This window comes from Gigantopelta aegis, chromosome 15 (assembly GCF_016097555.1).
Source record: "Gigantopelta aegis isolate Gae_Host chromosome 15, Gae_host_genome, whole genome shotgun sequence".
Lineage (NCBI taxonomy): Eukaryota > Metazoa > Mollusca > Gastropoda > Neomphalida > Peltospiridae > Gigantopelta > Gigantopelta aegis.
Genome location: NC_054713.1, coordinates 12971388 through 13036322, shown reverse-complemented (window position 1 = coordinate 13036322; position 64935 = coordinate 12971388). Strand labels below are relative to the sequence as shown.

The following is a 64935-nucleotide window of genomic DNA, read 5'->3' as shown; positions in this document are numbered from 1 at the left end:
TCGGGCCAACACAACATGTACGGGATACAATTATACACACTTTCTACAACACACACTGTATTGCGCACCTCTGGTGACAGCTCACGTGTCGCTCAGTGCTCGTCTGTTATCAATAGCACATCCGCAACACTCGGGCCAACACAACATGTACGGGATACAATTATACACACTTTCTACAAGACACACTGTATTGCGTACCTCTGGTGACAACTCACGTGTCGCTCAGTGCTCGTCTGTTATCAATAGCACATCAGCAACACTCGGGCCAACACAACATGCACGGGATACAATTATACACACTTTCGACAACACACACTATATTGCGTACATCTCGTGACAGCTCAGGTGTCGCTCAACACTCGGGCCAACACAACATGCTCGTCTGTCTACCACACTAGCACATCAGCAACGTGTCGCTCAGTGCTCGGCCCAACACAAAATGTACGGGATACAATTATACACACTTTCTACACACACATTGCGTACTGTATTGCGTACATCTGGTGACAGCTCACGTGTCGCTCAGTGCTCGTCTGTTATCAATAGCACATCAGCAACACTCGGGCCAACACAACATGTACGGGATACAATTATACACACGTTCTACAACACACACTGTATTGCGTACCTCTGGTGACAGCTCACGTGTCGCTCAGTGCTCGTCTGTTATCAATAGCACATCAGCAACACTCGGGCCAACACAACATGTATGGGATACAATTATACACACTTTCTACAACGCACACTGTATTGCATACCTGTGGTGACAGCTCACCTGTCGCTCAGTGCTCGTCTGTTATCAATAGCACATCAGCAACACACGGGCTAACACCCCACGTACGGGATACAATTTCTCTCCCCTAAAAAAATTGTTCCCTCCAGCTAAAATATCTATGACCCGCGCCCGATTCTGAATCTGTTGTGGTAATTTGTGGTGTCTTGTACTATAATTATTCTGGGGGGGGGGGGGGGGGGGGGGGGTTGTACCTTAAATGCAGCTACATGAGTCACTTGGTGAGTGATGACACCCCCACCTCGAGTGGATAATACAAAGCTCTCATTGAAAACGAGTTTTGGGGGACTGTTCACCTAAGGTACATCACAATAATAACAGACCCGTAAGAATCAGGGAAGATGGGTGGCGTCTGTCACCTTCAACCAGACGTCGATCCAGGAAGAGGATGCTGGAGGTGCGCACACCCTTCGAATTTACAAGTGGCCTTAATAAGTCGACCCCCACACGCACACACACCACCACCACCACCACCACGAAGGTGATGGGGTTTTAGGTTGTTTGCTTTTTTAAACATATTTTCCGAGGGAGTATAACAGGGAACGCCCAATAAACTTCACTAACCAGTCTAGACCCCACTATTCGCAGCATAATGTCCTTCTTGTAAAGAAATAATTTTGTGTTTCTCATAAGACTTGCGGGTTTATAACTGTTTTAGGCAGACTTGAAATTGCCGTAGGTGAAAATTATAGCTATTGATAAAACAAAACAATAATAACAATAATAAAACTTGGATAAGTAATACATTTTTAAATTCTGTCCTGCTCAATGAAGAACATCTAGTTTTCAATAGTTCCGGGGGCTCGTGTCCCCGAACCCCTGTACAAAATCGAAATCAGTGAGCCCCCTCCCGAAATGTTCACTTACTTTCGCCATGCCTGCATATCCCTGACCATGGCTATGCTTTAATTCAAAATACATACGTTTTGTCCCACATCTGAAAAAAAAAATCCCCCACCCGAGGATCATGGTGGGGGGGGGGGGGGGGGGGGACATAATAGTAGCCTAGATACGCCAAATACTCCAATGTGTTTTCTGACAACAGTAGTATTAGGGCCTGCCGGGCCTCATGACCTACTTTCCGTGACCTTGACCTTGATGACGTCACGTGACCTCGTCCTGCCGGGCGCCATGACCTACTTTCCGTGACCTTGACCTTGATGACGTCCTCGTCCTACTGGCCCTGACCTACTTAGACTGGCCTTGACCTTGATGACGTCACGGACTACTGTACCGTGTGCAACGTCCTACTGACCCGGCCCTGACCTACTTAGACCGGCCCCTGACCTACTTAGACTAGCACGAAAGAGTATAAAAAGGCTAGATACGGTTTCACTGTCATTCGCTCGCCGAAAACGACCAGATATACGTTCGTTTTACTAGAGAACAGACGTGTTTTATGATTCTGACATTCTTGTGGCTTGTTGCACTCTATCTGGAACGAAGAAGATGGCATCGGGATATTCGATCAGTCTTAGTAGCAACAGTAGCGACGAGGACGACGTCTTGGTCTGCAAATGTTCAGAAAGACATACAATCAAATGTGTGACTAGCAAACAAGATGAGAAGAAGAGTACTCATTGTGTGGATCAAGCGGATGCTACACGCAAAATTGGGGATAGAATTGAAGATGGCGAACTCGTGGATGAACCCACAGATCAGACGGATGCTGCCTGTGAAACAGATGCTGTCTGGGATGAGGAAGATTGCTATTCGAGACGTTACGTGTTCTGTCATCGTCCCGAAATGAGACATTTCTATGCCCGGATGCTGACGTATGCTCGGTGGCCCATACAATTACGTCAAAAACCAAAAGAACTTGCCAAGGCCGGTTTCTACTACACGGGAGACCACGATGCCATCACCTGTTACTGTTGCGGACTTCGCGTCTACCGATGGAAGAAAACAGACGACCCAGTGATGGAACATTACAGACTCTCTCCAAGATGTCCTTATGTGAACAACCTGTTCATACATTAAATGTTTTAGACACTTGTGTGCTATGTTTTCATGTTGTATGTTGTGAATAAAACCGTGAATAACAGGTTTTGCTTTCTTATTTATGTCCTGAGTCCATGAGTGTGTCTCTGGACGTGTTCCTATGGTAGTAACACTGGTAAAGGGTAATATTTTGGTAACGATTATTTTTGGGAGCTCGCACGATGAGATTTGTGCTTGGGAGGAGGGACACTGGTCATACGTATCACACACACATTCAAACATTCCTGTACCATATCTTTATGCGTCATAAGGTATATAAGTAAAATAGTTTTGGAAAACTCGTCATTTGAGGTAGAACTTTCAGAGGAGCAACATGTCAGACCAGTACAAGTTATATGTACCCGACGTGGATAAGTGGACCCGTTTCTATAAACTGCAGGCAGAAGGTAAACTTCAACCTCATTTTCCAGTGCAACGTGGTGGGAAAAGTCAGATCATCTACAGTGTTGATCGATGTCTAGAACTCTACGATCCCACGTGGAAAAAAGAAAAAGAGGAACAAAACAAGTCCCCGACACCCAAAGTCGTCATGGTCTCCCCAACACAACAAGTGGTAGAGCAAGCCAAAGCCGATCTGAAACGGAAACAACAACAACAACAACAAAGTGGTACGGGTTGGAAAGCCCCGAAACGGCAGAAGCATTTCTAAATAAGCTATAAAAGGAACTATGTGGGTCAGATATCGTCATTTCATTTAGAGTCGTCATGCAGAGCACATGTTCAGAATGTGGTTTCACATTCTCGAGGAGAGACGCCATGTTAAGACATTTTCAACAAAAACATGCTAAAGGTCTACCACCACCACCACCACCACCACCACAGCAGCAGCCACCACCACCACCACCACCACCACAGCAGCAGCAGCCACCACCACCACCACCACCACCACCACCACAGCAGCAGCCACCACCACCACCACCACCACCACCACCACCACCACCACCACCACCACCACCACCACCACCACAGCAGCCACCACCACCACCACCACCACCACAGCAGCAGCAGCATCCCCTAAGATTGCTACATCCCTTCACCATGATCGTGTCGGGACCCACGTCGTGTGGAAAGACATTTTTGGTATACAAATTGTTGAGAGATGGTAAAATCCAGCCGCCTCCCCAGCGCGTCATCTGGCTCTACAAACGATGGCAACCCCTCTATGATACGATCAAAATGGTTGCTCGAGTGAAATTTGTTCAAGGCATACCTGAGAATTTGGAAAAGGATCGTTATTTGGATCCCAGAGTCAGAAATCTCATCGTGTTGGACGACTTGATGTCTACAGCTGGAAAAGACCCTCGCATCACCGACCTGTTCACAGAAGGAAGTCACCACAGAAACCTCTCTGTGATTGCCATCAACCAGAACTTGTATCACAGCAAGGACCCGACACAGAGAAGAAACTGCCATTATCTAGCGCTGTTCAACAACCCCATCGACAAGCAGCAAGTTCTGACTTTGGCACGGCAGATGTATCCTGGAAATACTCGTCATTTCATGCATCAGTTTGAGGAAGCTACCCACAGGCCCTACGGACATCTCTTGGTGGACTTGAAACCGACCACGCCCGAACATTGGCGTCTTCGGCCTAATGGTTTAGAGACGGGGCCGTCCGAATGGTATAAAAGCACGAACGTAACGGCGAATGTCTCAGAAGAGTTGCAGCCACCGACGAAGAAAGAGCTCTACATGCAAATCATGCAAAGAAACGCATTCAAGAGAAAACTACCAGGCATACCCGCCTACGAAAGTGACGACGAAGAAGATGATGAGGTAGAACCCTATCTGAAAAAAGTCAAGAGAATGCAGTCTTGCGATACGTGTGGTCTGGTCTTTAAAGACGGAAGCGACTTGCAGCGACACGTGAAAACGTGCGAAGAGGGAAATGAAAAAGAAGAAGAGTCGTCGCCCGACCTGGAAAACGAAGGCATTCGTCTCATGGTGGAACGTGTATTCGACATCAATCTTGACTATCTCCAAAGCAAGAGGAAACGCTACGAAGAAAAAAACATGTCCCAAGATGCCATTGAAAGAAACATGAAGACATTGCAATGGAAGTTATTTAAAGACACGTACTCTCGCTTCCTGACCTATATGCATTACTTTGACAAAGGTCCCAACACCAGAAAAATTTTACAGTTTGTGAATCCAGACAAAGATGTGAGACCACAGATTCGTTCTAAATTAAATCAGTATCGTTCATGGATCGGCGAATATTTGGATGAACAAGACGACGACGATACCGACGATGAGGAGGACGACGATGATGAAGAGAAATGAACACTCATATTATTCACATGTCGCCCTTAAGGCCTCTCGATGTAACCCAGTGTGTGTCCATTTTATATATGTGTCAGTGATTTGTAATTTAGAAATAAATGAAAAACCAAACCATTGCGTTTGTTTTTTGTGTTTTTTACTCTATGACTAGATTTGTGATTGGATATTACTACCTCTACTTTATAGTAGCAAGAGCTGTGTGTACAAGACAGAACATACCACGATCTTTGATATACCAGACATAATACACTAGTTGGCTATAGCTTAATGGGCCACCGACGGGGATCGATCCTAGATCGACCACTGTATTTACCTATTTGGTAATTAAAAAAGCCCTGTAAAAAGGCTTGTACTCTAGGGAAAAACTTGTGTTTAAAATGTAGTTAAAAGATCATAGTTTAGGTCGGAGCGTTCAGTTGCAGTCACGCGTTCTTTCTTCAAAGCAATGGGCTGGGGATCTTTCACACACACACACACACACACACACACACACACACACACACACACACATTCCTTTCTTCCCTTAACAAACATTCCTTTCTTCTCCTTAACAAATATTCCTTTCTTCTCCTTAACACAGATGCCTTTCTTCTTAACAAACATTCCTTTCTTCGAGACAAATATGTCTTTCTTTTCCTATGGCTAAAACAAAATAAAATATTTGTGTTCAATTAATCTTTATTTTACGAGGAAGGAAATGTTTTATTTACTCAACATATTTTATTTATGGTTATACAAGAAAGAAAGAAATGTTTTATTTAACGACGCACTCAACACATTGTATTTACGGTTATACGGACATATGGTTAAGGACCACGCAGATTTTGAGAGAAAACCCGCTGTCGCCACTGCATGGGCTACTCTTTTTGAATAGCAGCAAGGGATCCTACACCATCCCACAGACAGGATAGTACATACCGTTGTCCAGTTGTGGAGCATTGGCTGGATATATACCAGACCGACCGCACATCAAGGGAACACTGAGCTACGTCCCGTCCCCACAGGGTTATTAGAGGCTGCTTGAAAAAAAAATCGTAACATAATAAATAAATAAACAAATAAATAAATAAGTAAAATAAAAACAAACTATAAATTATTATTTTGGTTTAAAAAATAATAGAAAAATATAATTTCCCCACATGAGATACGAACGACGTACCCTCAACGCTGGACGCGAAGTCGTTCGCACTTCACTACTAAAAGCATGTTAACAACATCTGTCATTTAAACCGTTATATGTGCGAGCGGCGAAGCGCGGAATGAAGTGACGAAATAGGTTAGTTCATAATAATCTTGTGAATGCGCTATCAGATAGGGTAGAGCGAGAATTCTATTTTACACCATTTAAATCATTTCTTATTTCACGTCTTTAAGAATGTAACTTCTAGTTCAGTATTGCCACCAACAATAAAATAGGATACCACCGCTTCCCGGATGTAAACAGTGATAACCATTCATCATTCAGTGCGCTAAAATTAAACACACTACCTGGCGTCGGGCCGAGTCCTTAGATGTGGTAGGTTAACGACACCACTAGAGCACCTCGATTTATGAATCATTGCCTATTGGATGTGAAACATACTTTTGGACAGTTTTAGAGAGGAAACCCGCTACAGTTTCCCATTAGTAGCAAGGGATCCCACAGACAGGATAGCACGGGCGTTGCTAAGTACGACGGGTCGGGGCCGGGCTAAGTAGGTCAGGGGCCGGTCTAAGTAGGTCATGGCGCCCGGCAGGACGAGGTCACGTGACGTCATCAAGGTCAAGGTCACGGAAAGTAGGTCATGAGGCCCGGCAGGCCCTAATACTACTGACAACCACAAACAATATGACGCATGGGGCGATTTAGTAAAACCGTTAAATTCAGGCACAAATCCGCTCCCCCACCGTCTCCACAGACCACAAACACACACACAGACCACACAGACAAACACACACACACACACCAGACTGATCACACAGACACACACACACACACACACACCAGACTGATCACACACACACACACACACACACACACACACACACACACACACACATATGGGAGCCCGTACGCCTATTATATAAGACCCTATCTATCCGGCAGCCAATGGACATTATTTATTATATATTAGAAAGGAAAAAAAAAGTCAAAACTTATTGTTTTAAAATGACTAATTATGTTATTAGGGTGCCAGGAAATCGCAATTCAGGCCATCTAAATTTCAAAATTGCCCGGGTTGGTATGCGTCAAGAAACCCCTTAATTGCTCGGGCGCAATGCACTTCATGCCTTGAAAGTTGTACCTATGTGTATTATGTCTTCTTTTTTTAAAATTCTGAATCAATAGGACAACAGGTGATGAATGGAGCACAATCATTTTAATGACCGAGTCGTTTACTTTCCGAACTCTCCTCCCTCTGTTTCTGTAAAACCATTGAACATAAGATATAAACTAGATAAAAGAATTTTATTTTTAAATAAATATAAAACATGAAATGTAGCCTTACAGAGAAAGAAACATTCGTTCTATCTTACAAATTCGGGTTTTCACCCACCGTAGCGAAATTACACATGCCTGCCACAAGTTTATGACATTAGGAAGGAAAACAAAATGTATCAACTATCCGAGTAACTATGTAAAGTAACACACACACACACACACACACACACACACACACACACACACACACACACACAAATCCCGACAAGTTCATATACCACTTCAGTTTACTTGATTGTGAGAAACATTTTTATTGGTCCGCTCTTGACAGCTACAGCCAATTCAATTCAATTGATCTCTTTGCCCATAAAATAAAGATAAGTTTAAATAATAATAATAATAATAATAATAATAATAATAATAATAATAATAATTTGACCGGTGAAACAATCTAAAATTAAACTGCTTTTAGGACGATCAAACACAATGCGACAGGGTTTTTTTGTTTTTGTTGTTCAGCTCTCTCTCTCTCTCTCTCTCTCTCTCTCTCTCTCTCTCTCTCTCTCTCTCTCTCTCTCTCTCTCTCTCTCTCTCTCTCTCTCTCTCTCTCCTTTTAGGTCGCACTACACAGATCACTTCCGGTTGAGAGTTCACTGATCACGGTTCACTATTGTTCCTAATTGTGACACATGTTATGGTTCACATATTCACTTCTAGGAAATTGTGAAGAATTAAAACAATATGTATGCTTAATGGTACTCCTTCTGGCTGTGTTTTGCCCATGGCATTTTGTGATATTGAGCATCGACCTTTTGGGACATGAGTGTATAGCGCAAGAGACAACCGGAGTGAATCGGTTAACGAAGCACGGGTACTACAGCCAGATGCGTCATATAGCAAACAACTGAGACAGAAATGTTCTCAATTTTGGAGTGAAAATATATGCTTGTATAATGTATGTTCGTAATGGTATATGTTGTTAGTGCCAACGAGAACCCGTTCTATTGGCAATGTTCGTTTGAAGTTGAGCAATTTAACATGGGTATGAATGGCAGATGACATCTGTGTAAGTGAGACCTAACGACCGAATCGACGTTTGCATAAATATGACGTCATGAACAATGACTACTGCTTCTGGATCGGAATTTCAAAATGTAGCGCTAAACTTGTATTGCATTTGTCAAACTGGGTAATAAGTTTTTTTCTTATCAAACTTGGCATCAGGTAGGATTTTGTTTTTAATTTTTGAATATATATATTCCGATCTTATTTACTTTTGGTGAATCGTCTAAATTTACTTTAAAAAATTATATTTTAAATGGAATTATAGTGCAAGACACGAGAAATTAGTAGTAGTCAAATTGTACACACTTTATAAAGCACGCACTGTATTACGTACCCGTAGTGTCAGCTCGAGTGGCCTCTAGCGCCGTTCAGTTATGGCTAGCGCTAGAGGACGCCCGACCGAACACCACGGATATGGGATACAGTTACATTTCGTACAACACACACTGTATTGCGTACCTCTGGTACGGGATACAATTTCTCTCCCCTACAAAATTTGTTCCCTCCAGCTAAAACATCTATGACCCGCGCCCGATTCTCAATCCGTTGTGGTAATTTGTGATGTCGTGTACTATAATTATTCTGGGGGGAGGGGGGGGGGGGTTGTACCTTAAATGCAGCTACATGAGTCACATGGTGAGTGATGACACCCCCACCTCGAGTGGATATTACAAAACTCTCCTTGAAAACGAGTTTTGGGGGACTGTTCACTCAAGGTACATCATAATAATAACAGACCCGTAAGAATCAGGGAAGATGGGTGGCGTCTGTCACCTTCAGCCAGACGTGTATTCAGGAAGAGGGTGCTGGAGGTGCGCACACCCTTCGGATTTTGAAGTGGCCTTAATAAATCTGTAGCTCCATCCAGTGACGTAGACAATACATCTAGTTATGTAATTTTTATATTATTTTTATTATTTACATTGTCTGTCCCTGTAATTATTATATTATTTTTATTATTTACATTTTGTGTCCCTGGTGTATTATCATGCACTGTAACGATGAGTGTGATACATTTGTGCTATTTGAATTAATTTTCATTATGCTTTATTTTAGACTCCATGAGGTATTATTATGTTGCCAATTTTGTCTGTGATGTTAATAAATTTGTGTGCAATTTTGAATATTAGTTTTTACTTATATTGGAATTAAGCGTGCATACACTTTTACGCAACTTAAAATGCCAGATAAATTCACAGAACAGTACAAATATGCACCATGCTTAAGTTTACGTACCCTTATCATGGCTATCTATTAACAGGATAGTCTGCTCGTACAAAGGGATGCACCAATCGGTTTCTCGTGCCTGAAAACCCTGAAAAAGAGGTACTACATATATAGGTTTATCGCTACCGTGATAACGACCTTGATTTCGCTGATGTCCTAAACCGGAAGTCAGTAATGGGCACTTCCGGTAGCTTCGAAATTATAATAAATAGACTCAGCATCAGCTAGAACCCCTAAAACGACCCTAAGATCACAAACATCGGTTCATTACTATTGGTGGAGATAGAAATTAAGTAAGTCGCTAGGGGGTCCCGGGATGAAAAGGGCCCACCAGAAGGGGATCGGGGGTCTGAAAATTTGAACCCCATCATTTTCCAATAATTTGACCCCAAATGAACGTAAAGAAGCAAAAAAAATATATTTCAGCAATAAAATCCTACGAGAACAGTATATGTGACATGCAATACCATACTATAATATATGACATTGATTATTTGTGCAAATACTTTTATCCACTGACAATAAATATATACACTTTTATTTGTTATACAGTTGTCATGCAGTATAAAGTAAAGTTTGTTTTTATTTAACGACGCCGCTAGAGCACATTGATTTTTTATCTTATCATCGGCTATTGGACGTCAAACATATGGTCATTCTGACACTGTTTTTAGAGGAAACCCGCTGTCGCCACATAGGCTACTCTTTTTACGACAGGCAGCAAGGGATCTTTTATTTGCGCTTCCCACAGGCAGGATAGCACAAACTATGGCCTTTGTTGAACCATTTATGGATCACTGGTCGGTGCAAGTGGTTTACACCTACCCATTGAGCCTTGCGGAGCACTCACTCAGGGTTTGGAGTCGGTATCTCGATTAAAAATCCCATGCCTCGACTGGGATCCGAACCCAGTACCTACCAGCCTGTAGACCGATGGCCTGCCACGACGCCACCGAGGCCGGTCATGCAGTATATACCAGAGGTTGAAACTAACGCGGGGTACCCCGCAAAACGGAACTGCAATTTTCAGCAAAAATGACGGTTGCTATTAAAAATATTCATTAAATCTCTTAAATGGTATGTGACCCCGCATTTTCTTGGAGATAGATTAGATGTGAGGTGCCACACTTTTAATTGCTGTACTTCCTGGGTGTGTTGATATGCTGCTTTAAGCCTGCTTATATCAGTTTTATTAGTAAACATTAACATTATCAGCAATAGGAATTGAATTTGGTCTATTAGAACCATCCGCGTAATGATGATGATGATGATAACTAGTTTAACGTTTAACGATAAGATCGGTGGCCGGACTCGGGATGTGTGTGCGTGTGTGTGTGTGGGGGGGGGGGGGGGGGGGGGGGGTAGTGTTGAAAATGGGCAGAATTTTGAAAATAGCAATTAGTAAAAAGTTAATAGAATAAAAAAAAAAAAAATTACTAGCCAAAAATAATAAGAATTGACTGCTCGGCCGAATATTTATATAATTTGGAGCATTTTAGAAGGACAGTCCAAAAATAAATAAGAGAAAGAAGAGAGGATCGGACTATTTAATAATATTTTTTTTAAAAAGAAGAAGTAATTTCGACATAGAATTTTGAACGAAGGTCTAAATGTTTAAATTCCGATATATATGTCCACGTGAGTGGCCTCGTAAAGGTCGTTGGGGGTTGGTCTACGGCGAACCGATGAGCGGAGAACCGGCAAAGGCGGGGATGAAGTGCTTCCATCTCTGGTCGGCGAGGATGGTTATTACACTCCGGTAGTCGTTGCCGAAAAGGGCCTTGACGATCCTGTGGATGGTGTAGCTATCCATCTCTCTAACCAGGACCGCTTGTCGGTAGACTCCTCGGCGCTGAGTTGGTACCAACCCCGTCTTGCCGGCTGTAGATTTGATGGTGTGTAGCTCGTAAGCGCTTCCATCAGCAAGTTGTTTCAGTTCTGGTTTCACTAGTCCGCCCATCAGTGATGCCGGATCCGAGGTGTTCCCCTGCACGAACTTCAGGAAGCCGGACCGGTGCTTGTGAAGGTGGAGGCCGGGCCTTGTCAGGTTGGTCGCTCGGCTGAGCGACGGCCTTCCTCTTTCCAACGGCGGCTGATCGGGCCGGTGGCTTGACGACTGGCAGTACCGGGGATACCGGCCAGTTCTGTCTGGGCAACGTAGTGGTCGACGATGGAGGGCCTTTGCGGGGCGTCTCACACACCGCGGTGTTGAATCTGTCCCTCTCGGTGGTCGACGGTTCCGGCGTAGCAGGTTTCCTCGACTCAGGTTGGGCTGGGGACGGCGTTGCGGAATGCGGTTGTGTTTAGCGAACGTCGAGGTTTCTCTCTCCCCCCCCCCCCCCCCCCCACACACACACCCCCTTGGGGCTGTGTTGCGCGAGCTTGGTCCTTTGGCCAAGTATCGTGTTGAAAACAATGGGAGTTCAGCTATTGTCACCTTGTATTACGGTGACAATAGACCGAAGCGCCCGAGCAGTAGGAGGTACAGGCGGCTCGGGGGGGGGGGGGGCCAAACTCGGCGGCTCAACCTCCAGGGGCGGTCCCTTCTGCTTCAAAGAAGAAGTCGAGACCGGCAGGGGCGGTTCAGGGGGGCCAAAACCGGCAGCTCAACTGCCGGCGGCGGTCCCTTCTGCTTCGCCGCTCCCCCCACTACTCAGAAGCAGCACGCCAGGTGCGGCAAAGGTGAGGCCTAAGCTGTCAACTCAACTGGCAGTGGCGGCCCCTCCCCCTGCAGCACCATCGCCGATGGAGACAGGACATGTTAAAGTGTCGTCAGCTCCAGCCAGCCCACCGGCATCTCCACGTATTGTTGCGATAGCTGGTACAGAGCGGGACGCCAAGAAGAGGAAAGTGTTGGTTCAGGACCCGTCTCACACCCAACCCACTACTTGGCAGATCGCCTGCGACAAGCTTCCTGGACGGTACCGCGAGTGTGTCAAGGGGAGTTCATTGCTACCTCCCAACTGTCAGGCCCCTTCATCCCCAAGAGTTGGAGACCAACACCATCTGATCAGGAGCGGTACCATGTTCCAGTACGTCCAGAAGAGTCGCACCTTCTACTTGACGTCTGAACGGAACGGGGTGTATCGGCAAGGACTTCTGAAATCAGACATGGATAATCCAATCGTCCATCGGATTATCAGCCTGATACTTCCAGAAGATTACCAAGCCTTACTTCGGGGATAGTGCTACATTGATCTGCCTCACTTCTTCCCGAGGTTCCGAACCGACCACCCCAACATCTCGCCATGAGTTCCGCCAAACCTCTCCTAGGGCAGGAACCTCCTTTTTAGGGCTTAGTTGGACTTTAAATCTTTTGGCCGTGGTTCAAAATGTTATGTTCATTTGTTTTTGTAAACAGTCCGACACACTTTACTTTGGCAGCCCGTCTAAATTGCTAAAATCACCCTAACAACTTTTTGGCCGAGCACTCTTAATATTATTTTTTGGATTTTAAATTTTATCCAGACATGAGTCGAATGTAGCAGCTCCTTTTGGCTTTAGGTCCCTTGACATAACTACTAAATTCGTATTCCAAATTACGCCCACCTTAAACTGTCTCTCCCCCCCCCCCCCCCCCCCCCCCCCCCCCGGCCCGGACCATATAGATCGGACTTTAAACTTCTAGACCTTCGTTCAAAATTTTATGTCGAAATTACTTCTTTTTTTTTTTAAATATTATCAAATAGTCCGACCCTCTCTTCTTTCTCTATTTAATTTGGACTGTCCTTCTAAAAAGCTCCAAATTATATAAATATTCGGCCGAGCAGTCAATTCTTTTTATTTTTGGCTTGTAACTTCTTCTTTTTTTCTTTTCTTTTTGAATTCTATTAACTTTTTTTTACTAATTTCTATTTTCAAAATTCTGCCCATTTTCAACTCTCAACTCTCTCCCCAGGTGGGGCGGGACGTAGCGCAGTGGTAAAGCGCCCGCTCGATGCACGGTCGGTCTGGGATCGATCATCGCCGGTGAGCCCATTGGGCTATTTCTCGTTCTAGCCAGTGCACCACGACTGGTATATCAATTGCTGTGGTATGTACTACCCTGTCTGTGGGATGGTCCATATAAAAGATCCCTTGCCTCTAATCGAAAAGAGTAGCCCATGAAGTGGCGACAGCGGGTTTTCTCGGTTAATATCTGTGTGGTCCTTAAACTTGGATTCTGCTGCATCACGAATGATCCAAACCTGCGCGACAGAATAGACGATGGTTGTTGTCTTCTATTTTAGGGCGACTAAATTTACATTGGATGCAGTACATATCAATTAAAATACACTGGTTTTTAATGAAAACATTTCCACTGAATGCACAGGACTCGAAATTAATTTCTAAGTGGAGACAGAATCAAGGACGGAATGGTAAAGCGCGCACCTAATGCGCAGTCAGTCTAAGATCGATTGCAGTCGGTAGGCCAATTGGGCTATTTCTTGTTCCAACCAATGCACCACATACAGACAGGATAGTACATACCACGGCCTTTGATATATTCCAGTCATGGTGTACTGGCTGGAACGAGAAATAACCCAAATGGGCCCACCGACTGGGATCGATCCCAGACCGACCGCTCATCACTAATTAGACATTAAATGCATGCTATTGTTTTATGCACGTTTTGCTTTGTTTCGTGTATCTCTAGTTTGATTCAAAATCCTGTTGTGTATAATTTTGTCTTTTACACAGTTTGATTGTTATTGAAATAAATTTGTATCTACATTCTGCATGTAAATATGCATGTATGCATACATTACTATTAAATAATAATTATGTATATATATATAGTGTGTGTGTGTGTGTGTGTGTGTGTGTGTGTGTGTGTGTGTGTGTATTATATGGTTGTGTATTTTTTTACTTTTTTTTTAATTATGATTATTATTTTATTTTATTTTATTTATTTTTATTTACTTTATTTTTTTATTTTATTATTATTTTTATTTTTTATTTTTTTTATTATTATTATTATTTGTTTTTAAGTCTAAATACTAGTAGCACAGTATAATTGCACGAACTCAAAATGTACCTATTATAAATAAGGCGTATCATAAAATTAATATTGTTTGTTTCCGGTTACTCGACCGACCCTAACTTGAACCTGTCGACCCAAACATGTTTTTGTAATATAACAACGATTTCCACGAAAACATTCCAAAACTATCACAAGCACTAATTTGGTGTCATTTAAGGGATAACCCTACTGTGTTTTCCGATTTGCGGACATATATCGGTGGTTTTACTGTCGCAAATTTAGCTTTATTGGCGATCCGTTAGCCACGAAATGTTTTCTTCTAACAATTGATAGATGGAGTTACTTCCTTTCAAATTGAAGTTCGGTAACTTTCGTGAGATATCGGGCGAAGAGTCGGAAAATTGTGTTCACGAATATATGCGATCTTTTCCGATTTACTCTACGTCTAGCGTAGCGAGGTGTTCCGATTAATAATAATAATAATAATAATAATAATAATAATAATAATAATAACTATATTTAATGATTTACTCCAGTGACAAACTGGCCTTGTAGAAATTTAGTGACCTTCTGATAAACTAGGGGAGGGAATGTTTACCGATACTGATGGAGTTTACTGCCAAACCAAATGATTAAATATGTCAGTAAGATCTCGATGCGTTTCGTTATTTTTTGTAAGTGGTCACTGGGAACTTCGCGGGTTTCCGCTAAAAACAGTGTCAGAATGACCATGTGTTTGACATCCAATAGCCGATGATATTAAAGATAAAAATCAATGTGCTCTAGTGGCGTCGTTAAAACAAACTTTACTTTTCAACATTCGTTTGAGTATCCTGAGCATTTGTACTGCATTTCTATTCATTGGACCAATTGATTGCTTCAATCCAAGTGTGTACTTTAATACTGGATGCAAACAGAATAAAACTAACATAGCAAATTATAAAATTTGTAAGTCTACCATTTCTTAGATACACTAGGAAAGATAATATTCATAACATTTTTTAAAATGTTATTGTTGGACAAATAAATATAGAACCCTTCTTTTCAGTTTTCATTAAAAGAAATTGTTATAACTTATTTACTGGTTTCTATCCAATTAAGGTTCAACCAAGTCTGTCCTGGACCAGTACAGAAGTTAAGTGTTAGTATGAGAGTAAACCTTCTGCCTATTATTAAACAGCAAGGGGTCTTTTGTATGTACTCTCCCACAGATAGGTTAGCACCATGTTGCCCTCAAAATCAAAATGTCTTCCCTTTTATACATTTATAAGTTGCCCATATAAAAAGAAGCCTTTAAACACACCTATGTGGATAGTACTACATATTTCCTTTTTTTTAATTAAGTTATGAAATAGATATGGCCATTTTATTTTCTATAAGGTTTTTGTCCTTTTGAAAATTGTATAATGGAAAAAAAAAGCCCTTATATTTAAAACTGCACATAAAATATGCCCCCAAAACGTCACTTTACCATGCCTTACTTCATTTCTAGGGAAAACACTGTGATGAATGGTATTGTTGGTTTGCATAATGCATTTCTATACATGCAGAGGTTATTTTGGATACCGGTAGTCAACACCTTTATTTAATATCCATAAATAAAATTAGTTTCCAAAATAAAATGTTTCTCCTACCTACCTACCTTATATTTTTCCAGCATGTAATAGGAAACAAGTAATTGTTTGTTTCGGCCTAATAAAATTTTATTGTGTTATTTATTGATTAGTTTTATTCGATCAAATTTCAAAGCTAAAGAAAACATTAATTGTTAATAATACATGAATTAGTCTACGAATTGGGACACAATAAATTATGCATGATGTTTTCCCCACAAGCTGAAACAAAACATTTTTTTGTGTTAATTATTCGTGATTTTGTCCTCCAGTTAGAAAACAAATTATTATTAATAATACATGATTTTCCTACGAGTTGAAGCCCATGATGTAGTTGGCAAACTGATGAACAAGTGGTCAGTTTCGTCGGTGCATGAATTTTGACAAGTGGTCGCCGCGTGTTATCCTGGACCATGTTGGTATCGTCGTTGTTGATGGTGATGCTAGTGTCGCATGGTAATGTATTAATACGGTTTGATTTTGCATAATCCCCACGTAGGCGTACGGGTTCCCATCTCTGTAGGGGAGGGGAGCGAAGGGGTGGGGGTGGGCTTGCATATTTTTGACTAAATTAAACGAAAATGCAGGAATCTGGATAACACCGTTTATTCATAGGCGAAGGGAGAAGGTGCGGAACGTAGGCCAGTGGTAAATCGTCCGCCTGGTGCGCGGTAGGTTTGGGATCGATCCCCGTCAGGTAAGCCCGTTGGACATTAGCCTGAGTACAATTATGTACTAAAAGCGTAACATAGCCATTGATAATGATCGCCTTCCTCACGAAATATACGAAAAAGTACACTTTTAGTTTTGGCAATTAAAAAAATAAAATCTATTTGACAATAAATCGAGGGCTGACGCACTTTTCAAAATAATTACTAAATGTTTGACATCCAATAATTGATGGTTAATAAATACATGTGCTCAAGTGGCGTCGTTAAAGAGACATTCCTGAGTTTGCTGCATTGTTTTCGACTAATAAATATTTCTGCGATTATACATTTTTCTGCATAAAATATCAGTGGCTGTATATGCAATGTGTTTCTGGTCATCTTAATATTTGTAAGAAGCCCAAACTGGATATTGTCTTCAAATAATTCCGTACGTACGAAAAAACATATATTTTAGGAAATAAAATTAAAATTAACCTAGTACAAATATTAGAACGATCAGAAACACGTTTAATATAGATTTATGCAGAAAAATATATTTGATATGTAATTACTATTGTTAAAAAGTTTCGGTTAGTCGATAACATCTTAAAAATTACAGCAAACTCAGGAATGTCCCTTTAAACAAAACAAACTTCAACATTCTTTTTTTTGTTCTTTTTTTCATTCTTTCTTCCTTTTTTCTCTCTCTCCCCCCCCCCCCCCCCCCCCCCCCCCCCCCCCCCCCCCCCCCCCCCCCCCCCCCCCCCCCCCCCCCCCCCCCCCCCCCACCCCCCCCGCCCCGCCCCCCCCCCCCCCCCCCCCCCCCCCCCCCCCATCGAGGAACCCCCCACCCCCCCACACCCCCCCCCCCCCCCCCCCCCCCCCCCCCCCCCCCCCCCCCCCCCCCCCCCCCCCCCCCCCCCCCCCCACCCCCCCCCCCCCCCCCACATAACCCCCGCCACCTTCCCCCCCCCCCCCCCCCCCCATTATTTGAAAACAAACGATAGCTTTTTCAAAACGATAGCTTTTTTCTGATTATTTCGAAATTTAACCGGCCTCGGTGGCATAGTGGTTAGGCCATCGGTCTACAGGCTGGTAGGTACTGGGTTCGGATCCCAGTCGAGGCATGGGATTTTTAATCCAGATACCGACTTCAAACCCTGAGTGAGTGTCCCGCAAGGCTCAATGGGTAGGTGTAAACCACTTGCACCGACCAGTGATCCATAACTGGTTCAACAAAGGCCATGGTTTGTGCTATCCTGCCTGTGGGAAGCGCAAATAAAAGATCCCTTGCTGCTAATCGGAAAGAGTAGCCCATGTAGTGGCGACAGCGGGTTTCCTCTCAAAATCTGTGTGGTCCTTAACCATATGTCTGACGCCATATAACCGTAAATAAAATGTGTTGAGTGCGTCGTTAAATAAAACATTTCTTTCTATTTCGAAATTTTGAATCTAAAAACCATGACAAGGGATATTTATAACCGGTCCTGTGGCTCGGGATCGAGCTGCTCGTATGGAAATGTATTTAATTTACAGCAAATAAATGAATCTTGGATCCTAGGATCGAACTTCCACACACAATTATTGTAACTCATCGTATGTGATATACTATCTCAAATTTACTCTTTACCATATGCAATATGTTGAGCTAACCATCCACACATTCATTAAGAGACTCAGTGGTCACAGACTTAACATTAAATATAACAAACAGGGGAAAGCTGCCCATGTGGCACCTCAGTTTAAAACTATAACGCCATGATTACAACTGTGTTCTATTACAGCAAGTTAATAGGGCCCGGTAACACGAAGCACTCGTAACACCTACGTCACACGAACACCATTATGATGTATGGGCCCGTGCTTATAAAACTTAAAGTCTAGACTTTAATCAAGTCCAGACTTTAACGTAATGCTATTTGAATGGCGTTGTCATGACGTTAAAGTCTGGACTTTATTAAAGTCTAGACTTTAAGTTTTATAAGCACGGGGCCTGGTGTACGTCTGACGTAAGTGTTACATGTCCTTTATGTTACCGGGCCGAGAGACCAAGCTAAGTTAGACCTTACAGAACCCATTAGAATACACAGACTGGTTTTAGGTCAGGTCAGGTCATAGGGTTTTACGTGCACATTCAGAACAAGCTGTTGTAGCGCACGCCTGTCGTGGGCATAACAGTCACTTTTATTATTACCGGATTGGTCAGTTCTTATTCTCTCCCAGTATTGTTTTTAACTTCCAAGTTATCTTTATTTTTCTATATTATGCCGTACTGGCTTATTTGTCAACCATTTTGATTTTGTTTACTTCTCCTGAAGATGTTTGGGTTTTTAAATGATGAAATGTCGATACTACTTTTAAAGGGACATTCCTGAGTTTGCTGCAATTTTTAAGATGTTATCGACTAACAGACTTTTTAACGATTGTAATTACATATCAAATATATTTTTCTGCATAACATATTAGTGGCTGTATATTGAACATGTTTCTGATCGTTCTAATATTTGTACTAGGTTAAATTTCATTTTACTTCCTAAAATATATTTTTTCGTACGTACGAAATTATTTGAAGACAAAATCCAGTTTGGGCTTTTTACAAATATTAAGACGACCAGAAACACATTAAATATACAGACACTGATATTATAAACAAGAAAATATATTTAATATGTAAGTTTAATCGTAGAAATATTTTATTAGTCAGAAACATCTTACAATGCAGCAAACTCAGGAATGTCCCTTTAACTTGGGTGGTTTCACTGGAAATAATTATATACATACTGTATATACGTACATACATACACACACACACACACACACACACACACACACACACACACACACATATATATATATATATATATATATATATATATATATATATATACATATTGATTGATTATTTGACTGATTGATTGATCGATATTATTTTTCAGTTGTAAGTGAACCCAATCTAGCCCTGTACAAGCCGGGTGCCCAGAGTTCTAGGTACACTGGGAACCTCACGGATATGGAGAAGGCACTTGACGGTCTGTACGGGAACAACTGGGACACGAACGACTGTATGTCAGCCGGTTACGCCGACACGAACTCCTGGGCTCAGGTCGACCTTGACCTCTTCTACTCCATACACACCGTCAAGATTCTAAACAGGGGCGACAGTAAGTCTTATAGTCTTAGAGAGGAAACCCGCTACATTACAGGGGCGACAGTACGTGTTATAGTCTTAGAGAGGAAACCCGCTACATTACAGGGGCAACAGTAAGTCTTATAGTCTTAGAGAGGAAACCCGCTACATTACAGGGGCGACAGTAAGTCTTATATCATAGGCAGGTTGAACATTAAAGTTTCTTTTGGTCAACGACACCACTCGTGAGCCGGGCGAGACGTAGCCCAGTGGTAAAGCGCTCGCTTGATGCGCGGTCAGTTTAGGATCGATCCACGTCAGTGGGCCCATTGGGCTATTTCTTGCTCCAGCCAGTGCACCACGACTGGTACATCAAAGGCCGTGGTATGTGCTATCCTGTCTATGGGATGATGCATATAAAAGATCCCTTGCTGCTAATCGAAAGAGAGTAGCCCATGAAGTGGCAACAGCGGGTTTCCTCTCTATATATATCCGTGTGGTCCTTAACCATATGTCTGACGTTATATATCCGTAAATAAAGTGTGTTGAGTGCGTCGTTAAATAAAACATTTCCTTTTGTTTAACGACACCACTCGGTAGAACATTGGTTTGTTAATGATCGGCTATTGAATGTCAACCATTTTGGTAATTTTTGACATACAGTCTTAAAGAGGTAGAGAGGAAACACGCTACAATGTTTCCATTAGTAGCAAGGTATCTTATATATGCACCATTCTACATACAGGATAACACATTCTACGGCCTTCCATATGCCAGTTGTGGTGCACTGGCTAGAACGAGAAATGGTCCATTGGGATACCGACGAGGATCGATCCTAGACCGACGTGCAACAGGCGAGCGCTTTACCACTGGGCTACATTCCAACCTCGTTTTATGTCAGAGGCAGATTGAAGCAGATTTGATTGGTTCTCGGATGTGGTCATACGGTTTAACGTCAAAGCGCAAAATTTAAAACCAGTTTAGCGACCCAAGCCCCCCCCCCCCCCACCCCCCACCCCCCCCCCCCCCCCACCCACCCCCATCTGTGTCTAGATTTAGGTCAGTCTAAATTCAGTTCTGAAAGGGACTGCCCTAAGTTTGCAGCCATTGTAAAACGTTTTCGACTAACAGAACCTTTTTGGTGACTATAATTACATATTCAAATTACGTATGTACTCTTATAACCATTTATGGCTTTTGTAGGTGTGTTCGTTATTTGTTTGTTTTTTGACACATTTCCATTATCAATTTGCGTAGGGTTTGGCGAGAGACTGGCAAACTTTACAGTCGACATTTTTGACGAAGACCCTAGTGAATTTCCTGCAACAAACAGAAAGTTGTGTGCTCATTATCCAGGAACTGTGGGTACTGGCCAATGGGTGGAGCTAACATGTGACAGTCACGTGGTTGGAAGATACGTCAGAGTTAGCAAAACACAGAGGTACGACAGTGATCTGCTTTGTCTCTGCGAGTTAGAGGTGTACGGCGACAGAGTCAAGGGAAGAGGTGAGAATTAGCTAGATGTGTACGGAGATAAGAGTTAAAGGAAGAGGTAATAATTAGCTAGAGGTGTATGGAGACAAGAGTCAAAGGAAGAGGTAACAATTAGCTAGAGGTGTATGGGGATAAGAGTCAAAGGAAGAGGTGAGAATTAGCTAGAGGTGTATGGAGATAAAAGTCAAAGAAAGGTAATAATTAGCTAGAGGTGTACGGAGATAAGAGTCAAAGGAAGAGGTGAGAATTAGCTAGAGGTGTACGGAGATAAGAGTCAAAGGAAGAGGTATGGATGAGCTAGATTTGTACGGAGATAAGAGTTAAAGGAAGAGGTAAGAAATAGCTAGAGGTGTACGGAGATAAGAGTCAAAGGAAGAGGTGAGAATTAGCTAGAGGTGTACGGAGATAAGAGTCAAAGGAAGAGGTAACAATTAGCTAGAGGTGTATGAAGATAAGAGTCAAAGGAAGAGGTAAGAATTAGCAAAGGTGTACGGAGATAAGAGTCAAAATAAGAGGTAAGAATTAACTAGAGGTGTACGGAGATTGTTAAAAGAAGAGGTAAGAATGAGCTAGAGGTGTATGGAGATAGAGTCAAAGGAAAAGGTACACATTAGCTAGAAGTGTACGGAGATAAGAGTAAAGGAAAGAAGTAAGAAATTGCTCTCTTTCTCTCTCTCTCTCTCTCTCTCTCTCTCTCTCTCTCTCTCTCTCTCTCTCTCTCTCTCTCTCTCTCTCTCTATCTCTCGATCTACGAAGAGAGATGTACGTAGATAGTCTAATACAGAGGTAAGAATAATTGAGACAGGGGTGGGAAAGGTACGAAAATACACATGGCTCCAAAGGAAAATTGTCATGTTGTCTTGGATTTGTATTTACATAGAGCATTCTAATGAAATAAACATTAGAATATTGTTTTCCTTTTTACTGTTGTTGTTACTATCGTCATTATTGCTGCTGTCGCTGCTATTATTCTTTGCTTTACTTATTTTGTTTTCTGGCGGAGCATAGTCCAGTGGCATTTAGCTGATGCGCACGTGGTCGGTCTAGGATCAATTCCAGTCGGTGGGCCTATTTCTCATACCAGCCAGTGCACCACGCCTGGTATATCAAAGGTCGTGGTATGTGCTATTCTGCCTGTGGGATAGTTCTTTTAAAAATATCCTTTGCTACTAATGGGAAAATATAGCGGGATTCCTCGTTAAGACAATAATATGTCAGAATTACCAAATGTTTGACTCCCAATGACTGATGATTAATAAATCAATGTGCTATAGTGTTGTCCTTAAAGAAAACTAATTTTCAACTTTCTTCTGTTTTTTAGGTATTCAATTCATGCGGTTACCCAGCTCTAGGCTATCAAATGCAATCTTATCAGAACAGCCAGCAGAAACGGTATTGAACTGTCTCACTCTGTGCTACGCTGAATCACTTTGCTATGGCGTCAACTTTAAACAGCCGACTGGTAACAGCACCTCCATTTGTCAACTGGTTTACAACAGTCTGACCAATCAGATTACACAAGAAGAAACGAGTTGGAACGCACATGTTGTCGATTCTGCAGGATCGCGAAATCTACCGACCTGTTAAAAGTAAAACAAATTTGGAAAATGATGTTGCTGCAGCTAATGATGATGATGGTGTTGATGATGACGATAACGATGATGGAAACTAAAGGGCGATATTAAATGATGATGAGTGCTGAAAATTAGTATTTGTAAGCTTCAAGTCAAGGACTGATTGATGGACTGTCATGATGATGATGATGATGATGATGATGATAATGACAATTACAGGATAAAAACAGAAACAATAGAATTATCTGATGATGATGGTGATGATGATGATGATGTTGATGATAATGATGATAGTGGTGGTGGTGGTGATGACGATACACAATATCAATAAAAACAATAATAGCATAGTCCTATGTCAAAGTTTAAAGTACAATATTTTCACATTTATTTGTAATATATAACTACAAATTAATCGATACCACGCATAATGTTTCCATAATTAACTCTAGAATAATCTTTTTAAAACGTCTTGCAGTGGACGACAAGCAGGGTTTCTTGAATAATATATGGCTAAATATACCCTGGCCAACATCTTTTTTCTTTTGTTAGCTGACCGCAAAGAATTCTGGGTTAACTTAGTAGGTTGAATGTATACGCATAAAAACGTAACTTCACTAGTTAATGTGCTTGATATACTCTCTAGATTTCCCCCTGAAATATTATTTTCTACAATTAAATTGAATTATTTGGTTGTAATGTTTTATTGGCATATAGCTGATGGTATAAACATATGTTTTAAAGCAAAAATTAATAAATATGTTTGGCGGGAACCGCCATTATTGCAACTTTGACATGACACCTTTAAATGATTTAAAATTACAGGACAGCAGGAAAAACAATAACAGCAGTAAAAGGATAATGATGGCGACTGATGATAAGAGCATAGTATTTGAATGTTGTCATGCATATTGAGCGAATCCCAAACAGCATTCCGAAAAGGCTATTCTACTACCGATCATCTATTTGATATTCACTATTTAATAAAACAAAATGAAAAAATAGAAAAAAGAAGCTATACTGTGCTTTTATCGATTTTGAAAAAGGCCTTTGATATGGTCCCCAAAACCTGCTTGTGGCACAAATTATTAGACAGTAATATAAATGGAATGTTTTTTCAAAATTACTCACCAAATGTATCAAGGTATTATATCTTGCATTTGGACTAACAATATATATTTATGTTTAACTTTTAATAAGCAAAACAAGTTCAACATAACAAGATTTTTTTTTATCCCAACAAGCTACAAAAGCAATGTATTTCGTTGTATCTAAATCTAAAGATAATAATCACCTGTTGTTTTATATGGATGTGAATTATAGGGTTATGAAAACATTGACATTATTGAAAACATACACATACATTTCCTGAGACGCATCCTTCCTGTTAAAAAGGTACACCGATATTTATGTTATACGGAGAACTAGGACGTAGACCGATTAAATTAATTATTTAACAAAGAATGATAAATTTCTGGGCACAATTGTATCACGAAAACAGACAAAACTATCCTTTCTATTGCATGCATTTATGTTACAGGACTCGTCCGTAAATGGACACAACTACACATTTTAACAACTGTTTAACGTGGATGTCTCAAAGATTTTCAACAAAATACCCAACGTCTTGAATATATCAAATTGAGACTGCATGTCCAGTACCTTCAAACGTGGAACAATAACACTGCATCATGGTCTGGAGGGGGAAATTATACATTTTTTTTTTTAAAATACCTCACCATAATGCTTGAAAAACTATGGATCACTATTCTTAAATTCAGAACATCAAATCATTAGCTCCCGACTGAAATAGGACGATGGAATAATACACCCGTAGAAAATAGGTTATGTACACTAACGGTTGTGATTCTAACGATATTGGTGATGAATATCATTATATCATTATATATTCACTTGTGCCTTCGTTACTAAGTCTCGAAAAGCACTCCTAAAACAATATTATTATGTGAACCCCAGTACCCTAAAATTTAAAGAATTAATGACTAGTAATAAAATAGGTGTCCTAAGAAAAGTCAACAGATTAATTAAAGAAATTAATGATAAATTAAAAAAAACCCATAGCTATTTGTATCAATATATACCACATCACTCGAGTTAAAGATGCTTCATTATTATTGCACATATGTCTCTATTTTAATAAATCGAAATATACTTGTACGTGTATAACTAATTATATAATACACTTCAATTATTCTACTATACCTAATATTATTGACTTATTGTATATATGTTCTGTCCATACATTGTATTTCTGTATACATGTATTTATATAATTTAATTGTCCATATACTATATTATTTACTATTTAATGTTATCCTGTAAACCCTGTCCTGTCTTGTCACATATTATATTATGTATTTGTTGATGTTTCCCCATATGAGTAGCCTCACGGCCTGGGTGTTATAAAGTTCTGTTCTGTTCTGTTCTGTTTTGTTCATACGGGTTTATAGTCCGTCAAATGTGTTTTATTTTCACCTGAGACATTAACTTTTTTTTGGATTATTATTTCACAATTTTATTAATTCACAGACCCCCCCCCCCCCCCCCCCCCCCCGTTCACAAGATCTCACACTCCCAGGGACGAGTGTTACAGGAGCGGATCCAAGATTTTTAAAAGGGTGGGGTTCCAAAATTATAAAAAGGGCAACTTTGAATTTGTCGAAGGCAAATAAATCGAGCTCCTGAAAGGAGCGAGATATCTAGCGGGGTCTGAGGGCTTGCCTCCTCCGGAATTTGTTTTAATATAGATGCCTAGAGACGCGTTTTCGAGGCAATATAGTGTTATTTTGCTACTGTTCTGTTTGGAACATTTTGTGTGATAATTTGTGAATTTTACCAATTGTATAATATGATTTAATGGGAAGTTGAACGCAATAAGTTAGAAAACTCACTTTAATTGGTTGTGACACCGCCGCTGGCGTAGCCATGATGGAGACTGGGGACGTTGTGGTCATATTTTCAGTTATAAACAAGAAGGAAACAAGTTTTGTAACCTAACCTTATAAAAAGGGATAAAATAAAAAAGTAAACAATTCCTGGCAAGGTGATTTTGGCCTTGTATTGGGTTTGAGGAAATGTTTGGGGGAACCAAGACAATTGGACAGCGCATCCAAAACCAATTTTTCTTTCAACTTTTCTACACGTTTATTATACGTGGTTAATGATCAAAATTAAAAACGAAAAACATTGTGGCATCTTAGAGATACTAACTTTTCACACACCGACATTCCTATTTCTAGCAGGCCATGTTTTATTTTTTAGCAAGACATATTTCTTTTGGCCTGCTATTTAAAAATGGGTCATATTTTACTTCCTCATTTCAAGTCCCGTCTTTGATTCGATATTAAACCTTTTCTTTTCAATGAAAAATTATAATGTTCTTTTAGTGTTACCATAATTAATAATATTGTAGTATTCAACTTGGGTGGTGTTTAAATTACAGATTATGGTCGAACGAAATTTGGACGTTTTCAGTCTAGAAAATTATTCTGCTTAGAGTATGAATTGTAACACAAAGAAACAGCTTTTAAAATAACAATCTGGCATTTTATTCATCAAATACGGTATTAGCTCAAAAACGATTTTTTAAAAAGAAGTTTTTATCTCCTACCTACAGTACCCTATTATTTTTTATTTTTTTATTTTATTTTTTATTTTTTATTTTTTATTTTTTTTTTTGGAGGGGGGGGGGGTGAGGCATGTAGCAGGAATCAAACGTTGTTTTTGTTTTGGTCTTTGTAGTATTATGACTGCTATGGTGACTGGATAAAGGCCGTAGTGTTTTCCTGTCTGTGGGAAAGTGCATAATTATAAAACAACCCTTACTGCATTAAAACATGTATCGGATTTCCTTTGGTGATTACGAGTTAGAATTACCAAATATTTCACATCTAATAGCCGATGATTAATTAATCAGTGTGCTCCAGTGGTGTCGTTAAACAAAACAAACACACTTTTTTTTTTTTATATCTCAGGCGCTTTGTTGTGCTTTCGCTACTCTTTGTGTGATGTGGGGATCTAATGATATAGTCGTGCTAAAACAAAAATCAAAAGGGCACATTGTCTGAAAGAGAGGCAGGGGGAGGGGTTGTTCAAAGGCTTGCCCCCCCCCCCCCCCCCCCCCCCCGCTTGTGTTAGGTGGTGTACAAAATAGAAAATCTGACAATTCGATGATAATATCGACATGTGCTAAAGTTTGATGAAAATAAAGAGCTTCAAAGGTAGACCGGAATACATTAACTTACTTGCTGAACACGTACGGAATAAAACAACCATTATTTCTCACAATATAACAAAGACGCACGGACCAGTATTAAATGGATGGCTAGTTGTTGTTTTTCTGGATTGATCTATGGATTGTATTCAAGCTTATCGAACGTTTTCAGGGACGGATTCTGCATTTTATAAAGGGATGATCATCAAAAAGGTTAAAAGGTGCAAGATTCAATTTGCCAAAGATAAATTATCTGAATTCCCTGAAAGCAGTGATATCTGTACTAGCGGGGGTGGGTGGTAGGGTGGGGAGTAGTTGTTCGAAGGCTTGTTCCTCCGGATAAATTGGTAATAAGGATCCTCATAGACGCGTTTTTGTCTGGTAATTTAGTGTTGGTTTTGTCACTATTCTGTTTGGAATCTCTTCTTACTATAGTTTATGGATGATGATGAATAAAAAAGCATCAACAAGAGCACATCAAACGGGCGAGGGGTGGGAGACACAGGGACCGTGTGACCGTCTCTGGATCCGCCATTGGTTTTTGGTAATCAAGAATATCGGTGAATATATCCATTAGTAAATTGAGAATACTCCCTCAAATGTAGTGGGTGAAAAGTTAACGTTTGTTTTGCATAACGACACCACTAGAGCACATTGATTTATAAATCATTGGCTATTGTCTTAGAGAGAAATCCCGTTACATTTTTACAGCGGTAGCAAGGGATCTATATATTTATATACACTATTCCACATGCAGGACAGCACATATCACGGCCTTTGATATTGAAGTCGTGTTGCACTAGCTAGAAAAGAGTAATAGCCCAATGGGCCTCCGACAGGGGATCGATCCCAGATCGGTCCCGCCCCATATAGTAGGTGAGGTTGATGATAAAAAAAAATTAGTTTCTTAATTACTATTTGGTTTGTTGTTGGGTGGGTGTTTTTTGTGTGTTTTTTCCAAGAGTCGCATTTTATTATGACATCAAATAAAGTGGTTTTATTTATTGTCTTTCTTTCTTCTTGTTTTCTGTTTGCGCATGGTCCTTTTGTGAGTGCTTATTTATTTTATTATTAATGCAATATTATTATTATTATTACTGTTGGGATTGCTGGTGTGTGTGTGTGTGTGTGTGTGTGTGTGTGTGTGTGTGTGTGTGTGTGTGTGTGTGTGTGTGTGTGTGTGTGTGTGTGTTTGTATTGTATTTGTGTTTATGCGTGCATTAACCTATGAGCATTGGGTGAGGGGTCTTGGTTTTTTTATGGGGGAAACCACGTCAAACAAATATAATTCTGTCTGTGAGATAGCAAATATCGATGATCACAATTTAAGAAATGTATTTCTAAAACGACACACAAAAACTTGGTTTGTTACCCTGAGTGGCCCATGACAACTGAATATGAGAACCGTTGTTAAACAAAATGCTTTTCTGAAACCCAGTGAAAAGTATGACTAAATTGCCGAAATTCATTGCAGAGGTACGAATTCCACAAATGGCAAAATCTTCTTCTGTTTACATTAGGGAATAGTGATCCCCTGAGTAATAGGTTGGATCGCCTTCGATTTATCCTGATCCAACCAGTATATATAGGTGACGGACGCTGCCAACGATTGTAGTGGCCAGATATATCATTCTGATACAGAAGTTATTCCATGAAGGTTATGATATCCACGGACTCCAGAGGGCATTCATTCATTCATTTCAACTTATTTTCGTGCTTATAATCCAATTAAAGTTCAAGCACGCTGTCCTGGGCACACACCTCAGCTATCTGGCATGTCTGTCCAGGAAAGTTGGTTAGTTGTTAGTTGGTTAGTTGTTAGTTGGTTAGTTGTTAGTTGGTTAGTGGTTAGTGAGAGATAAGAGGGTGTAGTGGCCTAACACCTACCCATTGAGCCCTTAACAACTCGCTCTGGGATGGAGCCGGTACCGGGCTGCGAATCCTGTACCTACCAGTCTGTAGTCCGACGGCTTAACCACTGCGCCACCGAGGTCGGTAGACATTTGGACGCTGTATCTACTAAATATGCCGCATCACTGACCAAAATGATGGCTGATGTTATTGCATATTTCGAATTTGTGCATACTTTTTCATATCTTTGGTGCAATTCGTGCTTATTTATTATTTTTGTTACTGACTTGACAGCTTTTGTGACAGTATTCATGACCGGTGCCACCAGATTTGCTCATCTTTCGGAACACCTGGGCCCGTGCTTATAAAAATGTTTAGAGGCCAGACTCAATGTTTAATGACGTCACACGCATACAATTTGGATGCTGTTGTCGTGGCATTACTGTCTCAGACTCTATTAGAAAGAAAGTTTGTTTTGTTTAACGACACCACTAGAGTACATTGATTTATTAATCATCGGCTATTGGGTGTCAAACATTTGGTAATTCTGACTCGTATAGTCATTAGAGGAAACCTGCTTCATTTTTCTAATGCACCAAGGGATCTTTTATATGTACCATCCCACAGACAGGATAGCACATATCACGGCCTTTGATATACCAGTCGTGGTGCACTGACTGAGACGAGAAATAGCCCGACAGGCCCACCGACGGGGATCGATCCCAAACCGACCGTGCAACAAGCGATCTCTTTACCACCGGTCTACGTCCCGCCCCATCAGACTCTATTAGAGTCTCGAGTCTGGACTCTAAAAAAAGTTTTATAAGCGTCAGGCCTGATGTCATCATTGTTATGACAGTGATTCATGAGGGAATGTCACAGCTGTACTTATTCCAGTGAGCTCTGTCCTGTGCTAGATTCGATTTAGTAAATTAGTCTGGAAGTGGCAGTCCTCTTCGTGGAGATACAAGACGGAAAATGCACTGGCAAGAGATTCATGGAATCAAGCACTATTTTGCTAAATACTCATTCGACTCTGTATTGTGCATAGATACAACTTTGATCATGCATTTCCTGTTTGGGATATCAGTATCTGTATAAACAAAGTGTTTATAATCCTTTCATTTGCGTGCTTATATCCAATTAAGGTTTAAGCACGCTGTCCTGGGCACACGTTTGAGCTATCTGAGCTGTCTGTCCAGCACAGTGGGTTAGTTGTTAGTGGTTAGTGAGAGAAAAGAGGGTGTAGTGGTCTTACATCTACCCACTGAGTCGTTAAACCTCGTTCTGGGTGGGAGCCAGTACCGGGATGCGAACCCAGTACCTACCAGCCTTATGTCCGATGGCTTAAGCACGACACCACCGAGACCGGTAATAATCCTAATATTTATAATAGACCAAACCAGATTTTACCTTCAAATAAAAATTCCGTACGCACGAAAATATATATTACTGCTACACACATTAGCACATGACCGCAAACATAGCAATGATTAAAAGAATAATTTTATTGCATAAACAAGAAAAGGATTGGGCACAAGTTTGTCAAGTTACTAGGCCTACTCCCCCCTCCCCCGAAAACACACACACACACACACACACTATATATATATATATATATATATATATATATAATGCATATGTACATGTAAACTTTAGATACACATTTATTTCAATAACAATCAACCTGGGTCAAAGAGGAAATTATACACAATAGGATTTTGAATGAAACGAGAGATACACGAAACAAAGCAAAACATACATGTGCAGTCAAACCATTAGAATATTTTTATTGGAAACAGGATAAGCAGGTACGGGTATTCTAAACAAGAACATGCACTTAATGTGTAATTAGTGATGCGCGGTCGGTCTGGGATCGATCCCAGTCGGTGGGCCCATTTGGGATACTTCTTGTTCCAGCACCACGGCTGGTATATCAAAGGCCGTGGTATGTACTATCCTGTCTGTATTTGGTGCATTGGCTGGAACAAGAAATAGCGCAATGGGCCCACCGACTGGGATCGACCCTAGACTGACCGCGCATTAGTTGAGCGCTTTACCATTCCGTCCTTGATTCTATCTCCACTTAGAAATTAATTTCGAGTCCTGCGCATTCAGTGTAAATGTCATTTAAAAACAGTGTATTTTAATTGGAATGTACCGCATCCAGTGTAAATTTAGTCGCCCTAAAATAGAAGACAACAACCATCGTCTATTCTGTTGGGCAGGTTTGGATCATTCGTGATGTAGCAGAATCCACCACAAATGCATCCCAGCCAGTGAAGTCTTGTTCAATCAGATTGGTCGCATCGTTATAAACCAGTTGACAGTTTGGGGTATTGTCACCAGTCGACGGTTTGAAATTGACGCCATAGCAGAGTGATTCAGCATAACACAGAGACAGACAGGTCAGTAAAGTTTCTGTTGTTTCTTCCATTAAGATTGGATTTGATATCCTGGCATTTTCCGTACGTCTCATTTGGATACCTGAGAAGAGGAAAGGAAAGGAAATATTTTATTTAACGACGCACTCAACACATTTTATTTACGTTTATAAGGCGTCAGATATAAGGTTAAGGACCACACAGATATTGAGAGAGGAATCCCGCTGTCGCCACTTCATGGGCTGCTCTTTTCGATTAGCAGCAAGGGATCTTTTATATGCACCATCCCACAGACAGGGTAGCACATACCACGGCCTTTGATCTACCAGTCGTGGTGCACTGGCTGGGACGAGAGAGAGAGAGAGAGAGAGAGAGAGAGAGAGAGAGAGAGAGAGAGAGAGAGAGAGAGAATGAACTATGCTACTAGAAAACTGTCATTTCAATAAGAAATTTAAAACACAATTGTCCTTAACCAATCTGATTAAAATAAAATCTTACTGACACTGACTATATATAATGCATATGTACATGTAAACTTTAGATACACATTTATTTCAATAACAATCAACCTGGGTAAAAGAGGAAATTATACACAATAGGATTTTGAATGAAACGAGAGATACACGAAACAAAGCAAAACATACATGTGCAGTCAAACCATTAGACTATTTTTAGTGAAAACAGGATAAGCAGATACGGGTATTCTAAACAAGATGTAATTAGTGATGAGCGGTCGGTCTACGATCGATCCCAGTCGGTGGGCCCATTTGGGCTACTTCTCGTTCCAGCACCACGACTGGTATATCAAAGGCCGTGGTATGTACTATCCTGTCTGTATTTGGCGCATTGGCTGGAATAAGAAATAGCCCAATGGGCCCACCGACTGGGATCGATCCTAGACTGACCGCGCATTGGTTGAGCGCTTTACCATTCCGTCCTTGATTTTATTTCCACTTAGAAGTTAATTTCGAGTCCTGCGCATTCAGTGTAAATGTCATTTAAAAACAGTGTGTTTTAATTGGAATGTATCGCATCCAGTGTAAATTTAGTCGCCCTAAAATAGATAAAAAACAACCATCGTCTATTCTGTTGGGCAGGTTTGGATCAAAGACACTCACTACCTACCCACCCTCAAAAAGCCACACCTGATAAAAAAAAAAAAAAAAATGTTTTCAGTTCAACAATGCCCTTTTTGCTCTGTCTAAACGGGATACCTCTTAAAACCGGAATTTTTACTTGGTCCCGTGGGTGTTCGGTTTTGAGGAGTTTCACTGTATAACTGTTCAATAATGCTTTCACTGTCCCTCCCTTGTCACTTCAGGCTAGATTCAACCCTAGTTACCCCACCTTAGTTTCCGTTAACCGATTGATGGTAAAGCACAAGTTCATTCAACAAACAACTTACTCTTAACTCTCCGTTCGTCGCTAAACACAACTCATTGTTATGTTTTAGTTTCCCTTATAGCTGTACTTCTGTATTTCATTTTACCTCTCTGTTTGTCTCTATATCCATACACCTGTATTTCAGTTTACCCATCTATCTCCGTGCACCCATCTAGATAATTCCTTTGTCTCCTCCCTCCCTCCCTCCCCCCTCCCCCCCCCCTCCCCCTCTCTCTCTCTCTCTCTCTCTCTCTCTCTCTCTCTCTCTCTCTCTCTCTCTCTCTCTCTCTCTCTCTCTAATTCTCTCTCGTACACTCTAACTCATTCTATCTCCGTACACCTCTAACTCAATCTTACCTCTCTTTAGCTCTATTTCCGTACACCTCTAACTCAATCTTACCTCTCTTTAGCTCTATTTCGTACACCTCAATCTTACCTCTTACCTCTCTTTGGATCTACTTACCTTGGCGGTACTTACTTTTATTTGACACCCAATAGCTGATGTATATATATGTGATATGGTGCCGATAACCATTCATTCATTCGTTCGTTCGTTCGTTCATTCGTCCGTCCGTCCGTCCGTCCGTCCGTTCGTTCGTTCGTTCATTCATTCTCTTTGACTCTGTTTCCGGACATCTCTAACTATAGTACTCACCGATCCCTCTGGCTATAGATCTCCGTACACCTTTAACTCAATCTTACCTCTCTATTTGGTACTATCTCCGGACACCTCTAACTCAATCTTACCTCTCTATTTGGCTCTCTCCGTTCACCTCTAACTCAATCTTATTTCTGTCTTTGGCTCTATATCCTACACCTCTAACTCAATCATACCTCTCTCTTTGGCTCTATTTCTGTACACCTCCTCTAATTCTTTCTTACCTAACTCTTTGCGTCTATCTCCGTACACCTCTAACTCAATCTTACATCTCTCTTTGGCTCTATCCTCGTACATCTCTAACTCAATCTTACCTCTCTCTTTGGCTCTATCTCCATTCACCTCTAACTCAATCTTACCTCTCTATTTGGTACTATCTCCGGACACCTCTAATTCAATCTTACCTCTCTCTTTGGCTCTATCTCCATTCACCTCTAACTCAATCTTACCTCTCTCTCTTTGGCTCTATCTCCATTCACCTCTAACTCAATCTTACTACTCTCTTTGGCTCTATCTCCATTCACCTCTAACTCAATCTTACTTCTCTCTTTGGCTCTATCTCTGTACGCCTCTAACTCAATCTTACTTCTCTCTTTGGCTCTATCTCTATACACCTCTAACTGAATCTTACTTCTCTCTTTGGCTCTATCTCTATACACGTCTAACTCAATCTTACTTCTCTGTTTGGCTCTACCTATATACATCTCTAACTCAATCTTACCTCTCTCTTTGGCTCTATCTCCATTCACCTCTAACTCAATCTTACCTCTCTCTTTGGCTCTATTTCTGTACACTTCTAACTATAGTACTCACCGCTTCCTCTGGCTATAGACATATATCGCCGTACACCTCTAACGCAATCTTTCATCTCTGTTTGGCTCTATCTCCGTACACCTCTAACGCAAGCTTACCGCTATCTCTGACTATATCTCCATATACCTCTAACTTAATCTAACCGCTTTTGGCTCTATCTTCGTACACCTCTAACGCAATGTTACCTCTGTCTTTAGCTAGATTTCCGTACACCTCTAAGTAGTACTCACCGCTTCCTCTGGCTCTCTCTCCGTACACCTCCATCTCGCAGATATGAAGTGCAAGCTCTGGGTTTGGGTTGAATTTGCTGACTCTGACGTATCTTCCGGTCACGTGACTTTCACATGACAGCTCCGCCCACTCAGCAGCGCCGACAGTTCCTGGATAATGTGCACAAAGTTTCTTGTTTGCCATAGGAAATTCGATCGGGTCTTCCTCATAAACGTATACGCTAAAGTTGGCTAAGGTCTGGTAGGAGCCTGTCAAAAATGGAATTAAAAATATACAAAAAGTTTAACAGCAGAGAGAGAGAGAGAGAGAGAGAGAGAGAGAGAGAGAGAGAGAGAGAGAGAGAGAGAGAGAGAGAGAGAGAGAGAACATACAGAGAAACACAGAGAGAGAGAGAGAGACACACACACACACACAGACAGAGAGAGAGAGAGAGACAGACAGACAGAGACACAGAGACAGACAGACAGATATACAGACAGAGAGAGAGAGAGAGAGAGAGAGATAGAGACAGAGACAGAGACAGAGAGAGAGAGAGAGAGAGAGAGAGAGAGAGAGAGAGAGAGAGAGAGACAGAGACAGAGACAGAGAGAGAGAGAGAGACAGACAGACATGCAGACATACAGACAGACAGACAGAGAAATAGAGATAGACATACATACAGAGAGAGAGAGAGAGAGAGAGAGAGAGAGAGAGAGAGAGAGACAGATAGATAGACAGATAAATAGAGATAGACATACAGAGAGAGAGATAGAGAGAGAGAGAGAGAGAGACAGAGAGAGAGAGAGAGAGAGAGAGAGAGAGAGAGAGAGAGAGAGGGGCAGCATGAGAGAGAGAGAGACAGACAGACAGAAACACAGAGAGAGACAGAGACAGACAGACAGAGACAGAGAGAGAGAGAGAGAGAGAGAGAGAGAGAGAGAGACAGAGAGAGAGACAGAGACAGAGAGAGAGAGAGAGACAGAGACAGAGAGAGACAGAGAGAGACAGAGACATGCACGACACCCCGTACACGCGCCTGTTGTTATTAACACTGCCTAAACTGTCAACAGCTGTCTTTAATTGAGTTTGTCTTTTTATCTTTGACACCCGGTAGCCGATGTGTTTTTCGTGCTGGAATGTAGCTAAACATTCATTCATTATCATTCATTCAGTTATTCATTCCGTAGAACAAAAATCGTACATCAGTTCTTGTGTGTTTGAACACTAAATGTTTTTTCTAAACTCATTCATACCTCTCAATAACAATTTCTTAAATCGGACTATATCAGTAGGTTAATTAAATAGAACACACGTCAACCTACAAAAACTTGTAATCATCAACAAAAAAAAACTTTTTTTAATTATTATTAGGAACTGTTTCAGAAAGCGGACTATACCAATTGGTTATGTAAATACTATTGAGTTCAACCTACTTGTAATCATCAAAGAAACATTTTAAAAGACATATTATATTTTTTTTAATAAGGAACTATTTCTTAAACCGATCTATATTACGGAAGAAAATGTTTTATTTAATGACGCACTCAGTACATTTTATTTACGGTTATATGGCGCCGGACATATGGTTATTGAGGGAGGAAACCCCCTGTCGCCACTTCATGGGCTACTCTTTTCGATTAGCAGTAAGGGATCTTTTATATGCACTATCCCATAGACAGAATAGCATATACCATGGCCTTTGATATACCAAGCGAGAAATAACCCAATGGGCCCACTGACGGGGATCGATCCCAAACCTACCGCGCATCAAGCGAGCGCTTTACGACTGGGCTATGTCTCGCACACATGACTATATTAAGAAGTAACGACACCCTAAATGGTGGCGCGGCGCCTAAAACAAACCATCGCCTCTGTTTAGGATCCTGACGGTGTGTATAGAGTAGGACATCTCAAGGTCAACCTGAGCCCATTTGGTCGTATTTATTTCGTTGGTCATCATACAGTTCCCTGCGCCGAAAGAAGTTCCGTGACGTCCATCGAGTGCCAAGCTCATGTCCAATATCGGAATCCACAGTGAATTTTGCTTTCCAGTTTTGTGTAGAGCCAGATTTGGTGTACAAGCAACTAAAAAGAAAAAAGAAAGGGAAAAAGTAGTCAGGTGCCTTTGCAGATGGGGATTGGGGTTGGGATTGGGATTGGGGTTGGGATTGGGATTGGGATTGGGTTTGGAAGTTGACGCAACACTGCTCCAAGCGAATTTTCTATTTTTAAAAATGCATTTTCTCTCACCACGATCTAGACCCCCCCCCCCCCCCCCCCCCCCCCCACACACCACACACACTACACAATGCGTCTAATATTTATTTTACAAAAACATAGTTAAAAGAACATTCCTGAGTTTGCAGCAATTTTAAGATGTTATCGACTAAAAGAGACTTTTTAACGATTATAATTACATGTCAAATATGTTTTTCTGCATAAAATATTAGTGGCTGTATATTAAACGTGCTTCTGATCGTTCTAATATTTGTACTAGGTTAAATTTCATTTTATTTCCTAAAATATTTTGGGCTTCTTACAAATATTAAGACGACCAGAAACACATTGAATATACAGACACTGATATTCTAAAGAAGAAAACATATTTAATATGTAAGTTTAATCGTAGAAATATTTTATTAGTCGGAAACATCTTACAATGCAGCAAACTCATGAATGTCCCTTTAAAGTTTGTTTTGTTTAACGACACCACTAGATCACATTGATTTATTAACCACTGGCTATGTCAAACATTTGGTAATTCTGACTCGAAGTCATGAGAGGAAACCCGCTATATTTTTCTTAATGCAGTAAGAGATCATTTATATTCACTTAATATCCCACAAACAGGAAAGCACATAACACGACCTTTGTCCAGTTTGTGTGGCACTGATTGGATCCACCGAGGTGGTTCGATCCTGCGACTCAAGCACCTCAAGCGAGCACTCAACCGACTGAGCTAAATCCCGCCCCTTACAAAAACACATTTTAAACTAAAGCTATTTTGGTTTCTAAGATAGTTTTAGGGACGGGACGTAGCCTAGTGGTAAAGCGCTCGCCTGATGCGCAGTCGGTGTAGGATCGATCCTCGTCGGTGGGTCCTAGCAACGAAGACTCTGGTAATAGGAAACGAATGAATGAAGGAAATGATTTATTTAACGACGCATTCAACACATTTTATTTACGGTTATATGGCGTCGGACATATGGTTAAGGACCATATAGATATTGAGGGAGGAAACCCGCTGTCGCCATTACATAGCACGGCCTTTATTACACCAGTTGTGGAGCACTGGCTGGAACGAGAAATAGCCCAATGGGTCCACCGACTGGGATCGATCCTAGGCCGACCGCGCATCAAGCGAACGCTTTACCACTGGGCTACGTCCCGCCACACACAATGTAGGCTACTCCCTACAGTTCTCACAACTTTCTATAAAAAAAACCATTACATGTGTACACATTTGACAAATGGTACTTGAGTTAAAGCCGCACACCCTAGTTCCAGCCAGCGAAAATAAATTATAATTTGGTTAATCTACAAAACTGTAACACACTTAGATCACGTTTTTATCAAATGGAGTGAAAAAGCAGGTTTTATAGCGATAAATACCATTGGAATCCCCATGTCCCAATTGCTTGAAATAATTTTGAAAGTTAGTATTCTGATGTCACCGGTAGATGTCGCTCGAAGCATAACAATGCCTACGTCACTAGAAATTTCACAGACTTGGGGTGCGTTCCTTTCACCTCTCCTGGACATGTTCCAACTGTTCTGTCCTGGTTGTATCCCCTCTCCAGATATCGTAAGACTTAGCAAAATTGTTGGTTTTAAGGGTTTGTAACGTTTTTTATTGAGACACTTACTTGTCTGAACTTTATTGTTACTGAAAATTTTCACGAACTGTGAAGAAATATCTCACAAATGAACAGCAAGCAAACGACAACAAATCGGATGTTGATTGCGCTAACCGTGCACGAGAAAACAAACCGAACCAAAATGATAACGGTCACGTGGTATACCAACGTCTGTGACGTTTACACAGGAAGATTCCCTCTAAAAATAGATTGGACCTCGCTTGCTTAACGGTTTTTTCTCGAGTGCGCGCGGCATTTTAAGAAATACAAAAAATGCATTTCGTGGTTTTACAAACATCAGGATTACCAGGATTACCAAAAAGCACTTCAGGTGAATGGAAATGTGTATTCAAAATAATAAAATGTAAGTACAGTGCAATTTTATTTGTGAAAAACATGGGTTTAATAGCGAAAAACAACGCCGTAATGGTTACCAACTAGCCGTAACTAGGGCGTGTCCCTTTAATAATAAAGTTTTGATTTTTAAGACTTTTTAAGTTCAGGGTCAGCAAACAAGCATATTAAGTACCATGCCTTGGACGACGGACAATCAACAAAAGTAAACAGACCAAATCTGAATTTAAGCCGAAATAATTAAAACGGTGAATGAAAAAGAAGAAATAGGGCCTAATAAATAAATAAATAGTTTTAAAACTTCGTGAATACCAGATATTTCATACGAAGTTGTCGTATAGGACTAATATAATGAAGTGAAAATAAAGAAAGAATCAAACAAACAAAGAAAATAAATTGAATAATAAATAAATAAATAAATAAATAAATAAATACATGTAAATAATAATAATAATAATAAAAATAATAACCTTCGTAAATACCAGATATTTCAAATGAAGTTGTATGTGACTGATATAAGTGATAGTGAAAAGTAAATAAAAGAAAGAAAGAAAGAAAGAAATATAATAAAATAAATAAATAAAATAAGATAAATAAAATAATAAATAAGGTCACGGCGCTACACACACACACGCATACGCACACGCACACATACAACACACACACACACACACACACACACACACACACACACACACACACACACACACACACACCACTAGAACACATTGATTTATTAATTATCGGCTATTGGATGTGAAACATTTGGTAATTTGACATATAATCTTAGGAAACCCGCTACATTTTTTCATTAATAGAAAAGGATCTTTTATATGCACCATCCCACAGACAGGACATACCACATACCACGGCCTTTGATATACCAGTCGTGGAAAGAGAATTAGCCCAATGGGTCCACTGACGGGGGTTGATCTTAGACCTACCGCATATCAGGCGAGCGCTTTATCACTGGGCTATGTACCGCGCAGATAGATGGATGGATGGATGGAAGGATGGATGGATGGATGGATGGATGGATGAATGGATGGATGGATGGATACTTCTGGATACCGTTACTTCTCAGAGGTACGTGCGTTTTTTGAAAATATGAGAAGTGCTTTGCATTAGAAACACCAGGGTGACCAGAAACACTCTGGATGTAAAGAAATGGATAATCTGAAAAAAATGTCTAATGTCTAATGGGGAAAAACTGGGTTCTGTCATCCTAAAACCTTACCATCGGTATATTTTAAGCAATGAGTATTTACACCAAAATCATCTGATTTTATTTTCTTCCGTTTCCGTTGTACGTTATGTATGATGTTATAGGATAGGAATAGGTTAGAAACAGTCCGAAATTGACCGCGAACGCTTGCAGTCATGAACTGACCGCGGATCCCGGGGTTTGTCTTATTTGCGAGTCACAATTTCATTTAAAGGTTTTTGTTTTTTGTTGTTTAACAACACCACTAGAATACTATTAGAGGTAAAACATTTGGTAATTCTAGATCTGACATAGTCTCAGAGAGAAACCCGCTACATTTTTCCATTAGTAGCAAGGTATCTTTTATATTTACCCCTCTACAGACATGACAGCACATGCCACGGTATTTGATATACCAGACGTGGTGCATTGACTGGAAAGAGAAATAGTCCAATGGTCCCACCGACTGGGATCGATCGTAGACCGACCGCGTATCAAGCGAACGCTTTACCACTTGACTACGTTCCGTCAATTTGCATTTAAAGATATTCGTGAAAAATTAACCAACTGGATGATGCATTGACGGGTTTACTTCTAAGATGCCGAACTTTCACTTGGAGTCTGGACCCTCGGACAAATTGTTCGACCATCCGCCCGCATAACACTACTGCATAATATTGCTTGTATGTTACATTAGTGAAATATTTAAAGATACTGATTTCCTTTCATAGTAACTAACTGTATCATATACAAATACTAGTAATATAAAAAAAAAAACCACAGAGTATATATACAGACACAGATATTTAATGCCATTTTAATAGTTACAAAGGCTCTGTTAGTCGCGAAACCTTAACAACGACAACAAACTAAAAAAAAAAGGCGACATTGCGTCTTTTAATACGTTTGTGCAGTCTTTAAAGGGACATTCCTGGGTTTGCTACAGTGTTTAAGGTGTTATCGACTAACAGAGACTTTTTAACTATTGTAATTACATATCAAATATATTTTTCTGCATAAAATATTAGTGTCTGTATGTTAAACGTGTTTCTGATCGTTCTAATATTTGTACTAGGTTAAATTTCATTTTATTTCCTAAAATATATTTATTTGTACGTATGAAATTAATTGAAGACAAAATCCAATTTGAGCTTCTTACAAATATTAAGACGACCAGAAACACATTGAATATACAGACACTGATATTCTAAACAAGAAAATATATTTAATATGTAAGTTTAATTGTAGAAATATTTTATTAGTCGGAAACATCTTACAATGCAGAAAACTCAGGAATGTCCCTTTAAGTTTAATGATTGAATTTGTATTGTGCGCCCGAGGACAAAAGCGTGTTGTTTTCGACACGGGTTTTTTCTTTATCGATCTTTTAGTGGGAGAAAAAAAAAGAGTTCTGAATATTAACTGCCGTATTCTCAGACAATAATTTTAATATATATGTGTATAAGAGACTGTGTTACTTTTATTTTAGGCGTTTAATTAATATTCATTTAGCTTTGTGATAGAGCGCTCACGTCAAGGTGTGATTGGTCGTCAAATCGATGACTTCGGTTCCCTTTTCCATCCCAAACAGTGCTCCGCGACTGGTACATTAAAACCGTGGTATGTACTGTTCCGTCTATAAGAAAGTGCATACAAAAGATACTTTGTTGCTTTTTCAGTGTAAGTAGAGTTTCGTTCTCAAATGTTAAAATAACCACCTATTTTACGTTAAATAAATAAATATAGACGGTGTTTGAAAGGTGCTGAGGTGTCAAATACATATTCCTTTCCTCTTCCTCCTTTCTTTCTTTCTTTCTCGTTCTTTATTTTACCATCTCTTTTTCTATTTTGCTCCATGTCTCTCTTGTTCTCTGTCTGTATATTTGTCTGTCAGTGTGTCTCTGTCTCAGTCTGTTTGTCTGTCGTTCTCTGTGTGTGTATGTGTGTGTGTCTGTCTAAGTGTATCTCTCTCTCTCTCTCTCTCTCTCTCTCTCTCTCTCTCTCTCTCTCTCTCTCTCTCTCTCTCTCTCTCTCTCTCTCTCTCAGTCTCTCTCTCTCTCTTTCTCTCTCTCTCTCTGTCACAGTGTAAGAGTGTGTGTCGGTGTGTTTGTGTGTGTGCGTCAGTGTGTCTGTGTGTGTGTATATATGTGTGAGTATATGTGTGAGTGTGTGTCTGTATGTGTGTGTCTGTCTGTTTGTGTGTGTCTCTCTCTCTCTCTCTCTCTCTCTGCGTGTGTGTGTATGTGTGTGTGTGTGTATGCATGTGTGTGTATGTCTGTGTGTATGTGAATGCGTCTCTTTGTAGTTGTGTGCGTGTGTGTGTGTGTGTGTATGTGTGAATGTGTGTACGTGTGTACATGTGAATGTATCTGTGTGTGTGTGTGTATGTGTCTGTATGTGTGTGTCAGTGTGTGTATATGTGAATGTGTATATGTGAATGTGCGTGCGTATGTATGTATGTGTGTGTGTCTGTGTATGTGCGTGCGTGTGTGCGTGGATGTTTGCGTGTGTCTGTGTGTGTGTGTTTCTCTCTGTGTGCGTGTGTGTGTGTGTGTGTGTGTCTGTGAATGTGTATGTGTGTGCGCGCGCTTTAAACAATCCCGGTTATGTCTTACATGCGTGTACCTAAATACTAAATTTTGCAATGCTTAAATGCAGTGACGTACGGTCAGATTTACGGCTGGCACACGTAAACTTTACAGCCGTTCCACAAAGCAATCTTAAAATCTTCTTTGCGAAGAAGTGCCAATTAGTTAAATAATAAATTAGTTACCGATTTTTCGGAACATCTTGGAATAATTCTTAATAAAACAATAGTATTGGTAGTAAATCTTAAGGCACAGATGAATTTTGGTTGGACATCTATTTTTCAAACTTGTACGGGAGAACCCCTTAGAAACTTTGCTTTGCGGTCTCGATCTCAGTCAGCCTCCCTCCCCCTCCCCATTTGTCTGCTTGCTCCCCCCCCCCCCCCCCCCCCCAACCGTGCCTGAGGCCGACTGCCTTATTTGTACTAACACGATGTCGCATTAATTTCGCAAGGATCTTTTTGCGCTCAAACTCAGTGGACCACCGTACACAAATCATGCTAAATATTGTGCACAGCGATGCATTTCATTAATTCAACCGTAATCGAAGGTGCCATATTTGTTACTTATCATAGAAGTGGCTACGTATACAGCGGACGTATAGGTAGCACTAAACCAAATATCTTCCGGCTGGGTCAAAGTCCGAGGTGCACCGGATTGGTCCTAATATTGATGACAAATGTGAGTGTGTTGGTTGTAACAAAAAAGAATTTCATCTTGGCAAAACAAATCCATTCAATTTTATTTCAGTTAGTAGTACCACTGTGTCCAATAGTTTTGTGCTTTAAACATGTATGGGGTACCTGTAAAAAAAAGTACTCAAATTTGGTGAGGAACTAGGGTAGACATAGACGCTACCCGTTATTTCTGAAATGAGTATCTTCACCCCTAATTTTTTCTGATTCACTCTAAGGGTGATGGGTGGTAGTATTTATATCAGTGGTGTATATGCCAATTGATACGCTGCAGGTATGAATTTTAGCCACATATGTTACTATTATCGTCTATGAGATGTGATTTAGTGGTATATATCGTCTGTCTGGCACGGATTACATCTAGTCTCTCTATGTATATAAACATCAACTGTTTATATAGCGACCACTTTAAATATATAGTGTATATAGTGTATGCACAGGATGGCTGTATATAATCTCGTTTTAAAAACTATCGTGGAAATATATATAGTTACAAATTCCTTCATGGTTTTTCAACAATATTTATTTCCACATTCAAATACAGATGTTTGGTATTGGTAACAACAACAATAATAACATTTAATCTTTCTATTAAATGAAGTTATCAAAGTAACAACATATAATTATTTGCCAATTAAACTGTTTTAATGACTCTTAGTTATTGTAATAAATGCATATTCAAAGGCTTAAAATAACAAATTATTAAGGTTTGTGTGCTGTCAATTGTGACGTTACATCACACTTTTATAAGTGACGTCATATTGAGGTATGACGTAGGTTAGTTGTTTAAAGTTTTAAATGTAAAACATTTCAAGTGTTGGCCGAGTATTTACAAACAAATGAAAGGATTGTATTTTTCAAACAACGGTGTTGAAGAAAGTTTTTGTTATGTGTTAAAAGTTGAACACAACATCATTGTTGGAGAAGTGTTTCAGTTTTAAAAGGGAATAGTCTTTTGAAATAAGGGAATTCCAAACGAGTGCCGAAGTCATGTTTATTTTCTCAGTAGAGCCATTGAAATCTGGCCAGCCTCCCCGAGTGAACGGACATAGGAGTAGCTGCAAAGTTGTCGCGTTTAATGTCAAGTGTGGAATCCTTATCACTGAGTCTAACTCCTGCAACAGGTATATGTCTCTTTGGTCCTATCTTAATTTACAAATAATGATATTAGACTGAAAATAAAAGAAAACATAATTGTGTAAGTCCTGACAAACAGCACCAAAATACATAAAATTAGTAAATTAGTTTATTTTGGGAATGTATCCTCAAGCTTTTCTATTGGTCAAATACTGGGGCAACCCTCTCTATCATATGTCATTATTTGTTCACGTGGTCAAGTGATTGGGAATTATAATGACTGAGGTCACATTGCATTGCCATTTGATTATAAATAAAAACAATAAACACATTTTCAAAGATTTCAAATGGATTAAAAGTATTGCAAATGTTCACGGGATGTTGGATGGTGTAATAGTATGCTATAAAAATGGCCGACGTTCATATTATCACTATAGTCGATGAATATATACTTACGTTCATTCACATGGTTATCGTCTATTGCGTTTCCGGAAGAATGTTCACTCTGTTTGGTATTGGTAACAACAACAATAACAACAACAACCACAACCACAACAACAACAAAACTCAGTATCTTCAACCGAGTGAACGCCCAATCTAATTAAAATTAGCTCCACTATTCAGGGGCGTAGCGTGACCTGGTCATGGGGGGGTTCGGATATGAACCAAGTGGACCCTTGTTCACACACACACACACATACACACACACACACACACACACACACACACACACACACACATACACACACACAACGTATACATATATATATATATTACAATTATATATTTTAAAAAACCCAAAGAAACAATACAAACGAACAACAAACCACAGAAATTCCACTTACTAGATCGTAACTGGTTTATGGTTTAATTATCGATGAGAGTTCAAGACGCCTTGGATGACATTGTACAAACACGTTCACGACACGGTCAAGATCAATCTCCTTATCGTAATGAATGTGCAAGAGTGCCAATGCAGACAGGCGTTCTTGCCCCATCGTTGCCCTCGCATATGAATGTAAACGCCTTAATGAACTTGCACTTCGTTCGCACTCACAGGAGGTTGCTGGAATAGTACATGCGATCCTGAGAAGAGTTTTTATGTTAGGAAAATGGGTTCCATCACAATCCTTCAACGCAGCAGCTGGAGTAGAAGGTCTCCTCTCAGGTGACACATTTTCATATCGCATTTTCCAACGTTTCAATTCTAGGTCGGTCACCTCGGGTGATGGGAGATCCTCGTTGTACATACGTAGGATTTCGTCAATCGACATGTTGTTTTCACAAAGTATAGATGGTACTAGTCCTAGCAGTGAAATTGCAGTTTTAGCCAGTCCAGAAAACTTAGAGTTTAAATTTTCACACACATGATCCAAGAAAGGAATTGCCAAGTTCAGTTTGTAGTGTTCCAGTACAGTACTACTTGCAGCATTATTGGCACGGTATATCTGTCTCCCACTGACCCTTGGCTTATTGGGCTCAACACCCACTTTTGCTGCCATTCTCTCTGCCTGTTTGAAAATTACAGATTCGAAATTACTGTCAACGTCATGGCGCTCTTTCTTGTAGATATCTTTAATATCGTTCACGGCATTATATGCATGAATAATATCCAGAGAGGAGCTTTGGAGCTGAACAGTAAGTCCAGAAAGATGTGAGAGATATTGGTAGACTGTGAGGAAAACTATAATAAAGCCAAAACTTGTTATACCAGTGAGCAACTGCTGCGCATCACTGCGGGTCTGTGTTTTCCAATCCCAATACAATTCTGCAAAACCTTCATGTAGACCATTGTATTCTTCAAGATGCATCTTGTAGCCGATCACCTGTAGGGCATCAACAATAAAGAAATAGCACTGGTAAAAGTGTTGGTAGGCATTTTGGCGCTCCGCCCATCGGGTCCGACAGAGATCAATTAAAGTTTTTCTCCTTGTTTGGTTCTCGACTTTAATCGCTGTAATCAACTCAAGAAGTTCATTCTCTTTGGGCTATTTCGGAAAAAAAGGGCAACAGTTCTTAAGTTTGTCGATCATGTTACGCACTTCTGGTATGTTACAGGCGTGACTTATAACCAGATTTAAGCAATGGCCACTACAGTGCACATATGTTGCTAATGGAGCATGCTCTCGGATTTTAGCCTGGACGCCAACTCGACCAGATGACATGTTACTCGCCCCATCATATCCTTGACCACGCATATCTTTCAATGGTATACCAAGGTTTTCCAGTATGTGAATGATCTCATTGGCCAGATATTCACCCGTGGTGCGAATCACTTTTGAAAATTGTATGAACTCCTCCCTAATATTTTCATCTGAATCCACGAAGCGGACGCACAGAGCCAGCTGTTCAGTGTTATGAGATGTCACCTCATCCGCCATGATACTATAGAACTGTGCTGTCTTTATCTCTTGGACAAGGTCACCGAGAATTATGTGATTGCCTATAACATCGAGTAACTCATTTTGTGTTTGTGGTGACAAGTAAGTGACACATTTCATTTGTGGCTCCATTAAATGTTCATGTAAGGTTGAGCAATACCTAGCCAGTACCTTGATCAAGGAGAGAAAATTTCCCGGGTTTGTTTTCTCATCCTCCAAGTGTTCGTTCTTCCCACGTAATGCTATACCTTGCTTGCCACAATACACAATTGCTTCTGCAATGCATCGAAGTATTTCTCGGTTTTTGTCAATGTTCTTTGACCTATTGTTTTCCATCAAAATTGGAATAGTGGCATTAGGATTTTCAATACTTTTGATGAACGTGTCTGCAATTTGCATTGCCTCTTGGTGGTACTCGTTGCTTTCGTGGCTTTTGCACTTTTCGGACTTCTTTTGCCAATTTATAAATGGCCGATTGACAAATTGCCCTTTCCCTTCTCGATTCATACAGAAAAGTGAACACATGATGCAAAAGGCACCATCGAGTTTTTGGCTATAAACTAACCATTGATATTCCTTCAACCAGCTGAGTTTAAAACTGCGGTTTACAGCCACCAACATATATTATAGGAAATGTATATGTTTCGGACGGCTGGCTATGGTGTTTGATTAGTGTATATTTTTCTCCATCAGAGAGTCCTTCAATTGCTTTTTTAATATCTAGTACTGACATTGTTGCAGTATGATATGTCCAATATCGTTAATTGTTGCAGTAGGTGTCTTGGTTTGGGATTCTTCTTTGTATCCTTCGCTAGCAGACCCTGATGGCGATTCTGATGGATTACTTTTTTCGTCAGGAGTCGGGCGTTCTTCTCGTGGTGCCTGTTGGGTTTGCCCTTCTCTTGGTCGTGGTCGTTTATTGTTAAAGAATTTATCCAGGGATTGACATCTCTTGGATGCAATTTTCAGTTCCTGTTTTCTTTTCTCTGGCCTGCCCATCTCGAATGTTTGCTGCAAACAATTTAAAACCACACTAAGTTATACTTTCATTTATTCCATTGTATTGGATTGGAATAGAAAGTTGCATACGTAATTCAAAACGGAGTACAACGATCAAAGGTTCGAGTTGAACTACAGTATATATTATCAATAATGCGAGGCCTAACTAGGCAACAACACTAGCTCTACTGTTTTATTTAAAGTTACATTGTTAGCATGTTTCCTACAGTAAAATATGTTCGCTAATAAAACCTATCGTGTAGGCCTACTCTAAAATGACAGTCGCCATGAGTACTGGACATTTTAAGCTTAAGGTAAGTTGTCAATGTCAAGTGTGTATGTGTGTGTGTGTGTGTGTGGACACGTATGCATGAGATAGAGGGAGATGGGGGAAAAGAGAGTGAGCAAGAGAGTACTAAACAGGTTTTCCCTAGATATCATTTTTACGAAACGAATGAAGTTCCCAAAGGTATCTAACCGAACGAAAGTGAGGTCAGATACTTTGGGAAGTTCATGAGTTTTCTAAAATTAATGATATCTAGTGAAACGAGTGCGGTATTTTATTTATTACCAACATGTTTATGAAGTAAAATGCACTGTGCTATCAGAGAAGCTGGCGTCGCTTACTAAAATTACATCAAATTATCGATACGAACCAATGAAAAAAAAAGCGTATATCCGGTACGACACTGCCGATGTTTTATTTAATGACACACTAAACGCATTTTATTTACGGTTATATGGCGTCGGACATATGGTCAAGGACCATAATTATGTTTACACATAGGCTACTCTTTCCGATTAGCAGCAAGGGCTCTTTTGTATGCACATCCCACAGACAGGATAACACATACCATGACCTTCGTTAACTAGTTGTGGAGCACTGTCTTTGGATAACATGGTTAGGCGATATGCGACTTTAATTTTGGCTTGCGTGTCACATATTCAAAATAGAGTGCTACATGTATGTTCCTTATCCTTTGAACAAAACAATTTATTAGGCCGGAAAAAACAACTGAAATAAGTATACTATATCTACTAGTCTAAGTGCATATTGATAGTTGGGGGAATATCTGTTGCAAGTAGGCCTACTTACGTTTGGAAATCACCTTCCTACACCACTGAGCAGATAAGATGTCTTTGGATAGTATGGTTGGGCGATAATGCGGCTTTAATTTTTGGCTTGCGCATCAAATATTGAAAACGAGTGTGTATGTTCCTTATCCTTTGAACAAAACAAAATTAGGCTGGAAAACAACTGAAATAAGTATACTGCCGCTACTAGTGCATATAGGTACATGTAGTTGGGCTGTGTCATTTGCAAGTACTTACGTTTGGAATTCGAAATCACCAGGCTTCTATGTCTTTGGATCATATTTTCGTCAACGTCTGACGTCATATCCTTGTTGATGACCATACATTTCGAAAGCTTAACATGAGCTCGGTGTACTACATTATTTTATAACAAAATAAAACTATGTAATAACAAGCGACGGGCACGCATGGACGCCTATATGAATATAGAGCCATATACAGCACTGTGTTAAACAAAATTTAATAATAATTAAAAAAAAAAAAAAAAAAAAAATAGTAATATTTTACTTCTGAAAGCGGACCATTTGCTTCAGCGGGGGGGTTCGTCCGAACCCCCCGAACCCCCCCAGCCTACGCCCATGCTATTACATGTGGATCTAACACCAGCCAGTTGGAGCTCATGTCCACCAATCAAAACCTTACTTGCAGAATCCTGCCAGTGATTTAAAAATAATTTGAAAACATTCCGAATTGTCCTGAAGGTATACGACGTTTCGTGTGAATTACGAATGCCGTAAAACATGTTTTATTTTATAAAATAAATAATTTGTAATGTAAAACTGAAGACTGATTTAGTTGGGGTTTTTTTTATAAATAAATAAATAATTTTTAATGTAAAATTGAAGACTGATAACCCACCCCGTACGTATTGGTATGGTTCGCTGTACTGCGGCCACTAAAATAGACTCGCCCGATATTTTTAGAATTTGTATGCTCCCAAATAACGTTATAAAAGGCGAAGTGTGATTGGTCAATATTTAAATTATTATTTACAGACGAAATATTACCTGGACATTGGGGACTACGCAGTGTTGTTAGTTTTAAATCACTGGCAGGATTCTGCAAGTAAGGTTTTGATTGGTGGACATGAGCTCCAACTGGCTGGTGTTTGATCCACATGTAATAGTGGAGCTAATTTTAATTAGATTGAGTGAACGCCAATACAAGAATGGCTGTCAGTTACGTCACGTTTTTATTTAAAAAAAAATTAAATAAAGTTTATTAACCCCAGAAAACATTTGGTAGTGTCAGGGTTGGGGCCCTGATATCACTACCTTACAATAAGGAAGGAAGGAAGGAAGGAAGGAATGAAGGAAGGAAGAAAGAAAGGAAATGTTTTATTTAACGACGCACTCAACACATTTACGGATATATGATGTGTCTTTAGTAGCAAGCGATTTTTGTATGCACCACCCCTGCCCGTGCTGTAACCTCACCGTGGTGCAGGGGTGTAACATTATCTTTGAGAATGGCCAATACAGCACAAATCCCCTTGTTTTCTTCGGGATACAATTAAAATTTTGAGTAAAAGTCAGTATCTATCTGTGATATTTGTAGTTTTGCACAGTTCTTTACACGGTGTTTTTCTTTAAATCTTGTATTTTTATATTGATGTTGATCATCACCTTATTTGTTTGCATTACCATAGTTTGACACCCAATAGCCGATGTATTTTTCGTGCTGGGGTGTCGTTAAACATTAATTCATTCATTCATTCATTCATGCAATTTATATGCACCATCAAACAGACAGGGTAGCATATATAACGACCTTTCATTTACCAGTCGTGGTGCACTGACTAGACAGAAAATTTGCAAAATGAGCCTACCGACGGGGATCGACCCGAGTCTCCATTCTTTAAGTCTATTTCATCAGGTGCCGATCTAAGATTTTGTAATAAAGGGTGCCCATTAAAGTAACGTAACAAGGCCGTCAGTAGTGGCAAAACTACCGTTTCTAGCGCATTTTCGCCCATTGGATTAAGAAAGGCAAAATGAATGGCGCCAAAAATAGACTGGGTTTCCCCAAGCTAAAAATAAAACCTCCCTTCTGTTGTCTTTGTCTTGAATAGAAAGAAAGAAAGAAGTGTTTCATTATTTAACGACGCACTCAACACATTTTATTTACGGTTATATGGCGTCAGACATATGGCAAAGGACCACACAGATTTTGAGAGGAAACCCGCTGTCGCCACTACATGGGCTACTCTTCCGATTAGCAGCAAGGGATCTTTTATTTGCGCTTCCCACAGGCAGGATAGCACAAACCATGGCCTTTGTTGAACCATTTATGGATCACTGATCGGTGCAAGTGGTTTACACCTACCCATTGAGTCTTGCGGAGCACTCACTCAGGGTTTGGAGTCGGTATCTGAATTAAAAATCCCATGCTTCGACAGGGATCCGAACCCAGTACCTACCAGCCTGTAGACCGATGGCCTGCCACGACGCCACCGAGGCCGGTCGTCTTGAATAGAGTATATAGTGTCTAGCATAGTAAGACAATATATTGATACCCAAACACATCGTGATTTATTATATAACGCAATATGTGCAAACACTAGATTAGGACTTGTCTTGCGAATGCGGTCCAGCCAACACAGTATCAACCTATAAAAACGCTTCTATGTTGTGGCGTCACCGTTTATTGATAAATAAATGGTCTGCGGCTTCGTATATGTCTTAACAAGTCTGGACATGTTTCAACGTGTGTGATTTCAACCGTCGATAGGTATATAAAGGTGGGTTTCCCCATATCAGTCATTCGATCGTCAACCGTCCATGGGCCCATTGGGCGATTTCTCGTTCCAGCCAGTGGACCACGACTGTTATATCAAAGGCTGTGGTATGTGCTATCCTGTCTGTGGGATGATGCATATAAAAGATCCCTTGCTGCTAATCGAAAAGAGTAGCCCATGAAGTGGCGACAGCGAGTTTCCTCTCTCAATATTTGTGTGGTCCTTAACCATATGTTCGACGCCATATAACCGTAAATAAAATGTGTTGAGTGTGTTGTTAAATAAAAAAAATTCCTTCCTTCTTTCCTTCGATTGTCGAACGTACTAGTAGCAAGTAGTATCGAATTTCAATTATAAAAATGGCTCTTATATTGAACCCTAGAGTCTGACAACAGTTTATATCCCACTACACAGAAGCCAACTGCCACTGAAATCGATGTTAAATTTCCCAACTACAAATGAAGATTGCTAATAGAACGGGTTCTCGTTGGCACTAACAACATATGCCACTGAGAACATATATTATAAGTATTTATATTCAGTAATCGGCTGACCATGCGTAAGTCTACCCCAAACATTTTGGGCCGTTTCGCGATCCTGCCGAATCGACCACATACGCGTCCCAACCAGTTCCGTCTTCTTCAATCGGATTGGTCAGATCGTTAGAAACCAGTTGACAATTGGAGCTACCAGTGGACTGTTTGAAGTTGGCGCCATAGCAGAGTGATTCAGCGTAACATAAGCGCAGACATCTCATCGATGTGGCTACCGAGTGTTCTGATAACACTGGGTTCGATATCCTCGAGTTGGGTGAACGTCTGAATTGAACAGCTATAAATAGAAGAGCACAGTGGAATATTACTACTGAGTGTTCTGATAACACTGGGTTCGATATCCTCGAGTTGGGTGAACGTCTGAATTGAACAGCTGTAAATAGAAGAGAACAGTGGAATATTACTACTGAGTGTTCTGATAACACTGGGTTCGATATCCTCGAGTTGGGTGAACGTCTGAATTGAACACCTGTAAATAGAAGAGAACAGTGGAATATTACTACTGAATGTTCTGATAACACTGGGTTCGATATCCTCGAGTTGGGTGAACGTATGAATTGAACAGCTGTAAATAGAAGAGCACAGAGGAATATTACTACTGAGTGTTCTGATAACACTGGGTTCGATATCCTCGAGTTGGGTTGTGAACGTCTGAATTGAACAGCTGTAAATAGAAGAGAACAGTGGAATATTACTACTGAGTGTTCTGATAACACTGGGTTCGATATCCTCGAGTTGGGTGAACGTCTGAATTGAACAGCTGTAAATAGAAGAGAACAGTGGAATATTACTACTGAATGTTCTCATAAAACTGGGTTCAATATCCTCGATTTGGGTGAACGTCTGAATTGAACAGCTCAAAACAAAAAAACAACTGTGGAATATTACTACTAAGTACTGCTTCTACTACTACTACTACTTCTACTACTACTACTACTACTACTACTACTACTACTACTACTACTACTACTACTACTACTGCTGTTGTTGCTACTACTACTACTACTACTGCTGCCGCTGCTGCTGCTACTACTACTACTACGTCTACTACTACTACTACTACTTCTACTACTGCTACTAATACTACTTCTACTAGTAATACTACTACCACTACTTCTACAGCTTCTACTACTACTACTACTACTGCTACTACTACTACTTCTCTTCTACCACTACTACTACTACTTCTACTACCACTACCATTAGTACTACTACTACTACTACTTCTATATTATTACTATTACTGCCACTGGATTTGATTGGATAACATATTAGCATGCCTATATCCAAATAAGGTTCAAGCACGTCTCTAACAGAATTGGTGGGGAGGGCGAGTAGCAATTGTAAATGAACATAATTTTGGAATAGCATCTAGTGTAATATATATACTACTCAAAAGAATTTAAGGGTCAGACGATATTTTCGACATTATTTTCTGAATGTCAATTATATTAGCTAGACCATAATGTCACGCATGGTATTGTTCCATTTTGACGAAAGTGGGTCTAAGCAACCCATAAATGAATTAAAATCCACTGTCAATGACACTGTCGACTAGTTCTAATGGCGAAAACATGCTTACATTTGCACGTAAATTAGGGCGAAAGCGAAAGGTTTGCTAAGTGCCCATAACTTGCTTTTTCACAAAGCGCTTCATTTTCACGCTTTGCATGTGCATTCCATGTTCCCAATGCTGAATTTCCGTATAATTGGAGCTTGCGTTCGTGTACGGTGCACACTCCAAATTCGACAATGGTACGACGTCAACTGACTATCGAAGATCGAGGAAGGGCTATTGCTTGGCTTCAGGATGGCAATACGCAAAGAAATGTTGCTCTGAGACTTGGTGTCAGTCAGAGTGTCGTTGGCCGACTGTGGCAACGGTACCAAGCAACGAATTCTGTTCGAAATCGTCCACGTTCGGGAAGACCCCGAAGCACTACAAATAGAGAGGACCGCTACATCACCAATATGGCTCTACGTCAACGCACAACCACTGCACGCCGATTACGTGACAATCTGCGGACTGCGACTGGAACTCGAGCGTCTGATCAAACCATACGCAATCGTCTGAGAGCCAATAATCTACGCTGCCGTCGCCAGGCTGTTCGACCACCACTCCTACCACGTCACAGAACGGCCAGACGTCACTGGTGCACACTTCATCTGCCGTGGCAACGTGTTCAGTGGGGTCGAGTGATGTTCACTGATGAGTCCAGGTTTAGTCTCCGGTTCAACGTTGGTCGGGTTCGTGTCTACAGACGTCCTGGGGAGCGCTTCGCTGACGTTAACGTTAGACAACGTCACCGGTTCGGTGGTGGCAGCGTCATGGTGTGGGGCGGCATCTCTATCCACCACAGGACCCCCCTCTATGTGGTGGATGGCAATCTGAATGGAATCCGCTATCTGAATGAGATTATCCGGCCGTTGGTTCTCCCAGGCCTTCAGCAGATTGGCGGCGGGGCAGTTCTGCAGGATGACAATGCCAGACCCCACCGCGCCAGGGTGGTAACGGACTTTCTCAGACAACAAGGTATCGCCAGGATGGATTGGCCAGCATATTCGCCTGACTTGGCCCCAATAGAGCACGCCTGGGACGAATTAGGCAGGAGAGTTCGGGATAACCATGCCCCTCTGGCCAACCTTCATGATCTGGGTCAACTTCTTATGGCAGAGTGGTAGGCCATTCCCCAAGAGTTCTTCAGACGTGTGATCAACAGCATGAGGCAACGATGTGTCGAGTGTATTCGCGCCAGGGGTGGATTCACACACTATTAAACGAATGTTCTAATGTGTAAAATCCATGTTTGACAACCTTCAACTTTGACAGCATGTCATGTGACTTTCTTGTATACAGTGACGTTTATTTGTGTTTTTTTTGTAAATATGGAACAATAAATTAAATTTTTGGTGTAGTTTACATCATCAATCTAATACACTCTGAAACTTATTTGGTTATAAATGTTTGACCCTTAAATTCTTTTGAGTAGTATATATATATATATATATTTCACTATTAATTAATTAAAAAGTAATTGACTGCTCGGCTGAATATTTATATAATTTGGAGCATTTAAGAAGAACAGTCCAAAAATAAAATTATTTAATAATATAAAACAAATTGAAATAAAATTTTGAACGAAGGTCTTAAAGTTTAAACTCCGATCTATATGTCCACGTGTGTGGCCACGTTAAGGCCGTTAATGTGCACAGCTTGTTGGGACGAGATGGTTTGCATCTGGTCAAGAAAACTCTGGAAGTCCCGAGGTTTTTGTTCGGTAAATTCTTATACTAACTGCTGATGTGTCGAACACGTCCAGGGCCGACTATAAGACTTCGCTCGAACTAAACTATCGGTTCCATCTGTGTTAATAGCTATATTTCCCTCGAACTGATGGTGATCCATCAAATATCAAATGATAAACCACCAAACAGGACTAACAATTGCTGCGCTTGCGCAATTGGCTATTAGTCATTTATTTATTTTATTTCAGTGCACTTACATAGTTTGTATCTAATCCAACTTTCTAACTGATGTTACGGAAATGTCCGATGTTCACCGAATGGCTCGGTCTAACTATCCGATGGGTCGAACACTTTCTCGAGCACCGACAGGGTTCGAGCCAACGTGATTCAACTATTCAACTGTATATATAGTGAAACGGACTATGCCCGTACTTTGATAAAATACAAAACGCAGTTGAATTGTAAATATTTTATTTACAAATTAATACAGCGGATAAATTTACTTCGTTAATTTATAATAGGCTGCAAATATTGTCAGGTTTCAGGATGAATTTATATAATTATAATATTTTGGAAGTGAGGAAATCATTATTAAGAAACAAGAAAGTATTCTTAATTGGCTGTTCTACAAATAATTATGAAATAGCGAATATTTGCAACCTATTTCCGGGTTCATTATGGTGGACTGGGTATGACGAAGATACACAGAGAATGACGTCATGTACCAGCGGACACGTAGGCAGTCTGTCACATGGTACACCCGTATAAAAGAGGCGGAGCACAGAGCTCTCGCTGGCTTGTGGATTCCCCAAGTCCGAAGACCTACAGGACGGAACTTAGAACCAGCAGGAATGGAATGGTCGCCAGTACACAAGGAAATGGGATGCAGATATGCATAGGAAATAAACAATTCACCACTTATACAAAAAGGACGCAAAAGAGCGCAGTAAAGGCGCAAAAGGACGCTCAGTGCGAAAAGGCGCATGGTGCATAGGAAGCGCAGTAGAGCGCACAAGGACGCGACAGAGGCACAAAGGAGCGAACGAGAGCGCTCAAGGATGCAGTAGAGACGCATAGGAGCGCAAAAGGACGCAAAAGGGCTCAAAAGGACGCAAAAGAGCGCACGGCGCAAAAGGGCGCAAAAGGGCGCAAAAGGACGCAAAAGAGCGCATGGCGGAAAAGGACGCAAAAGAGCGCACGGCGCAAAAGGACGCAAGGTGCATAGGAGCGCAGTGTGAATACAAGAAAAAGGAATTTTAGAAAACTACCTAATAGATAGTGATACTTAGTGATGAATCCCAAGAAGTATATGTGACGTTTGCGATCCTGTACGCTACATCATTTTGGTGACACTGAGCAGACCAGATAGGGAGTACAGAAATAAGGACTTCTGACTATCGGGTTGGATGCTGATGTTCACAATATAGATGTACCTAGGGAGTTGCAGACTGCTACCGTTCCATTTCCTGCTGATTATCCTTGGACTAGAGTGCTTGGTTGTGCTGTACTTCTGATCAAGACGAGGACTTGTAGTTCGTCTACCGGAGACACACGGGCTAAAGGGCTCTCTACCCGAAGAAACCATAACGAGTTTCTCCCCGTCAGTTCCCCGACATGAACACTATTCGTCGCCTTTTCCAGACCAGCGGTGCTAACTGAGACTCCAGGCCGACTACTTAACCCCCGGACCAGGACTCGACCAGTGTGTACCTGACCCGTGTATAGTACCTGTTGTTGAAGACAGTGATTCGAGTTACTTCCGTTTGCAAGTTAAAGTGCAGGCGTACACTTCCGTGTACGTTACTGATGTTGTTTGCTGTTAACATTGTTCGGGTTGCTACCATTGATGTAGGAGTAGCACCTTTCCAGTGCCAGTGAACGTGTTTGTGTGTTATTCAAGACTGGACAACCTACAGTGTATTCGGTTCGGATTATAAATTGAACTTTGAACTTTATCGACAAATCGCGCTATTTTCCTTGTCAACAACAAGCAAGTACGATATAAAGAAATTAATATAAAAGTTCCTTGTTGTGTTGTGTTATTTTCTTCAGCTGTATACTTTAGACATAGTTATTCATTGGGATTGGACCTTAACTACTCTAAGACCCTGAGAAGAACATCTCTAACTCGGCTACGATTATCCATCTCTCACAATTGTTCGTGATACACGCTACCACTTTTACAGGCGCGAGCAGTTGTGGACATGAGAGTTCCTTCGTGCTTAGTCAGGGTGCCCCGTTACAATATATATAGATTCACATGTACATGATTATGATTCAAACAAAGTGTTGATGTTATTTATGTTGGGGAAAAGGGCTGCATATTTTGATATTTTGACTTCTTTTTCTTTATATACGAAAATCAGCTTTTCCACATTTTTCTATTTGATGTTATGTACATCATTAATTTTTTAAAACTATTTGGCAAATATTTTTCCTTTACATTTATAAATAAACATGTTAGAAAACATTCCCAGTCTGGAGCTCGACACGGTAAGACGTGTTTGTTTCGCTTGTGCACACTGCACGTACTTTCGTGTGCTCGACTAGGGGATCCTTCATTTCGTTGTTTTTGTCAGCGAAATGAAGTTTTCTACTGGGATGTATGTGGCCATTGGAACTGATTGAACGCTGGGATGCTTCTCGTTTCGAAAGCCTGCACCACCAGGTTGGATTCGATTTTTAGCGAGATTCCTTGCCTCCACGTTATTTCTCCGACTGAGTATGTCGACTTGTTTTTTCGTGACTCGTATGCCGGCCATTCTGCAGAACGCCATGGTTGTTCGCGTTTAGTCTCTACATGTCCGAGCCTGTCCCAGCAGAACTGGAAGAAACAGGAAACGGGGTCGGCCCCTACTACTCTTTTCTAGGCTTTACTTTGTTTTATATTGATACCATCTCGTATCCCCCGGAGTCGGGCCCGTCCGCACCACTATACTAACCCTTGACGACTGGACTGTACCCTAGTCTGATTCTCTCGTTCAGAAGGATCCGGCTTCTCAAGATCTGTATTTCAGCACAGCACTACACCTTCAACATCTAATTACTGTCAATCTAGGGGTTTTCTTGACGGGATACAACCAATCTCGTCCCTATAAACTATGCATCCAACCGGCCGTAACGAGGCCACTCACGTGCACAAATAGTTCGGACTTTAAACGTTTAGACCTTCGTTCAAAATTTGATGTCGAAATTACTTTTTTTTTAATATTATTAAATAGTCCGATCCTCTCTTCTTTCTCTTATTTATTTTTACTTTTTTTACTAATTGCTATTTTCAAAGTTCTACCAATTTTTAACTCTAATTCAGTATTACCTCTCTCTTTCGCTCTATCTGCGTACACCTCTAACTCATTAATACCTCGCTCTTTGGCTATATCTCCGTACACCGATAACTCAATCTTATCTCTTTTGGCTCTATATCCGTACACCTCTAACTCAATCGTATCTCTTTTGGCTCTATATCCGTACACCTCTAACTCAATCTTATCTCCTTTGGCTCTATATCCATACACCTCTAACTCGTTAATACTTCGCTCTTTGTCTCTATATACGTACACCTCTAACTCAATCTTACCTCTCTTTGGCTCTATATCTGTACACCTCTAACTCAATCTTATCTCTTTTGGCTCTATATCCGTACACCTCTAACTCAATCTTATCTCTTTTGGCTCTATATCCGTACACCTCTAACTCATTAATACCTCGCTCTTTGGCTCTATATACGTACACTTCTAAACCTATCATACCTCATTTTGCCTCTATCTCTGTACACCTCTAACTCAATCTTATCTCTTTTGGCTCTATATCCGTACACCTCTAACTCAATCTTATCTCTGTTGGCCGTATATCCGTACACCTCTAACTCATTCTTATCTCTTTTGGCTCTATATCTGTACACCTCTAACTCATTCTTATCTCTTTTTGCTCTATATCCGTACACCTCTAACCCAATCATACTTCTCTTTGGCTCTATCTCCGTACACCTCTAACTCAATCTTATCTCTTTTGGCTCTATCTACGTACACCTCTATCTCAATCTTATCTATTTTGGCTCTATATCCGTACACATTTTATTCATTAATAACTCGCTCTTGGCTCTATATACGTACACCTCTAACCCAATCATACCTCTCTTTGGCTTTATCTCCATACAGCTCTAACTCAATCTTATCTCTTTTGGCTCTATATCTGTACACCTCTAACTCATTCTTATCTCTGTTGGCTCTATATCCGTACACCCATAACCCAATCATACTTCTCTTTGGCTCTATCTCCGTACATCTCTAACTCAATCTTATCTCTTTTGGCTCTATCTACGTACACCTCTATCTCAATCTTATCTGTTCTGGCTCTATATCCGTAGCCTACACATCTAACTCATTAATAACTCGGTTTTTGGCTCTATATGCGTACACATCTAACCCAATCATACCTCTCTTTGGCTTTATCTCCATACAGCTCTAACTCAATCTTATCTCTTTTGGCTCTATATCTGTACACCTCTAACTCAATCTTATCTCTTTTGGCTCTATATCTGTACACCTCTAACTCAATCTTACTTCTCTCTTTGGCTCTTATCTATGTACACCTTTAATTCTGCGTACACCTCAACCTCATTAATACCTCGCTCTTTGACTATATCTCCGTACACTTCTAACTCAATCTTACGTCTCGCTTTGGCTCTATATACGTACACCACTTACTCAATCTTACTTCTCTCTTTGGCTCTATATACGTACACCTCTAACTCAATATTACATTTCTCGTTGGCTCTCTCCGTACACCTCTAACTCAATCTTACCTCTATTTGCCTCTATCTCCGTACACCTCTAACTCATTCTTATCTCTTTTGGCTCTATATCCGTACACCTCTAACCCAATCATACTTCTCTGTGGCTCTATCTCCGTACACCTCTAACTCGATCTTATCTCTTTCGGCTCTATCTGCGTACACCTCTTAACTTATTAATACTTTGCTCTTTGCCTATATCTCCGTACACCTCTAACTCAATCTTACCTCTCTTTGGCTTTGTTTCCTTACACTTCTAACTCAATCTTATCTCGTTTGACTCTATATCCGTACATCTTTAACTCATTAATACCTCGCTCTTTGGCTCTATCTCCGTACACCTCTAACCCAATCATATCTCTTTTGGCTCTATATCCGTACACCTCTAACTCAATCTTATCTCTTTTGTCTCTATATCCGTACACCTCTAACTCAATCTTATCTCTTTTGTCTCTATATCCGTACACCTCTAACTCAATCTTATCTCTTTTGTCTCTATATCCGTACACCTCTAACTCAATCTTATCACTTTTGGCTCTATATCAGTATACCTTTAACTCAATCTTATCTCTTTTGGCTCTATATCTGTAAACCTCTAACTCAGTCTTATCTCTGTTGGCTCTATATCCGTACACATCTAACTCATTAATACCTCGCTCTTTGGCTCTATATACGTACACCTCTAACCCAATCATACCTCTTTGGCTCTATCTCCTTACACCTCTAGCTCAGTCTTACTTCTCGCTTTGCCTCTATATACGTACACCTCTAACTCAATCTTACGTCTCTTTGGCTCTATCTCCGTACTCCTTTAACACAATCATACCTCTATCTCTGACTATATCTCCGTACACCTCTAACTCAATCTTACTTCTCGCTTTGCCTCTATATACATATACCTTTAACCCAGTCTTACCTCTCTTTGGCTCTATATCCGTACACCTCTAACTCAATCTTATCTCTCTTTGGCTCTATATACGTACACCTCTAACTCAATCGTATCTCTCTTTGGCTCTATCTCCATACACCTCCAACTCAATCTTACCTCTGTCTTTAGCTCTATTTCTGTACACTTGTAACTATAGTACTCAGCGCTTCATCTGGCTATAGACATATATCTCCATACACATTTAACACAATCATACCTCTATCTCTGACTATATCTCCGTACACACCTCTAACACAATCTTTCATCTCTGTTTGGCTCTATCCCCGTACACCTCTAACGCAATCTTTCATCTCTGTTTCACTCTATTTCTGTACACTTCTAACACAATCTTACCTCTATTTTTTTACTATATCTCTGTATACCTCTAAATTAATCTTAGCGCGTTTGGCTCTATCTCCGTGCACCTCTAACGCAATATTTTATCTCTGTTTGGCTCTATCTTCGTACACCTCTAAAACAATGTTACCTCTGTCTTTGGCTAGATTTCCGTACACCTCTAAGTAGTACTCACCGCTTCCTCTGGCTCTCTCTCCATACACCTCCAACTCGCAGATCTGAAGTAGAACCTCTGGCTTTGGATTGAATTTGCTGACTCTGACGTATCTTCCGGTCACGTGACTCTCACATGACAGCTCCGCCCACTGAGCAGCGCCGACAGTTCCTGGATAATGTGCACAAAGCTTTTTGTTTGCCATAGGAAATTCGATCGGGTCTTCCTCATAAACGTATACGCTAAAGTTGGCTAGTCTCTGGGGGAAGGCTGTAAAAAATTGAATAAAAGAATATAAAAAAGTGTAACAGCACACATACATATATATATATATAGAGAGAGAGAGAGAGAGAGAGAGAGAGAGAGAGAGAGAGAGAGAGAGAGAGAGAGAGAGAGAGAGAGAGAGAGAGAGAGAGAGAGAGAGAGATAAACATAACACACACAGAGACAAACTCGGACTATATCAATAGGTTATTTAAATAGAACAGACTTGAACCTACAAAAGCTTGCAATCATCAAAAAAAGAAAGAAAGAAAAAAGTTCCTTATAAAAAATTTTATAAAAGGAATCAAGACTTTTTTCTTATTATTAGGAACTGTTTTCGAAAGCGGACTATACCAATTGGTTATGTAAATACTATAGAGTTCAACCTACTTGTAATCATCAAAGACACATTTTAAAAGACATATCATTTTTTTTTATATAAGAAACTATTTTTTAAACCAGACTATATTAAAGAAGAAAATGGTTTATTTAATGACGCACTCAGTACATTTTATTTACGGTTATATGGCGTCGGACATATGGTTGAGGACCATACAGATATTAAGGGAGGAAACCCGCTGTCACCAGTTCATGGGCTATTCTTTTTGATTAGCAGCAAGGGATCTTTTATATGCCCTATCCCACAAACATGATAGCATTTAGCACGGCCTTTGATGTACCAGTCGTGGTCCCACTGATCGGGATCGATCCCACACCGACCGCGCATCAAGCGAGCGCTTTACCACTGGGCTACGTTTCGCCCACAAGACTATATTAAGAAGTAAAACTAACCATCGCCTCTGTTTAGGATCCTGACGGTGTGTATAGAGTAGGACATCTCAAGGTCGACCTGAGCCCACTTGGTCGTATTTATTTGGTTGGTTATCATACAGTCCCCTGCGCCGAAAGTAGTTCCGTGACGTCCATCGAGTGCCAAGCTCATGTCCAATGTCGGGTTCCACCGTGAAATTTGGTTTCCAGTTTTGTGTAGAGCCAGGTTTGGTGTACAAGCAACTAAAAATAAAAAATAAAAGGGAAACTTAGTCAGGCGCCGTTGCAGATGGGGGTCGGGATTGGGGTTGGGGTTGGGGTTGGGGTTGGAGGTTGACACAACACTGCTCCAAGCAAATCCACAGTGAAATTTGTTTTCCAGTTTTGTGTAGAGCCATGTTTGGTGTACAAGCAACTAAAAAGAAAAAAGAAAAGGGAAAATTAGTCGGGCGCCTTTGCAGATGGGGGTTGGGATTGGGATTGGGGTTGGAGTTGGATTTGGAATTGAGGTTGGGGTTGGGGGTTGACACAACACTGCTCTAAGCGAATTAGATCTTTGCATTTTCGCTCACCACGATTTAGATCTTTGAAGTAAGACCATTTAGTCATTACACACTGGCAAACTTTTGTTAATGTATATTGATTTGACAGGTGCAAGCGTTTGCGTCTCGTAGGCTATTTAAATTGGTAACGTAATGCAATGGAAACCATTCAAAGATTAATGTCTTTTTTTAAAAATGAATAATAAAGTTACTTTCAATAAAACGTGTTCAAATTGTGCTTTGAATAACATTTTTATTTTCTCCTATTTTATATTTAGGTACGATTGTTGATACTTTTATGCATTTCGCTTTAGTAGTAGTTTTGAAAGTAAATTATTTTATGTGTTTGTATTTACCTGTATTTAACAGCCACCTGTCCATAACGGCCACTTACTTAAGACAGACATATAGACTCAAAGTTTGTTTTGTTTAACGACATCACTAGAACACATTGATTTATTAATTATCGCCTATTGGATGTGAAACATTTGGTAATTTGACATATAACCTGAGAGAAGAAACCCGCTAAAACATTTTCATTAAGCGAGCGGTTTATCACTGGGCTACGTACCGCGTAGATAGATGGATGGATGGATGGATGGATGGATGGATGGATGGATGGATGCATGGATGGATGCATGGATGGATGGATGGATGGATGCATGGATGGATGCATGGATGGATGCATGAATGAATACATTTATACATACACACATACACAGTACACAATACACAAACACCACAAACATATTTATACACACACACACGCACACACAGACACACACACACACGAGACACGTGCATAGACGCACGCACATACACACACACACACCCGCACACACACACAAACCACACACACGCAAATATACACAAACCACACAAAAACAGACAACACGCGCTTACACACACACATACACACAAACGCACACACACGCACGCACACATATACACACACAAAGAAAACAATGAATCACAGCAAGTTAACAACAAATATAATTAATTACCTTTTGACAACAGGACCATCACCAACAGCAGGAACGACAACAACATCATTCTGCTTGTTGACTGCCAAATTAAGGTGACGACTACCACAGCAGCTTTAGACAGATCCACTTTCAGACGACACCCGAATCACCAGCTATTTGTTACAAACAAAATTCTAAGCTAAGCCTAATAAAATGTCCGTTATCCCGGAACGAGCCGAAATCTGTTTTCCAGGTAAGTTAAGTCAACTTTAAGATTTGTTTTATTACATTAACCCCTACGCGTCCAGATACAATGATCTGTATGATTTTACACATGTACTATTTTTCACCTGCATTTTAGTATAAAATATTGAAATGCATTTTACTACATTAATCTCTACACGTCTAGATAAAATGCCTTGTGTGTATTATTTTTCACCTACATATTAATATAAAATATCGAAATTTATTTTACTATATTAACCTCTACACGTCCAGATAAAATGCTGTGTATGTACTCTTTTTACCAATAGCGTATTATGTTAATACAAAATATCGAAACAATAATAATTTATTGAAAAAGTGAACTTATTGACGGCCTTTCTGTTTGTATGACGGATGATTGGGTTTCCG

At 40.4% G+C, this 64935-nt stretch overlaps 6 protein-coding genes across 6 annotated transcripts; 2 read left to right on the top strand and 4 right to left on the bottom strand.

Moving 5' to 3' along the window:
• Positions 1-8640: 8640 nt before the first annotated feature.
• LOC121390505 (fucolectin-like) lies at positions 8641-23457 on the top strand. Its single transcript, XM_041522335.1, has 4 exons — positions 8641-8723; positions 19954-20178; positions 21402-21650; positions 22960-23457. Exons 2-4 carry the CDS (start codon positions 20028-20030, stop codon positions 23223-23225), a joined length of 666 nt encoding a protein of 221 aa, XP_041378269.1. The 5' UTR covers positions 8641-8723; positions 19954-20027; the 3' UTR covers positions 23226-23457.
• LOC121389670 (protein FAM117B-like) lies at positions 12207-12977 on the top strand. The gene has a single exon (XM_041521320.1). The coding sequence runs from the start codon at positions 12207-12209 to the stop codon at positions 12975-12977; it is 771 nt and encodes a 256-aa protein (XP_041377254.1).
• Positions 23458-31286: 7829 nt separating the features above from the next.
• On the bottom strand, positions 31287-36856 carry LOC121389877 (fucolectin-like). Its single transcript, XM_041521537.1, has 3 exons — positions 36606-36856; positions 34763-35011; positions 31287-31781 (listed from the first exon to the last, which is right to left on the bottom strand). Exons 1-3 carry the CDS (start codon positions 36754-36756, stop codon positions 31507-31509), a joined length of 675 nt encoding a protein of 224 aa, XP_041377471.1. The 5' UTR covers positions 36757-36856; the 3' UTR covers positions 31287-31506.
• Positions 36857-45377: 8521 nt separating this feature from the next.
• On the bottom strand, positions 45378-46328 carry LOC121389669 (52 kDa repressor of the inhibitor of the protein kinase-like). The gene has a single exon (XM_041521319.1). The coding sequence runs from the start codon at positions 46326-46328 to the stop codon at positions 45378-45380; it is 951 nt and encodes a 316-aa protein (XP_041377253.1).
• Positions 46329-46505: 177 nt separating this feature from the next.
• Positions 46506-47423, bottom strand: LOC121389668 (zinc finger MYM-type protein 1-like). The gene has a single exon (XM_041521318.1). It carries the CDS (start codon positions 47421-47423, stop codon positions 46506-46508), a length of 918 nt encoding a protein of 305 aa, XP_041377252.1.
• Positions 47424-61689: 14266 nt separating this feature from the next.
• LOC121389667 (fucolectin-1-like) lies at positions 61690-64390 on the bottom strand. The gene is made up of 3 exons (XM_041521316.1): positions 64342-64390; positions 62817-63038; positions 61690-62030 (listed from the first exon to the last, which is right to left on the bottom strand). The coding sequence occupies exons 1-3, from the start codon at positions 64388-64390 to the stop codon at positions 61690-61692; spliced, it is 612 nt and encodes a 203-aa protein (XP_041377250.1).
• Between the last annotated feature and the right edge of the window lie 545 nt (positions 64391-64935).

Bases quoted from the DNA above. Each gene is read 5' to 3' on its own strand.
- LOC121389670 (XM_041521320.1), top strand. From the start codon at position 12,207: ATGGGAGTTCAGCTATTGTCACCTTGTATTACGGTGACAATAGACCGA.
- LOC121390505 (XM_041522335.1), top strand. From the start codon at position 20,028: ATGGAGAAGGCACTTGACGGTCTGTACGGGAACAACTGGGACACGAAC. The intron at 20,179-21,401 runs GTAAGTCTTATA...CAATTTGCGTAG, and splicing joins GATTCTAAACAGGGGCGACA to GGTTTGGCGAGAGACTGGCA. The intron at 21,651-22,959 runs GTGAGAATTAGC...TCTGTTTTTTAG, and splicing joins CGACAGAGTCAAGGGAAGAG to GTATTCAATTCATGCGGTTA.
- LOC121389877 (XM_041521537.1), bottom strand. From the start codon at position 36,756: ATGAGCTTGGCACTCGATGGACGTCACGGAACTTCTTTCGGCGCAGGG. The intron at 35,012-36,605 runs GTTTGTTTTAGG...CATTTTTGACAG, and splicing joins GATCCTAAACAGAGGCGATG to GCTCCTACCAGACCTTAGCC. The intron at 31,782-34,762 runs GTGAGTACTACT...TCCTCTTCTCAG, and splicing joins AGAGAGAGCCAGAGGAAGCG to GTATCCAAATGAGACGTACG.
- LOC121389669 (XM_041521319.1), bottom strand. From the start codon at position 46,328: ATGCATCTTGAAGAATACAATGGTCTACATGAAGGTTTTGCAGAATTG.
- LOC121389668 (XM_041521318.1), bottom strand. From the start codon at position 47,423: ATGTGTTCACTTTTCTGTATGAATCGAGAAGGGAAAGGGCAATTTGTC.
- LOC121389667 (XM_041521316.1), bottom strand. From the start codon at position 64,390: ATGATGTTGTTGTCGTTCCTGCTGTTGGTGATGGTCCTGTTGTCAAAA. The intron at 63,039-64,341 runs GTAATTAATTAT...TTTTATTTTTAG, and splicing joins GATGGTCCTGTTGTCAAAAG to TTGCTTGTACACCAAACCTG. The intron at 62,031-62,816 runs GTTAGTTTTACT...AATTTTTTACAG, and splicing joins GATCCTAAACAGAGGCGATG to CCTTCCCCCAGAGACTAGCC.